This window comes from Dermacentor variabilis, chromosome 9 (assembly GCF_050947875.1).
Source record: "Dermacentor variabilis isolate Ectoservices chromosome 9, ASM5094787v1, whole genome shotgun sequence".
NCBI classification, from domain to species: domain Eukaryota; kingdom Metazoa; phylum Arthropoda; class Arachnida; order Ixodida; family Ixodidae; genus Dermacentor; species Dermacentor variabilis.
Window position 1 is genome coordinate 14,340,723 of NC_134576.1, and position 59,658 is coordinate 14,400,380.

The window sequence follows — 59,658 nt, forward strand, 5'->3', positions numbered from 1 at the left end:
TGTATTGTATGCTGATATCATGCCAATGTTCGCCCATTGACCTAAACAAGAACGCCTCTGCATGAAACACATTATTGACAAACCTTCGCCCTGCTGGGTCTCCAACAAATTGAAATACAAATAAATTCTAGCAAATAAAAATTTTGTCAGTGATGCTGCAGTTCAGGCAAAAATTACATCCTGGTTTCAGCTACAGGGGGCACAATAGCTTTACATCAGTATACGAAACAGAACGCTGTGCTGCAATGAGTTAAGAAATAAAGGATAGTAGACATCTGGAAAAAGACTGCGAACCACTCTAACTAGCAATATAAATATATTTTTTTATGTCCATGCTTCATTTAAAAGTAAATTGTAACTTACTTTGTGGGTGGCTCTTGTAAGGTAATGCCACATGCTTGCACAGCATCACGCAGAAATAATGGCCAGATCTTCGGCATACCACCCATTAGTGAATTCCTTGTATGTTGCAGGGTACCAGAACTGAAAGATAAATCATTATATGCTGTGTTTTTTTTTCATAAACTGTACGATGAGCTTTTCATGCATAAAAGATGATTGCAAGTGAAAATGCAGCAAGACATCTACTTCACACCATGTCACATGCTCATACTTTATTACCTAATAAATTAGAAAAGATGCAGAAAGTGTAATTAAGAAGAGTGACGAATAGCAGCAAAGGTGATCATGGATAAATCTTGAAGATGATTGCCGCCACTGCCAGAGCAGGCCAGCCTTCGTAGAAGAGCACTTGCTGCCCACAAAAGCTTGCTGTCACAGGCCACGCGTGACGGTTCTTGTAGACATAGGCAAGCAATACCTGCACAAAAGAGGAAAAAAGGCGAGGGAGGAAATAGGAATATTGAAATTGGAACTTGAATTAGCAATATGTGCTAAGTAAGAAGATTGGCTCAGATGAAAAATAAATTTAAGCACTCCTTTCTCTTAAATTAAGGTATGTATGTGATGATGCTTAAAATGACTAGTACATTTCCTGGCATATAGTCATTAAATTGCATAGCAGAGTCAGTCAACCTCTAAATTAATATAGTCTTCTGTGGCTAAAAAGCCACTTAACCTGTCAAACAAGTCTGAGAAGCTTCCTGAAAAATATAATCAGTTTAAAACAGTAATCCACTCTGCAGGTAAATGATGTACTAGCTTAATTAAAAAGTTAAATAGCGTTTTATATTGAACTAAAAGCAAGTTTGGCATTTTGCACTGCCTAGCTGTTGCCTTTCTTTCAAACTTAAACATGACACAGTACAGAGTAAGCAGGTAGCATGCAAAGGAGGACTGGTGATGAAGTAGTGTTCCAAAGTAACACTCCTAGCTGGATCAATATCTTTTGTTGATACATTTTCATGTGAGCCTAAGTGGCTTAGGGCAATATCTCACACAAATGATGCGATACCTTGGATGATGCGTCATACAAAATTGAAAGTATCTGATGGTGGGATCAAACGATAACATTGCCCGCTGTCTTGGAAGTGTTAACATGCTGTTTGTGCGAGAAAGTGCAAAGTGATTCGTATAGGTAGCAAATTCATCAGTGCATGTATAGCCTCAGGTAATTCTGAGCATCTATGTTGACTCGCAATTAAGAAGCCACTGCACACAAAAAGGTGTATTCAAATAATGGTCCATGCTGAATAATTGCCAACCTAGTGAAAAGGCAAATGTGGCAGGCTAATGGGCTAGGGCAAATAGATTGCTAAATTCTGATAACACCTCCAGTGATATTATTGAAATAGGTGATGAAAAACAGCACAGGTAAAATTACAGTTATGAAAAAATTTTAAAAGCACCTCTGCAAACTGCTGGAACCCTCAGCATCGTGCCTGTTCTACACGCACATATGTTGCAGCGCAATCTATATCTCAGACACAGGCGCCTTCACACATCACTGTGTGATCTCCTCACAATAAGGTTAAAAAACAGTCTGGCACAAGCTACATGATGTGATTCATTTTGCAAGCGCCAGCCAAGTGCTGGTGGTGGTAGAGCGAAATTGAAGTTCGTCCATGTATGGAAGCCTCGGCCCATGTTTTATCAATTCTAACGGCAAAGCACACCTTTTACAGCACACATAAATCTTAAATTAGACTGCTTGCTGATGCTGTACAGTAAATTCCTGTAAAGAAATTAAATCACACAGAAAACATTTAGAATACTGAACTAATCAAATACTGGTGTGAATACATTTGTGCATTAGGGAAGCAAGGTGTAATGTACACTGTTGTAGCAAATTTTTACTCATATATGGAATACTCGTATGACACAACAGAGTTAATTTTTGAGTTCTTACATAGCGATGACTCATCATCATAATCATCATCATCATCAGCCTGGTTACGCCCACTTCAGGGCAAAGGCCTCTCCCATACTTCTTCAACTACCCCGGTCATGTACTAATTGTGGTCATGTTGTCCCTGCAAACTTCTTAATCTCATCCGCCCACCTAACTTTCTCCTGCCCTCTGCTACGCTTCCCTTCCCTTGGAATCCATTCCGTAACTCTTAATGACCATCGGTTATCTTCCCTCCTCATTACGTGTCCTGCCCATGCCCATTTATTTTTCTTGATTTCAACTAAGATATCAGTAACTTGCGTTTGTTCACCCACCCAATCTGCTCTTTTCTTATCCCTTAACATTACACCTATCATTCTTCTTTCCATAGCTTGTTGAGTCGTCCTCAATTTAAGTAGAACCCTTTTCGAAAGCCTCCAGGTTTCTGCCCATATGTGAGTACTGGTAAGACACAGCTGTTATAAACTTTTCTCTTGAGGGATAATGACAATCTGCTGTTCATGATCTGAGAATGCCTGCCAAACGCACCCCAGCCCATTCTTATTCTTCTGATTATTTCAGTCTCATGATCCGGATCCGCAGTCACTACCTGTCCTAAGTAGATGTATTCCCTTGCCACTTCCAGTGCCTCACTACCTATCGTAAACTGCTGTTCTCTTACGAGACTGTTAAACATTACTTTAGTTTTCTGCAGATTAATTTTTAGACCCACCCTTCGGCTTTGCCTCTCCAGGTCAGTGAGCATGCAATGCAGTTGGTCCCCTGAGTTACTAAGCAAGACAATATCATCAGCGAATCGCAAGTTACTAAGGTATTCTTAATTAACTCTTATCCCCAATTCTTCCCAATCCAGGTCTTTGAATACCTCCTGTAAACACGCTGTGAATTGCATTGGAGAGATCGTATGTCCCTGCCTGACGCCTTTCTTTATTGGGATTTTGTTGCTTTCTTTATGGAGGACTACGGTGGCTGTGGAGCCGCTATAGATATCTTTCAGTATTTTTACATACGGCTCGTCTACACCCTGATTCCGCAATGCCTCCATGACTGCTGAGGTTTCGACTGAATCAAACGCTTTCTCGTAATCAATGAAAGCTATATGTAAGGGTTGGTTATATTCCGCACATTTCTCTATCACCTGATTGACAATGTGAATATGGTCTACTGTTGAGTAGCCTTTACGGAATCCTGCCTCGTCCTTTGCTTGACAGAAGTCTAAGGTGTTCCTGATTCTATTTGCAATTACCTTAGTAAATACTTTGTAGGCAACGGACAGTAAGCTGATCGGTCTATAATTTTTCAAGTCTTTGGCGGCCCCTTTCTTATGGATTAGGATTATCTTAGCGTTTTTCCAAGATTCAGGTACGCTCGAAGTCATCAGAAATTGCGTATGCAGGGTGGCCAGTTTCTCTAGAACAATCTGCCCACCATCCTTCAACAAATCTGCTGTTACCTGATCCTCCCCAGCTGCCTTCCCCCTTTGCATAGCTCCCAAGGCTTTCTTTACTTCTTCCCGCGTTACCTGCGGGATTTCGAATTCCTCTAGACTATTCTCTCTTCCCTTATCGTCGTGGGTGGCACTATTACTGTATAAATCTCTATAGAACTCCTTAGCCACTTGGAACGATCTCATCCATATTAGTAATGGTATTGCCGGCTTTGTTTCTTAACGCATACATCTGATTCTTGCGAATTCCTAGTTTCTTCTTCACTGCTTTTAGGCTTCCTCCGTTCCTGAGAGCATGTTCAGTTCTATCCATATTATACTTCCTTATGTCAGCTGTCTTACGCTTGTTGATTAACTTCGAAACTTCTGACAGTTCTATTCTAGCTGTAGGGTTAGAGGCTTTCATACATTGGCGTTTCTTGATCAGATCTTTCGTCTCCTGCGATTGCTTACTGGTATCCTGTCTAACGGAGTTACCATCGACTTCTATTGCATACTCCTTAGCGATGACTACCTACAGGTAAATTTTGTAAGGCTTAGGAAAAATAATAATTAGTAGAACTGTGTAAGTACACTGGCACTGAGAAATTGGTTAGAATAAAGGCAGCTTATGATGGACCAGTGAAAAAAAAAGCCTGTTTGTGAGAAACCAACTAGCTATTTTACCACAAAGCGCTCTCTGGCCTTAACCCATATAAAGAGCACTGGGAGTACCAGAGAGGGTACAGTACATTTGTTTACACTGATCATGATGAGGTCCCGTCATCCAGCTAGCGCCAAGGTACAAGAAGGATGTCCAGCCGTCTATAGAGTGAATTAACAAAATAAAAATAAGAGAGCATCAAGTCAGTTGAAAGATTTGCAATTACAAATAAGGTGACCCCAGTCATAGTCATTCATAAATAAATGCCAAGCTGTCGTGATTGCACTCGCAGATGAAGCACCTACTAGGCTAAACGTATTGCTGCTTATTTAGAACAAAACACAAGAGAAATTTGTACATCAGCAGACGATTTAATTTGGATTTGTATATATGAAGTAACCATTGCAGTTATACTTTTGTTTTGTTATACAGTGGGAACGCTACAAACTGCATAGTCACTGACACACACGCGCGCACCCAACGCTGTAACCCATGCAAGAACAAAAGGACACAAAATAGGGCGAGTTCACTCTGGTTCAGCATTACAGCCAGCGCGTCGTCTTCGAATGCACTCCCTTCGGTTGGTTCGTGCTACGTTAACCACAAAGACTAACAAGTAGGGCAAAGTTCTGACTGTTGTTGTGGAAGTCGTAGAGTGCGGTAGTGCTGAACGGCCGAACACAAGCAGAACCCTCGTATAAAAGTAAAGATGACGAAAACTCGCAGGGCAGAAGAGCCCATCCAATCAAGAGTTGTCGCGGGTATCACCTAAAGATATTCACATTGTTGACGAAAAACGAAGTGCAATGTATTTCACTCACCGGAAAAAGTGTAATCCGAACGTGCGACCTACAAAGACGCACCGATACACGAAGGCGGCGAACGCAGATCCCGCCATTGTGGTAGTAAGCCGTCGGCGAAAACGCGCAATACAGCCGATGTCACGAAGCACTGATGCAAAACACACGGCAAACACCATCAGCACAGCTAAATGACTCCAGTTAATATCCAGTATAAATGTACGGAACGGCTTAGAATGACGCACAACTGTATAACGAACCCACGACCGAGACCTTGCGGGCGGCAGTGGCCGTTTTTTCAAACCTTCTGCCTCCCAGTGTTTCCAGCACGGAATGAGATGTCCGACAAATTTGGAGCGTGCCGCCGAAGTGATCGCAGCGCGGTGGCCCTGTGACACCGCTGTGCAACACCGGCGTTTCGCTGCTGCTGCTGTCAGCTGCGCAAGCATAGAATGGTTTCCAGGCGTCGCGTGCGCTCCCCGTATGGAAAACAATAACACGCCCTTGATTGTTGAAGTTCTGGTGTTAAATTATGTAACATTAAAGCCAACTTATTATGTTGCTTCCAACGAGTTCGATTTGTCTGCGGCGTCTTTTATTTGCTAACGCCGACAGCCGACGGTAACCGCACTTTAACACGTCGTTTGTCATTTTATGCACTTTTAGACAAAAAGATCTAGAAAAGTTCTTGAGTTAGGTATTCTGAATGTGTTTACCAAAATAGACTCTAGTGACACCAGTAGTGGGTTTTGTCGCATATAGAATATATATTAGCATATTCCAAGTGCTGAGGTTATGTTTAGAAGAAATTCTATTTTCAGTCTTATCATAGACCAAGACGTCTATAGCCGTTTGTAGCCGTTTCAAGAAGTTTTTATGCGGTTCTGTGTTTCGTGGGAATAGAATAACGGCAACACTGAACTTTAGTCAACCAAGGCTTCACAACACACACAACAGACTGGCTTCAGGAAGGGATACTCTACAATGGATCGCATCCATGTCATTAATCAGGTTATCGAGAAATCCGCAGAGTACACTAAGCGTCTTTATATGGCTTTCATAGATTACGGAAAAGCATTCGATTCAGTAGAGATACCAGCACTCATAGACGCATGGCGAAATCGAGGAGTACAGACCGCTTACGTAAATACACTGGAAAATATATCTACAGAGATTCCACGGCCAACTTAATGCTACGCAAGAAAAGTAGGAAGATACCTATAAATAAATGGTTCAGACAGGGACACACAATCTCTCCAATGCTATAGTCACTGCGTGCTTGGAAGAAGTATTCAAGTTATTAAACTGGGAAGCTTTAGGGGTAAGGATCGACTGCGAATACTTCAGCAACCTTCGGTTTGCCGATGACAATTCAGCAACACTACAGACGAGTTACAACAAATGATTGAGGACCTTAACAGGGAGAGTAGAAGAGTAGGGTTGAAGATTTATATGCAGAAGACAAAGATAATGATGAAAAACCGGGCAAGAGAACAAGAGTTCAGGATCGCAAGTCACCAAAGAGTACGTTTACCTAGGTCAACTAATCACAGAGAACCCTGACCATGAGAAGGAAATTCACAGAAGAATAAAAATAGGTTGCATCGCATACGGCAGACGTCGTGAGCTCCTGACTAGAAACTTACTGTTATCATTGAAAAGGAAGGTATACAATCAGTGCATTTTACCTGTGCTGACATACAGGGCAGAGACTTGGACACTGACAAAGAAGCTTGAGAACAAGTTAAGGACCCCGCAAAGAGCGATGGAACGAAGAATGCTAGGCATCACTTTAAGGGACAGAAAGAGAGCGGTATGGATCAGAGAGCAAACGGGTACAGACGATATTCTAAATGATATTAACAGAAAGAAATGGCGCTGGGCAGGTCATGTAATGAGCAGATTAGATAACCGTTGGACCATTAGGGTGACAGAATGGGTACCAAGAGAAGGGAAGCCCAGTATAGGACGGCAGAAGACTAGGTGGTGCGACGAACATAGGAAAGTTGCGGGTGCTAGTTGGAATCGGTTGGCTCAGGACAGGGGTAATTGGAAATCGCAGGGAAGAGGCCTTCGTCCTGACTGACGGAAAATAGGCTGATGATGATGATTATGATGATTATGGATGTGCTTATATATGTCTCATTGGCACTTTGAGAATTATGATAGTACGTCTCGAATCAGCTAATTAATTACAACTACCTAATTAAATCTCAGTAACGAAAAATACTGGTAGCTACTCCGCTGTACTGGAAACAATATGCACTAGGTTTTCTTCGAGTAACGCAGTGCTTTTTTTTAATCTTGGTGCATGATAGTTAATTGCAATACCCTGTATATATTTGACTTCTGCATGCAAGTGACGAAGTTTCCATCCCTAAAAAATCTTCTAAATTATTACAAGTGTTTTTTTATAGAGTCGTTAGCTTTTCTTACTGGAAAGAGAAGCGATACGACAAAGATCATTCACGTGCATTTGACATGCCGTAGATGAAAGACACTGCTGAAGGGGTCATTGCAGTCTATAGGCTTTTTTTTCATGGTCAAGAAAGCATACAAAACAATTTGAAGCGTGGTGAACTTACAGCAACATAGGCCGTCCATACCTTTCAAAATATTTTTCAATTGGCTGCCTCCATCTCTTTCAAAAATATAATACACTTTGTCCTGTGTGTATATTTAAATATCTTGTGTACGTGCCTGGGGCTTACAGTGAAAATTTAAAACAATTTTGAAGTGAGAAAATACGGATGAGGCAGCCGCCGCTATCTGCGTCTTATGTGCGTGTCCCCATATTATCAGGATTTGTAGATATAAAGCGAAAGTACGAATTAAAAGCCGTCCGCGCCAACAGTGATGCAGTATACCTATATAGACAATGGGGGTACACCCTGGTCCTGTTGTGTCACACGTCTTTGAGCAAGCAATCATTGCAATTACTACCGGTACACTTATTAGGCGTCTCGGTGCGCGTAACTTGACAGGAAATGGCAGGTGCACGTGTATATAATTAAGGAACACATACTTCATGTCCCTAACAGTGGCCCCGTTTCACTTTTGGTACGCTTCACCACGAAACACAAATGTATGGCGGTGAAGCAAATGATAGAAAGTCGAGTCATTCAACGAATTTCATGAGGCACGTCGGCTTATCACGCTTGGCAACGTTTGGCCCCACACTTATTACAATCGATTCTTTTCCTTTTTAGTGCAAGAGCATTATACGCTGCATTACGCGAAAACCCGGCGTTGTAATCAGTGCATGGCGTGACCGATCGAGTGATGGTACGATAAATGGCCGACGACAGAAGTAAAACCAGATCAAATATTACTCGAATTGATGCGAAATTTCTCAGGCAAGTTCTTGTGAGCAAAGTAAATTAATGTCTCCGAAAAGAAAATTTGGTCAGCTTCGGTCTTCGGGGTGCGAGACGTACGAGCACGCTTCCCCGACGCCACGGGAGCTCCACGGTTCAGGTAGACAAATTAGTGTTCCTCTATGGCCGTGACCGGTGCTACCGGGACGCGCATTTACATTCGCTCGCCTGGGCAGCCGGTCAACTGCAGCGCAGCCCCCGCGGCACCAACGGGAACTATACATCTATAAGTGTATTATAGGTAACTTTTCGCCCTAGGGGAGCGTAGGTCCTTAGGTGTCGTGTAAAAAACGCACCTAGCTCCTGAAACGCCCTAGTCCCCAGGCGCGCGCGCGCGGGGCCCATAGAAATATACCATAGCGCAGGTAGTGCGCGGTAGTATTGTTTGTGCCAACTCGCCGGAGCAGTAGGGTAGGCGGTTCATTGCGCGTGTACGCAAGCAGCACGACCACGAAGGAAGCGATACAAGGTGGAACAGCGCGTTTTACGGCAATTGAAGTTGTGTGTTTGTGACGCGCTTGGTGTGTGCAAAGAGCAATTCAGTTGCGTGTGTGACGAATGTGTATGCGCAAATAGCACGACCACGAGCGAAGGTGGAACATCGCGTTTTGGCGTTTGGTGTGCGCAAACAGCAATCGAGTTGCGTGTGTGACGCGTTCGTTCGCGCAAACAGCACGACCACGAACGAAGCAATGCAAGGTTGAACAGCGCGTTTTGCGCAATCTACTTGGGTGTGTGCGCGTGGCGCGTTTGTAGTGTGCAAAGAGCACGACGACGATCGTCTTCTAACTGCGCCAGAGCAAACCGATTGTTGGATTCTACATAGGTATTGAACGGGCGTTAAACCTAGAGAAACATGGGATTGCGATGCGACTAGCCGCGGTGTATAGGACTGTACGTACGTACGTTTTCGTAATGTCAATCTTAAAAGGACGATGGCATTTCTGCACCGGCGGGGAAGTGGGAAATCGTGATTAAATTTGGCCGATCATTGTCAAAAGCAAAAGCTTACCCTTAATTAGGGGTTATCCCCTACGTTCTACTGACACTGCAGCCTCTAGTAGTCTTCATGCACTTTTGTAGTCATGACACGATACGACGATACCCCCTGACGTGGGGCCCAGACTACTGGAGAGCTGGTTGATCAAGCTTGCTCAATAAACTTGACCGTTTGTTCTTTGATTATGCTACAGTGCTAGAGCGTAGTTTCTTGCTATTAGTAAACAGGCAAGACAACAAATGCTACTCTACTCCTGTCGTGGCTCTTCAGTCAATGACACTAGAGGGGAGAAGAATTGAGATCCAAGCCAAGTGGAAAATTGTGTTTAGTCAGTCTTAAACACCCTTAACTCAGTGTTTTAAATACCTGTGTGGTTGATACCTTGTCTAGTGGAACTTCTTGCCAGCCCCAAAAGGTGCATAGCACTAGAGGTATAGTTTGACAGCTGTAAGCAGTGCAATTAAGGGAGTGCAGTTCCTGTATTGCAGCTTTACACCAGCTAAGATATTGAAGCTTGGAAGTATGTTCATATTTCTCATCTGTAGTGTGGCAACAACTTGTAATCCGCCCTCAAGTTCTTCTGGAACACAAGCTACTATTGCTCTTTTGTGCAGCTAGTGTCAGCAGACAAGCTTGCAGTATTGCTAGGTAGAAAAGCACTTAGGCTTCGCGACCATCCAAGTCATAAATGAATAAGTGCATGGCTAGAAGTTGTAATTGCAAGAAACAGTTCAAATGCCATTGAGCATAGTTACGCTATTGCAATGTATCCTTCGGAGCATTGTACGAGCCATGGTGGTTCCCACATTGTGTTGAGTGCCACACCAGTGACATGATAATGATGCAAGCGAGATCCAGCGTGGCTGTACTTTGTTCTATAAAAACGTTTCATGTGTTTTAGATTATATTTAGTGCAGTGTCTGAAAGGCTATGCACAGAAAATGATAGTTGACCTTACAGCCATTTTTTCTATACAGTCCTTCACTTGCCATCAACTTCAGCAAATCATTGAAGCCCCAAAATAACACATTCAATATTGGTACTCAGATTGAACAGTTGCAGTTCTATGTGTATGTTTCAGAGAACTGGGCCAAACATCAAGAAAAAAATGAAAACTTAGCTACCTATTGATGCTGTAGCTTTAGGCTCTGCAGGAACCATTTATCTGTAGCACCCAACTTATCCCGTATTTGACAGAATCATGATAGATGTGTGAAGAAGCACTAGTGTTATGCAGAACAGTTTTCAAAATGAACCTTTACCATATAATTCATAAATAACTGGAAGCCTTCTAAGAAAATGTTCATGCTCTGCAAAGTAACATCGACATGTCCCTCCCTAAGATAAGGTGATAAAGACAGCTGGTTTTATGAATCTGTTGTATTTCCACACTTTTAGCATGGTATAACTGAGGCCCAAGGCATAAATGGGACTGCGTGCTGTTCCGTATGTGTGCTGCGCTTATTGTGCAGATCAATAGTAGCCAATAAATAGCCATCTTATTGAAAATGAAAACTGGATCATATCCTAGGGCCAACTCACTGTCAATGAGAACTGTTATACTGGCTTCCTGCACTGTTTATTGATCATGGACTTCTTTTTGAGGTGCGATTGAAGTCCATCAAAATCTTACTTAAACTATGAATTGCAAATGGGAGAATGTGTCCATTCATTAGGATCACACTTTTTGTATTTAGCTCTCATCATTGTAAACGACTTCATAATGAGAGGAACCTCAGACGAAATGCTTATTTTTTCCTTGCATCCTTCTGCCTTCTTTGTAAGCACAAACTATGGACATGTAAACAAGGTAATCTTGCATTCATCCTGCCTACAAGTGCCTCTTTTGACATTCATGCCTGTATTGCCTTTTCAGTGCCTAAAAATTCCCTTTTTCCTTCTTTTCTCATGACTCCATTTTGTTAAACAAGAAACGCTGAACAGTAATGAATCTGAACAGTAATGACGAAAGCATTGTGCAGATATATGCAAGGTGATCAGGAAATGTAAAATGAGTCATACACCCGATTGTAGCAAACTCTTACAGAGAAAACCCATGCAGGTTTCTCGGAAATTCTTAACAAACCTACCACATGCTTCAGACTGCTCTTGTGATTCGGATGTCTGCGATAATACGTAAAAGTAGGTTCTCACAGGCACATCTATTCTCTAGTTCATGAAGTCTTCATTCCAGAGAGCCTCACCATGCTATAACACTAACCCCCGTATACAGAAATGCATCTTAACTTGAAGCCCATGCTTGACTCGATTTAAATGACGCCTGTCGTGAACACACCAAGAGAAACGCAATGAGCATCTTGGGCGCGTTCACACCACGCGTCATTTATACCAAGTCAAGCATGAGCTTCAAGGTGTATTGCTGAATACAGCGGTAAGACTTGATAAAGGTTGCTATTAATTATTTGTCCAATGTTTCAGTTTTCTCATCAAGAATATCTAGCTTTTTCTGAATGCCACCAATTTTTGCTTCATTTTCTTTTTCACCACATGTGCTTCATGGCAATCTCTTTCATCTTTCCATCCCTTCTCCTTTCCCATACCGTTGACAAATGTGCTGGTGTCGTCTATGCACTAGACAGTTATGATGTGGTCAGCAGGCTTTGCATTTTTCTGTCAACCAATTTCTCTCTCTTTGCTTTTGTGATCAAGTCCACGTGACCCTTAGCTTACTGTATACAATGAAAACAAAGCCTTTTTTTCATGAAATGGGCAAGCACTTGCATCTCTTGCAAATGATCTTCCAGTAAAGTTTCTCGTTCCTGCAATCACACTGAACATGTACATCCATCATAATTTTTATGTATCTAAAACACACCGTCAGAAAGAGTAACAAAAAGCAGCTATATTTTCAGATAACACTTGTGGCTAAGGGAGCAAACAAGACCAATTATGGGTGGTATCCATTTTCTTTTTTTCAACATGCAAGGAGCATTGTGCACACACCTCTCAAGCGCAAAGGGAGCACGTATGAGCCATGATGCCTCAATGGCTCCCATGTTTTATCACGCAAAAAAAGGCAGGCCAAACATAAAATTTGTTTTTTGAAAATTCTGTTTATTATAGCTAAAATTTTATCTTGAAAAAGACAGAAAGTAGTCTTCATTGCAAGACCGTGCAACCTCTGGCTGTATTTTGCAGAGCATGAAAACATGAAAAAAATACTAAAGTGAAATGGCAATAGTAATGAAACAGTGGCTTCCATCTTCTGCAATGCAGAAGAGAGTGACACTGTACACGGTAATCCAAAGTAACCCAACTTCGTCGTAGCATACATGCTCTGTGCTGATGTAACTTTAATTAGAACTGAAGTGTGGCATCCACTACTCGCCTGTGTTGTCAAAGGCCATTTCATGTTGCCACACATTCTTTATCCGCTACCTGAAAAGATTACAGTACACCGTGAAGATGACAAAGCTCACATGCATTGAAAGGAAAATTGGTCGGCCATCTTGTCGCCCATACAACTCCGCCAAATACCTGCAATTAGTGTAAGTATGCTAGCTCCTGGCACAGTTTCACATAACATCTTTGTTGAAGGCAGTGGGTAACAATATCTCAATCACTTCACAAATTCTGGAGATTATTGTTAATTTTTAAAGCGAACAGCTTTATTTGCCTCTCGACAGCATATGGCATAATTTGTTTAATGTAAAAGGTTGAAGCAATTCATCGGCATGTGCTTCACAATGTGCCTTGCAAAGATTCCTCATTAACAAATATTCTGTTTTGAGAGTTTTCATTTCAGTTTGCTGACGCAATGACAACAGACAGGAGGGAAGCTATGAAGCTGCTTGTCTCTCCACAGAAAAAGCCAGCACCTATAGACTCTGCTAAAGATGCACTTCTCAAAATCTGGCTACTCCTTGACAAAACTGTGCAAAAATGTTAAATACGTGAGTCAGAAGTTATTTCAATGAGGCTGCTGCCCCTCAAAGGGCAAAGGTCTTTGAAACAGCAAAGCCCAAAAAAGAAAGAAAGAAGAGCATGTGCGAACGTTTCATGCTTTATAATGTAGAACAAAGATATCACCAACGCCAGAAATGCCACGCATTAGTGCCAGCGGGAACATCGTCTTGAGAATGGCGCCTTGATTTGGATTACATATTTCAACTAACAATTCTGCTGTATTGATTTACAGGTTGTATTTATGAAAATAGCAGCAATTCTGCTCGTACAGTTTGAGAAATATGCCAAAATTGATGCATGGTTCTTTCACATAAGAATTTGAAGGATAAATTTTATGAAGCGTTACAAAGGCAGAAACAGTGTTCGAAGGTGTCAGAATGAGGGCCATGGAATGAGGTCCTTGACTAACCGAACAGTGCCACTGCTGCAGACATTTTAAGCATGAAATGCTTTTAGCTCGTGTTGTCAGCCACCTTCAATGAACCAAAAGCCAGAGCCATTATCCTGGCACTCAAACCAGATCATCCGGGCAAACAGTCAAGATTGCAATACATACGCTAGTTACTTCCCAAACATGTTACGAAATATATTGCTTCCGAGTTCTCCTAAATATTTGCTCACAATATCACTCAAGCTGTAACTTCTAGTACGATGAAGTTTTATTTGTCACTCCTAATAGCGACGTTCAGAGCAGATGCAAGGCACTGTACACTTGATTGTCATTTTTTGGCACTGAGACACAGTTGCTTGTGCTCTTTTCAATGCCAGCAGTCTGTGAGGTCCACGGTGCGTCTGGTGGACCGATACAAGACTTGCAATGGGGTTCTGTCTTTGACAGGAAACTTGCTTCCATATGGACCAGTGTACAGTATGCGTGGTGCGGTGTGGTGGGGTGTGCCGTTGCGAATGTGCGCTACACCCGTTTTGAGATTGTGGCTAGTGTCATCTACAATAAATCTGCTTTGTCAGCAGCCATTTCATGCTTACATCTACTCTCGATTACAGGAGAGCCAGTGTTTTTAGTGTCACCAGAACATCCTGAAAATGCTCATACAATATTCTCCAAAGAGTGCAAACGCTTCCGAGCTTTTTTAGTCTGTACATTCTAGCTATCTGAAATGAATCCAAGAAAGTAGCGGACGCTAAGGATATTGTTGCGTGTGGAAAGACACAGACATAAGAGGTTATTTACAGGCTATTTACACTGGAGCAACATCATTTGCGCAACTGGTCGGAAGAGCACGGGTTACGGCATAGCGGGTCGCGTAGTCCCCCGCGACTGCAACCCACTTGTTCCCTGATGTAAATTCCGGAAATGGGCCGAGAAGGTCTAAGCCGACGCGATGAAAGGGCTCGGCAGGGATGTCGAGCGGCTGCAGGTGACCATCGGGGAGCTGGGAAGGCTTCTTGCATCGTTGGCAAATTTCACAAGCGGCGACGTAACGTCGTACGGAACGGGCAAGGCCGGCCAGAAAAAACGGCGACGTACACGGTCACAGGTTCGAGATACGCCGAGATGTCCTGCCGTTGGTGCGTCGTGGAGCTCTTCTATAACGGTGGAGCGGAGCTGTTTAGGTATTACAAGTAGGAACTCAGAGCCGTCCGGATGAAGGTTACGACGGTACAGAGTACCGTCGCGGAGGGCAAAGAGGCGTAGATTAGCATCGGCCGAAGAGTGCTCAAAACGGCCGACGAGTGCTCTGATGTAGGCGTCACGGCGTTGCTCGTCGGCGAAATGAAGCAGCTGTGACACAGAGAATACGCAAGAAGCACTGGCAATATTAGAGGAGTCACGAGTCGTCAACAGGGTAACGCGACAAGCTGTCAGCATCTTGGTGCAGGCGGCCAGACTTGTACACCACGGAATATGAAAATTCTTGTAGCCTCAAAGCCCCTCGACCAAACTGGCCTGTAGGATCTTTTACGAAGAGAGCCAGCAGAGAGCATGATGGTCAGTGACTACGGAAAAAGGGCGACCATAAAGGTGAGGACGGAACTACGCAACCGCCCAGACAACAGCAAGCCATTCTCGTTCCGTAATGGAATAGTTACGCACCGATGGTGCTATGAGGCGGCTTGCATAAGCAATAACGCGATCCTGGCCACGCTGACGCTGGGCTAAGACGGCACCTATGCCATGACCGCTGGCATCTGTACGCAATTCTGTAGGGGCAACAGGGCCGAAGTGGGTGAGAATGGGTAGTGAGGTTAGAAGAGTGACGAGACGAGAGAAGGCGGCGGCCTCTCCAGTGCCCCACGAGAATTGTACGCCTTTCTTCAAAAGATCAGTTAGGGGTCTAGCAACTGTCACAAAATCTGGAACAAAACGACGAAAGTATGAGCATAGCCCTACAAAACTTCGAACGTCTGCGGCTGTCTTCGGAACCGGAAACTCTCTGACAGCGCGAGATTTGTTGGGATCAGGCTGTACTCCGGGGCGTCAATGAGATGGCCCAGAAGAGTAATTTGTCGGTGGCCAAAACGACGTTTGGACGAGTTAAGTTGCAGCTTCGCCTTTCGAATTACATCAAGCATAGTTGTGAGACGTTCAAGGTGAGTCTCGAACATTGGCGAGAAGACAATGACGTCGTCGAGGCAGCGCAGGCATATGGACCATTTCAAACCTTGGAGCAAGGAGTCCATCATACGCTCGAAGGTGGCAGGGGCGTTGCATAATCCAAACGGCATTACTTTAAATTGGTATAGGCCATTAAGTGGATTCATGGCGGGTGGTATAGGGAACGGAAGGTCGAAAGGTGCGGGAATAAGTGGCGGTGTATGTCCGAGGAGGTGGTGGCCATCGGTTGCAGCAGTGACGAGCAACGTGGCCGATGCGACAGCAGTGGAAGCAGATCGGCCGGTCATCAGGGGTACGCCAATCGGATGGGTTGCGGCGAGATGTGGCGGAAAAGGACTGCCGAGGACGAGGAGGGCCGCTAGAGAACTGGGGAACGCTGGGTTGAGACGTGGAACACACGTAGTTCAGACCCATGTTCTCAAATTCCTGTCAGACGACGGCCTGGATCATCGCAATGGTGGTTGCTGGCGGATTGGGAGGCGTCGTGGAGAAAGCTGGCGAACAGGTGGCCTTGAGTTCGCGCTGAACAATACGGGTGACGTCGTCATAGGTGGTGGTCTGATGCGGTCGACCCTCACATGTCGACGTAGCAGCAGTGTTGGGTAGCCGCGCAATGTGGTGTGAGATACACCGGCTCTTAGCCTGTTCAAGGCGACGGCATTCTTTTATAATGGCATCGATAGTCGGGGCGTTGCCGAAAACAAGCAAATTGAAAGCGTCGTCGGCGATGCCTTTTAAAACATGTGACACTTCATCGGCTTCGGACATAGCATCGTCAGCTTTGCGGAGTAGAGCCAAGATGTCGAGGATGTAGTAAACGTACGGCTCCGTAGATGACTGAACACGAGACGCAAGAGCCTTTCTCGGGGCAGCCTTGCGCCCAATGGGGTCGCCGAACAGTTCCCGTAGCTTTTCTTTGAAACTGTCCCAACTGGTTATTTTGTCATCATGCGTTTGGTGCCACAAGCACGGGGCGCCGCCAAGATAAAAGATGACATTGGCGAGCACAATCGTTGGGTCCCACCTGTCATTAGCACTGGCGTGTTCATAGAGCTTGATCCAGTCGTCGACATCCTGTCCCTCCAGGCCAGAGAACACACCTGGGTCGCGATGTGGGGCGACCGTGACGATTGGAGCAGTGGGACTTGCCGAAGCCGTTGCAGAGGTGGGCGCGTCACCTGGAGGCATGGTGACAAGCTCGGTGTGCCGACCACTTCTGAGTTCCGTGGTGAGGACGGGGATCGCTGACCTCCACCAGAATGTTGCGTGTGGAAAGACACACACAGAAGAGGCTATTTACAGGCTATTTAGACTGGAGCCAGGCAGCCAGGCCGACACTTGCTCGCGCCAAGCGAACCGACCAGCTTCAACGTCGTTCTCGCGGCGGCTCGTTTCTTGAGCATCGCTCGATGATATCGTAATAATATGATCATAGAGCTATGGCATATTACTTCGAGGTAGATGAAGTGGTACACGAAGGTGTCCCGTGTATTATATTTCAGTGATAACATCATAGTAAGCTGTTGGATAGTGTTCAGGAGAGATGCCACGCTAGTGCAGCCAGCATCAAGTGCAATCAAAATGTGGCTTTGCTGCTGTTGAAAGCAGATATTGCATTCGCCCTACAGCAGAAAGGAAACAAAGCAACACCTTCAAGAAGGCACTCCCCAAACAGCGAAAAAAAAAGATTGGAGAACACTAAAGCTGCGCCTTTAAGAGTGGAACACGATGGCATTAAAAGATCCCTGGCTGCTTCTCACGCTTGCGGGCAGCTGCAGCTTATGCTTCTGTAATGTTTCCCTGGAAATGCTGGCGGCGAACGCTATGCATGAAGGCGAGCTTTATGGGGCGTGCCACACCTGAGACAGGCCTGAAATGGCAGCTGCAAAAGGCATTTGTGTTTGAGTTTCCAGCGCAACAGAATTGTATTTTCTCGCATATTAAAATTACAATCCAACGCTATCATGTCTCGAGGTTGTGTGCAAGTCATACTTTACGAATTGTTTGACACATTCTACTTTGAGAACTTCAATTATTTTAGCAACGCTTATGTGCCACTTGGAGGGCCTGCATGGATCGGGATTCATGATTTGGGATTAATTTTCTCATATGGAAAAGGTCGCCAAGACCACTGCTGGATTTTCAGCAACACGGGGCCCTGAACGCTGTAACTGTTAATATTGTGAATCAGTTCCAGGCCAACAACACATGTACCATGCACAAAAGAAAAGAATCAAAGTAGATGCACTTGGGCACTTCCCAAACATTTTTTGCAAGGAAGGCAGAGGAAAAACCTTCGCTGCTAAGGCATCAGATGAGTAATGTGTAAAACATGCAATATAAAGCTTAATTGTACACCCGACAAGGACTATATTGCAATGTAGATTGGAGACGGAGTCTTGCAAAATAACCGCTTCTCTCTAATGGTGGGCCAGAATAAGAGCGTGCAGCTTACGCACTTCGTCTTTAGTGGCGCCGACTTTTGCGTGTGCCCTACTGCGGTGCGGGTGCCCCATATATTTGTGTCAATTGCCTCCCATGCGAAAGGCGACCGTCTCGGTCGTGTCAAAAAGTTCTTTCAGCGACATAAGAAATGAAGCTCCTCAGGTGCATCTCGGCGTTCACGTACGCGCATAGTATGGTTTCATGCACACTAAATGAACAACTTCAGCGGGAGGACGACGACGGAGTGAACTGGGGCCAGAACTGCAGGGGACGACTTCGTAGGTCACGTCACTGAGGTGGCGTGTAACCTTCTAGGGACCAAAATATCGGGGGATCAACTTTTCTGAGAATCCACGGCGACAGACAGGCGTCCAGACCCACACGCAGCCGCCGGTATTGTAATGGATGTCGCGTCGACCCTGGTTGTATCAAAGGGTTTCGGTATGCTGTTGGCTCCGGATACGATGCCGAGCAAGCTGGCGTGCCTCTTCGGCTCTTTGTACGATCTTCTAGGTGTTCGCTGGTAGGGCTATTAACAGCCAGAGGTAGCATGGCGTCAAGTGTAGACCTGGCGTGGCGCCCTTATACAAGTTCGAATGGCGTAAACTGTGTAGTCTCCTGTACAGCAGCGTTATACGCGAAAGTCACATAAGGTAAGATCGCGTCCTCCGTCTTGTGCTCTACGCCGACATACATGGACAGCATATCAGCCAACGTTGTGTTCAGACATTCCGTTAATCCATTTGTTTGAGCGTGATACGCAGCGCTCTAGTGGTGAGAGCTATGCGTCAGCTGGAAAACATCCTGCATAAGTTCCGCTGTAAATGTTGTACCGTGGTCGGTGATGAGAACAGACGGTGCACCATATTGTGGATGATGTAGCGTAAAAAGAACTTGGCCACTTCATATGAATTTGCTTGCGGAATAGCTTCGGTTTCGGCATACCGGGTTAAGTAGTCGGTAGCGCCAACTATCCATCTGTTGCGCGAAGAGGTCACTGGGAATGGCCCAAGTAGATCCCTTCCTATTTGTTGGAACGGTGTTTGAGGAGGGCCCACAGGATGGAGAAAGCCAGCCGGTTTAACTGGTGGTTTCTTGCGGCGCTGACAATCCCGGCAGGTCTTCATGTACAATTGCATAGAAGAATAAAACTGGGGCCAGTAATACTTCTGTCGTATCCTTGCCTAATGTCTTAGGGAATCCCAGGTGTCCAGCGCATGGCTCATCATGGCAGGCTCGCAAAATGTCTTTGTGTAGCGCCGACGGCACGACAAGGAGGTATGTATTGGGGCCGCTTTTGCAGTTTTTCCCGTAAAGGATGTTGTTGTGCAAGTAGTATGATAAGCTACGCACGAGCGAGCGGGGTAAAACACCTTCAACTCCTTGGAAGTGCTCGAACCGCGGCAGCAGCTCAGCGTCAGCGCGCTGGTGCTCAGCCATCTTTATGGTGTCGATAACGTCGACAAATGGCAAGTCACGTTCAGGGTCCAATGAGGTCGTAGGGAGTGGTGCGCGTGACAAAGAGTCAGCGCCACTGTGCTTCCTGCCAGATCGGTAGACAACTGTAATATCCTACTCTTGTAAACGCAGGCTCCAACGGGCTAGTCTGCCTGAAGGATCCTTGAGGCTGGCAAGCCAGCACAGGGTGTGGTGATCGCTGACAGCGTTAAAGGGTCTACCGTACAAGTAGTGTCGGAATTTACCAATTGCCCACACAACCGCTAAGCATTCTCTTTTAGTGGTTGAGTAGTTTTTCTCAGCCTTGGTGAGACTGCGGCTTGCATAAGCAATGGTGCGTTCCGCACCAGCTTGCCACTGCACACGCGCCGAGACCCGCATTGCTGGCGTCAGTATGAATTTCAGTGTCAGAGTCTTCGTCGAAATGAGCAAATATCGGGGCCTCTTGCAAACACTTGCGCAATTCATTGAACCACTGCTGCTGCTCGTCCGCCCAAATGAAAGGCGCATTATCGCATGTCAGCCGTGTCAGAGGCTCAGCAATTCTCTAGAATCTCTTGACGAAACGTCCATAACATGCGCACAAACCAAGGAAGCGTTGGACAGCCTTCTTGTCTGTGGGTAGTGAAAACTCAGCGACGGTAGCTAACTTCTCAGCGTCTGGTCGGCCGCCTTGAAGACCGACGACATGGCCAAGAAATTTCAGCTCTTGGAACCCGAAGTAGCATTTTTCAGGCTTGATGGTGAGGCCGGCAGTATGGATCGCAGTGAGCACACTCTCGAGTCGTGCGAGATGTTCGTCAAACGTGCTCGAGAACACGACGACGTCTTCCAAGTATATGAGGCAGGTCTGCTATTTGAGTTCAGCAAGCACGGTATCCATCGTCCACTGAAAGGTGGCAGGTGCGGAACAGAGACCGAAGGTTAGAACTTTGAACTCATAAAGCCCGTCAGGTGTCAAACACTGTTTTTTCACGATCCTGTTCATCAACTTCGATTTGCCAATATCCTGATTTAAGATCCAACGAAGAAAACAACTTAGCATGTTGTAGACAATCCAATGCGTCGTCGATCCATGGCAATGGATAAACATCACGCTTGGTGACACGGTTCAACTTTCTGTAATGTACACAGAAGCGTAGTGTGTTGTCTTTCTTTCTGACTAACACTACAGGGGAGGCCCACGGGCTGGTGGATGGCTGGATCACGTCGTCTTGGAGCATCTCTTTCACCTGATGCTTGATCGCTTCCCTTTCCACTGGAGACCCTCTGTGGGGATGCTGACGGACAGGACGTGCGGACTCGTCCGTTATAATGCAGTGGTTTGTGATGGACGTGCGCCGCACTTTGGATGACGTTGTAAAACAGTCCGCAAATTCATTCGCGAGACTCAGTAGACGGTCTTTCTGATGGTCTGGCAGAGGGGCGTTAACGTGAATCCGTTCTTTTAGGCTGGGTAACTCAGATTGCTGAGACGATGCGGTTTCCAATGTGGCAATGTCAGTAACATCAGTGATTTCGTGAAGAAATGCGATTGTCGTTTCTCGCGGTACATGCCGATACTCGTTGCTAAAGTTTGTTAGCAAAACGACCGAACATTTGTTTCGCACCTGAAGAAGCCCTCTGGCTATACAAATGTAGCGCTCAAGAAGCAGGGGCATGTTTGCCTCAGCAATTCCTTCGGCGGTGTTCTCCATGTCGCATCGGACAAGGGTAAGCACGCTGCTCTTGGGTCATCAGCTGCGCGAAGCGCGATGTCACGGTAGTTGTCATTACTGTTCACTATGGTTTGCGTAGTGACTATCTTGCACAACACAACTAGTTGAGTTTTATCATGACATAATATCCAACGTAGATGCAGGAGGACAGGTAGACGGTGTGTTCCTGGACTTTCGGAAAGCCTTCGAGACGGTATCACATTCACTGTTATTGTTTAAGCTTAATAACCTACACATTGATGCTACTGTTTTTAAATGGATTGAATGTTACCTTTCCCAAAGAAGGCAATGTGTAATACTGAATTGAAAATGCTCCGAATATGCAAATGTTACGTCAGGAGTCCCACAGGGCTCCGTTCTGGGTCCGCTATTATTTTCGGTGTACATTAATGATATCTCTGCCGGAATTTCATCTTCTATACGGTTGTTTGCGGACGACTGTGTTGTGTACAAAAAAATTGCCCATCACAATGACACAATTGAACTTCAGAACGACTTATCGATCATTCATGATTGGTGTACTAAATGGAAAATGACTTTGAACATAACAAAGTGTGTACATCTCTCATTTACTAAAAAGAAGAAACCAATTCAGTCACGGTATCATCTGAACAATGTACTATTGAAGCAAGGCAGTACGTATAGGTATTTAGGTGTGCTATTGTCGTCTGAATGTTCGTGGAAACCACAGGTAGACAGTTTCATAGCCAAAGCTGGTAAAGCTTTGAATTTCATTCAGAGAAACCTGCGATGTTCACATGCGAATTTAAAACGTATGGCATATACAACTTGTGTTCGACCACTCTTAGAATATGGCTGTGTTGTGTGGGACCCCCACAAGGTAACCTTCATTGCCGCTCTAGAAAAAATACAAAACCGTGCTGCCAGGTTCGTCTTGGGGCGGTACGGAAGAAGGGAGAGCTGCACTGCAATGAAGGCTGAGCTAGGATGGGAATCACTTTCTGCCCGCCGCAATGAACTGAGATTAAAATTTCTATATTCGATTTACTATAATAAAACAGGAATTAATAGGGAAATTTACCTACAGAAACCTCATTACCTTTCAAAACGAACTGATCATAGTTGCAAAATCCTCGAGTACCCTGCCAAGACGAACATGTATGCCAACTCATTTTTTGTTCGAACAATTAAACAGTGGAATAGGCTGACTGAAAAGCAAGTGCATTGTGTGAATGAAGATGTATTTTATTCAATGTTGTAACCCCCCTGCTGTAACGCCTTTGGGCGCTGCGGGGTAATTGATGAATAAAGAATAAAGAATAAAGTACCGAAGCTGACTCTAGACTCTTGCAAGTCGATGATGGCACCGTTCGCCTGAAGGAAATCCATGCCGAGTATAAGGTCCTTTGAACATTCAGGAAGAATGACGAAGTCACCGATGTACGTGAAGCCCCGAATGTTGACTCGTGCCGGGCACCGGCCCATTGGGGTGATGAGATGCCCTCCTGCAGTACGAATCTGACTTCCGTTCCATTGCATCGAAACTTTGTTCTGCATTCGCGCAAGGTTCTGGCTCATAACAGACATGTCCACACCCGTGTCGATTAGCGGCATGACTTCGTGGTCATCTGTGGTAACTGGTACGTCGCAGGATACTGACACGGAACTACACTGCTTTCTCTGCGTCTCAATAACGTCATATCGCGGTCGTTGCAGTGGAGGATCTTCAGCGTTCGCAACATCAGCGACCTCAAATCCGCAGGTCGCTGGACTCAGTTTTCCCGGGAGCCTGGGCTGAGTGAGCGACGCCTCGTTGCTCTAAGCTTGAATAGGGGGCTGGAAGACCTGTTTCGGGCGGGTGACGGTGACCGGGGTTCACGGAATCGTGGGGCAAACGAAGTCCAGGCATCCGCGAGGTATGCTTCAATCTCCAGGGCGCATTCACCATTGCGCGGGCACGGCGCATTCAGTGAAAATTCACGGAGCCCAGCTCGATGGTAGGGACACGCCCTGTAGAGGTGATCGGCTTCACCGCAATGAAAACACAAGGCCCTCCGGTCTGCGGTGCGCCATACGTCGCTCTTGCGGGGTGGGTGCGTTTCAGCCATGAATGGCGTGCAACGAGGTGAGTGGCTTGTTCAACGGCGCGCACACCATGAAGGTCCAGGACGTTGCTCACATCGCGAAAAATCGGGGACAACGAACTTCGTGCAGCTTCGGTATACGACACGCGAGGTTGTGGCTGCCGTACCTTGTGCAGTGGTGTCTCGCTTCGCTCTGGGACTTGGACTGCCTGCCTGATTTCCTCCCGGACGACCTCAGCCAGAGCAGGTCGCTGTACCGATGCTGGAGCCACCTGAAGCTTTTGAAGCTCTTCTCGAACGATAAACCTAATGAGCTCCCACAAGGCATTGATATTGTCCAGTGGTACAGCGAGAGAGTCACGCGATGGGGTCGACACGTCGCGGTTCTGCCTTGTTCGCTGCTGCAGTGCCTTTTCCATTGATACGGCTTCCGCGAGAAACTCTGCAACAATATTTGGTGGGTTGCCTATTAGGGCACCGAATAACTCTTGCTCGACACCGCGCATCAAATTCCTTAGCTTCTTTTCTTCCGCCATGGACGGATCCGTGCGTCGGAAAAGTCAGCACATATCTTTGAGAAACATTGCGACGCTTTCGTTCGGCCTCTGTACTCTCGCCTGAATTGCAGATTCAGCTCGCTCCTTGCGATCGAGGCAGGCGTATGTGCCGATTAGCTGCCGTCGGAATTCGTCCCATGTCGATAGGGACCTGCCTCATGGTTCTCGAACCAGGTCCGTGCATAGTCCTCGAGGGCAAAGTAGGTGTTGCGTAGCTTGCGCTCTGTAGTCCAGCCGTTGAATTCTGCGACACGCTCAAAGTGATCGAGCCAGTCCTCTACATCCTCAAAGGTGTCCCCATGGAAGGACGTGGGGATTCGCGGCTGGTTGAGGACGACCTCGGTCGGCGCGGTCGAGGAAGAAGGTGGCACCAATGTATTCATCCTTCTGACTTGATTGCGTAGAAGCTCGTGCTCAGGCGGCAGTCCTTGAAGTCGGCAGCTTTCCGTACCTGCACAGGAGTCAGCTCGACCGGACTTCATACTGGGCTTGTAGACGGTGTTCGATCTGGGAGTGGTAGCATGTACCCCACACCTCCACCAGAAAAATGTAACGTAGATTGGAGACGCAGTCTTGCAAAATGTACACTTCTCTTTAATGGCGGGGTAGAACAAGAGCGTGCAACTTACGCACTTCATCGTCTTTCGTGGCGCTGATCTTTGCGTGCGCTGTTCTGCAGTGCGGGAGCCCCACACCTTTGTGTCAATATGCACAAATTGCACGCAGAATTGACGTCGACTTGGGGTGAAGGTCGCTTTCCGAGTTCTGCCTGGTGTTGTCTACAGGCAACAAACGCATTGATGAAGAAGCTTACACAAACATTTTTCGTTGTCCTTCACTGTCTTTAGTCTCTGTGTATTTTCTACATATCCACCAAACCTAAATGTTTTCCTTAGGGTTTTTCATGTTTCATCCCTAACAGTTAGTGTCCATTACAGTGTTGAAAATGTTTGCATGCTTTTTTCTTCTACGCACAGCACTTAAAGAAGAGCCATCCTGTCAGCCACCTAGGTCTCTCCTTTTGCTCAACTACATTTTTTAGCCCAATGATCAGAAAGACTTCTGTAGCATACCTGAAGGTCATGAAGACGTAGAACAGGATTACCGGCTGCGTGAGATATTTGAAGACATACTAATGATTTTTTTTCAGACGAGATTCGAAACGTGAGTTCCAAATTTATTAGCTTTCTTTTACCATTTTTATAAGGCTATTGAGTAAAACTACCTTCATCCTCAATTACTGACTGAATTCATTTTTGATAGCAGCAACATTTTTGTATCATATAGCGTGTGTTGGTGTTGGGCAGTGCTTACACAATAAAAGCCTTTAGGGAGTTTTTATCTATGTGTAGCTGTTCGTTAGTCTCCTTCCCAGTAACCCCCGCCATACATAGTGGCATGCAGATTGAAGTATTTGGGACTAGGGATGCTACATCGAGGTTGATGTGGCTTCAGAAATTTACCACCGGACACTCGTGAGCCATGCAGATGTTGTGGAAGCAAATTATATATGGTGGTGCCTAATGACATCGTGCCCAAAAAGCTTTACTATGTCACCTGGGGCTGCTTGGCTAAGGCCATAATTGGCTTTGGAGGGTTCTCACTCGTATCACCCCCTACCTCCTGGAGGAACTCAACCACTTGAATGGCACCTTGCCACGGGCATCAGTTATTTCTTTTTGTCACAGATGATAATTAGACACGATTTCTTGTCTCACCCTGAAAACAATGTGGTTCGTGACATTTCGAGAAGGTGGTGATCTCCAAGTTACTGTGGTCACAGTGTGTAAGGCGACTAGCACAACATAAAGTTCCATCTCGTGCATCAGGCAGAATGCTGCTATTTCCTAATAAATTTGCTAAATAGGTCACAGAGGTGATTGTGAAGCTGAAGTCGAGTGCTTAGGTTGAGAATGTTAATGTTTGTGGAGATTCAAAGCCGCATCCTCAAACACTTTGCGCAGCTTGCATGACAGTGTTGAAACTGGAGCCTCTGTCCTGTGCACTAATATTTCACTGTTTTGTATGGCTACTTTTATAGAAGACGAAAGCCAAACTTCTCCAGGTTTAAGATTGGTTTTACGACAGCTATGACAGAGCCGACTCCTTGGTGCACGCTTATGGTAGTGGTGACGAAGCCATCAGGAGCACTCCACACTTTTATGGATTACACAAAAACTGAACAAGCAAGTCCTATGAGCATCATATCCAATTCCTGCAGTAGAGCATACCCTTCAGATACTACGAGTCACAGCTTGGTGTATGAAAAATTGATGCCCAAATTCAGGGTTTTGGCAAATCCCTGAGAAATTACGGAAAGTTCTTGACCACCTTTACAGCACCGTTCCGTTGGTTTCGCTTTAACTGCTCATGCGATTTGGTATCTGGCGTGCCCCAGAAACACAATGGTATATGAATGATATTCATCCAGAACTTATATGTGTTGCTTGTCATATGGTCGAGGTTATCAGTTGGTGCTCAACTAAACAGCAACGCAACGAACTCTGCAGTACATTTGAGGGTACCCACTGTGCAAGAGCTGACATCCACAAAGAGAAATGTAAGTTTGGCATCACAATAATATCCTGCTTGGGGCACATCATGAACGAAAACGAGCCCAAACCGTCACAGACATGCCATGACCATCCTCCAGAACTACTGCTGCTAATGGGCATGACCACCTGTCTAGGTTTATTCGCTCCTAACATGACAAACACTACACCCATTGTCCAGCATGCTCTTTTCAAAGCATGGTTTATCTGGAACCCACACAGGTTCAAGAATTCTCAAAATGGAACGAAATACTTTCTTCAGATCCAGTGCTTGGCTGGTGCTCCTCAAAATGAGAAACCAGCTGCTAATCACAGCTGATGCTTTGTGCTGTGGTCTAGTTGCAGTGCTCAGCCAAAAGCAAGACGAAGGGCAACATGTTACTAGATACACCTCAAAATATTTTGCAGAGAAAGAATGCCTGGCTATGCCCAGATATAGAAAGAAGTGCTTTCTTTCTTGCAAGCTCAAGATAAATTCTATAAATGGGGCAACAATCTGTTTCCCAATTTAAAAAATGTGCACATGATTGATGCATTATCAGGCATAATGTACATCTTAGGCAAAGACATTCCCGCAGCTGATACACTGTCAAGTTCTCATGTGAAAGAGAATAACAGGCACCAGAAGGGCCTACCAAGATTGAAGGCTATGCATGCTGCCTCTCCCCACCTTCCTTACAAGAACTGAAGAAAGAACAAGCGCTAGATTTAATGCTGCTGGCAACTTCGCATCTTCACTCGAAAGAGCTGGACAAGGTGTTGCAAAGTCACAAAGAATTCTGGCTTCACAAGGACAATGTAGTCCAAGACATGTTGATATTTTGGCAACAAAACCATCACGCCCAAGAAGCTACAGGAGCTTACCCACCCAGCGCTTCTCACTTGAAGGCCACTCTGGAGTCAATAAATGCCTAGCAAGACGACAAAGTACTGCATCATAAATGCATACAAACAGCAAACGTCTTCAAGTCATGTCATACATGCTAGCACCACAGGGCTAAGAGAAGGGTGACACTCCTGCAACTGGGATTCCGAGAAAAGCTGTTACAGAAGTTCACCATGGACATACATTCTATTGGAGGGGTGCGGTGGCTCATCATCACAAAAGACTAGTAAGGGTATCCTGAGCTAGTACTGGCTAGTTTGACAGGACCTGTGGTTGCGACTCAATCCCTCATTGTTTTCACAAGGCGTGCAATAGTGTAGTGGTCGTGAACCGCAACAAACTGTAGCTTGCAAAAGGGCGCAGCTCGCTGTTTGCAGAATTCATAAGAATTCCAACAAATGGCGTGCAGTCCACGCTACCAACAGCGCAATGATCTCACAGAAGCCACTGTAAGCCTATCCAAGAACTCCCTTGAGACGTCAGGTGATGCCTACAAGACACACGATTATAGACTGAGCCTTCTGAAAAATAGCTCCTCGCTAGTGCAAATGCTTACGAGCCGAAGGCTTAGGACTACACTTCCAGCTACTGCAGACAGCTTCTTTCCACAACTCCCGGACCGGAGGAAAATGAAAGTGCATGAGCAATAGTGCTGGCAGAAACAGAAAACTTATGTTGAATTCCAATGGCAGATCCAGATCAAGTTTTTCTGCTCTGTATGGAGCAATCCTATTCCAATGGCAGAATGGGAGCGTGAGCTGTGTGTTCCAATGGCAGATTGGGACCAGCCACTGATCCCGGATTGCTCCGTGGAGCAAAAATATTTGCTCCGCCGAAATCGGCAGATTTGACCGGAAGTTCTCGTGACGTATTTTCCTCACCCGCCTATGCTTCCTGTCACGATCGCCTGTTTCCGGTCGCAGGCAGCTATGGACGGCGTCCACGGGAAACGTGGACGCCGCTTCGCGCCGTGCGATTTTGTCGAGTGATGATTCTTCTGACCCGGACAGTGAAATGGGGTGGTGGGTTGCGCTTCCGAGCGCTTGTTCCTTTCTCTATTCTAGCGCCCTCTCACTTGATTTTCCTGTACTAAGTGCCCCCGCGGGAGCGCACGCATTTCCTTCGCAGATATGGTGTGAGTAAAGCCCCTCCATACACGTTTCCGCCGACCAGGTTAAGTACCGCCAACCTGCCCTCCTCCTCCACGCTCCTCTCCCACTCACCCCCTTAGCTTCCGGCGGCAAGCGGAACTTGCGTAGCTGCAGCTTCCTGTTACGAGTGGAAGTGACGCTTTGTTTTTTAGCGTTGTTTACTTTCGCGTCGCTGGAAAGTCGTTAATTCCACGAGCTGCGGTTGAAACTGTGAATGCGATTCCATCCAAGAACCACCGCCTACTGTAACCAGCGATCTGCTCGTGTCGCTGCTTCGCGTCAACCTGCAACGGGTTGTGGCACGAGCGACGACGTGCAGCGGAATGTTGTGCCTAGGCGCTAGGAGACCACTGCCGTTTTTCGTGCATTCAGAAAACAGCGACCGCGAACTACTACTTCAGCGGAATACACAGCTTGTCCCCTTTGCATTCTTCTTCTGGTGACTGCTACCCGCCGTGGTTGCTCAGTGGCTATGGTGTTGGGCTGCTGAGCACGAGGTCGCGGGATCGAATCCCGGCCACGGCGGCCGCATTTCGATGGGGGCGAAATGCGAAAACACCCATGTGCTTAGATTTAGGTGCACGTTAAAGAACCCCAGGTGGTCAAAATTTCCGGAGTCCTCCACTACGGCGTGCCTCATAATCAGAAAGTTGTTTTGGCACGTAAAAACCCAAATATTAAAAAAAAATTCTGGTGACTGCCACAGCTCTGCTAAGCACGCGCGGGCGTCTCACCATCTTCCAACGGCAGTCAACGCGGAAATTCCCGCAGCTCAACTCCAGGAAGCGGAAACGCCGGAACCGGAAATGCCGGAAGCGGAAATACCGGAACCGGATTTGGTGTGAGGGGAAAAGGCGGCGCACAACAAAGGTTGTCGCTACTTAAGAAAGCGGCGGTGGCGCGTGGATGTAGGGGCTTTAGGTGTGAGCAGATGAGAGCGATCTCAGTCGGAGCGACGCGCTCCGTTCGTGATCCGGCCGAGCGCTCACGATCTACCATTGGAATTCAACATTACTCTGATGTTGGGCATGGCATACAAGATCTACCCAATTTGTATCCAGACATTAATGTCCAAGTAGTTGACCTGGAAAATGCAGGCACACTTCAGCAGCCAGGAGATAAGCCCTGGCGATAGTGGATAGACACGGACAAAAGGACCATTCATCTCAAACAGGACACAACCAGTGCCACTGCCTCTGGCTGCATAATCAAGGGTTCGATGAAAGTTCGGCTGGTCAGGCATGGAAACGAAAAAAAAATTTGATCTAAGAAATAATAGTCACACGACTATTATTTGCCGAGCATGCACAGGAACATAGTCACAAGATTGACTGGGACAATGCCACTGTTGTTGCCAAAGAAAAGAACATGTCATCCCGGCGGCTGCTAGAATCGCTAATCGTTCAATTGACGCCAGCTACGAGGAACTGGACACCAGGGACTATGCCTGCCATTTACGCATGTTCATTACGTCACATGCTGGCTACATAAGTGACGACGATTTCCTGTCCAACTTAGTGAACAAGGAACCCGTGTGCAGTTCCGAAACGTCGGGTTATAGATCAGACTTGGTCAGTGACCGTGAACCCCCCTTCATGCCTCTGGCTAGGGGAGAAGAACACAAGCAGCCACAAGACTGTACCAAAGAGGTTCCGTTTTGTAGAGATCCTGGGCATCAACACCATAGAAGTGGACAATGCATAACACCAGCTAAGCAGTAAGCAACATGACCCTTTTTATACAGGGAAGGACGTGCTACAAAGATGCTCGTACTACTGTAACGCTAATGTGCATGCTTGTAGAAAATGATCACAATAAAAAACTCACCTCTTGCCTTGTGCTCAATGTTGAGGCTACCATTCTGAATCACAATTACTTTATCCCACCTAGCTAACAGTTTATCAAATCTCAACGAGGTTTTAATAAGAATCTTGTCTCGACTACCCGAAACGCCAGTCTGTGTAGTAGTGTTACACATTGTTGGGTTCAAATCTGCCATAATCATGAATCCGAATGAACTTGCTTTCAGTTATTCTGCAAAAGTATTTGGCATCACTTCGTTGCTTCTATATGCACTGAGGCAATCACAGCTGTGAAACACATTTAGGTCGTACTGAAGATGTCAAAGGCCATGTAATATATGTGCTGAAAGGAGCAATGACAACTTACAACATTGACAGATGCCATTCAGATGAGCGTTGTTGTGCTGGTCGAAATTGCTGCTTTAACAATGGGTAAACTTGAGACAGAATAGCATGAGGCAAAGTGAAAAGAGAACAAAGGTGCATTTTTCAGCTACATCACCTCATTGCTCCAATGCCCATGCATTTGATAATTCATTCATACAATGCGACGGCCTAGGCAAAGCCACGTTTGGATGAACCAATGTCTCCTTTTAAACATCACAAAATTTCACTTTTTCACGCACTAACGAAGAACTGGCAGGTTTGAGGATTTACGAGTGTCAAGAAATATTGAATCTGTCATTCATGTGTTTACACTTTGTCTCGTTATCTTCGTATGATCAAGTGTGTGCTTGAAAGCGCATACACTACTGCTGGCTTGCTAGTTAAACGCACTTTCAAGTGGCAGCTGGTGATAGAAATCTTCGAGCATTTGTCTATAAAAACGCTCGCGTAGATTTCGCGGTATGCTCATGCGCTTTCAGTGCAGCGCACTGCGTGACACCTGCCTGTCAGGCCGAGTAGGAGAGCGCCAAGGGACGAAACACCAAATTGTTCATTTGGCACTTAAATACGTATGTCTCTATTATAGTGTGCCTGTATATACACTTCGACGACGGCAATGATGCCACCGCTTGCAACAGTCGGCCAATTTAAAGAATGTGTCACAGCGTTCGCTTTCCATGTGTACAATCTAACACGGCGAGTCTCTTTTTTCATGCGGAAGCAGCCTTCTGGATCTAAAAACATTGATATCGCGAGCGCAACAGAACAAACGGGCGGTAGTGCGCATGAGGTTAAAATCGTAGTCCGCAAAATATGGGCTATAAATAACGGCTCAAACACGTTACAAATGGGTGTCAATTTAAGGCGTGCAGTGCATTTAAAGCGCACTTTCAGCGAGGACTTCAGGCGGCGTGAATAATGATGTCTAAGCATGCATAAATAACACAAAAAAATTATGTACGTCCCAGATGAGTTGAAAGTGGTCGCGAACAGCTACCTTACCTGTCTATGTGAATGACAGGTGCAGCCTCTGAGCTTCTATACGATCCCTATGCGGTATTCTATTGGGTACAAGAAAGAGTTATTACACGGAAATATAAGGAACAGCTGGGGATAACTAAGAAAGCTTAGATGTACCATTGAAGCTCCCATGCTACGCTCACATCCAATTGACAGGAAGCCGCCATGGGACATTTTGACGACCGGAAACAGGTGGCGCTTAGAGCCTTAGAATGTTAAAGCCCCTCAATTTTTCAAAAGTAGCGCCATTCTTAGATCTTTCCGCCACCCCGCTCACCCTGGCGCGTCCTCCTCCACGCTTCCGGTCGCCCCGGCCTCCTCCGCTCCCCCATTGGCCCATCTGTGTCACGTGGAAGCAGGCGCCGCGCTTTTGTATATTTTTTCTTTCCACCGCGGAGCAGGCGCCGCGCTTTTGTATATTTTTTACTTTCCAGCGCGCGCCGACCTCCATTGTTGGGCCTGCGCGACGAAAGTACGGCAGGCGGACTGACGGAGTGCGTTAGCGTAATATAATGTGTAGGGCCGAGAACTTAATTGCGATGCCATGCTGCTGCGCCTTCGGTTGCCGCAACAGACACAGCGAGGGCAAAAAGCTTTTTGCTTTGCCGTCCGGTGGGCGCAACGCAAAAAGAAGTGTGGATTCGCAGGATCAGGTGGGCTGACTTCGAGGAAGTGGCAAAGAACGCACGGCTTAGTGAAGTAAGGGCCACGGCTACTCACAACCTCTTATTTCGAGCCTAGATCACGCCTTCGGTTTCGAAAAAGTGTGTGTTCATGCTCTGCGTGGTTTTTAGCGCGTTGTCTGACTTTTTTTTTTTTTTCGAATGTGCTCTCTTTGCTTTATGTAGTTTCGTCTTGCGGTGAAATGCACGCATCTGCAGCTGGCCTGTGACATAAAAGCGACTTTATTCAGGGTGTGTTTTGAGCTCCACCAGAAGTTAGCACATTCTCGACGCTTTTGCAAGGCTCAATATGACTTACGATGCTGTCTTTTAGCTTCGAATGTACGCCCGCATGTATTGATTTGGTTTGTGGTGATTAACGTTTTTAACGTTCCGAAGCGACTAAAGCTAGGATGCAGGTCGTAGTGGATGGCTCCGGATAACTTTATCTAGCTCGCCTGGGGATGGTTAACGTGCACTTTGATCGTAGAGTCGTACGTGGGCCGGTAAATTCCTCGATGGCGTTTCATAATACTCGCGCGGGCGCGCTAGCGCTGTTGGTGCCTTGGCGCGATTGTATTTCTTCAATAAATTTTATTTACTAGTTGTAACACTTTGCCATTCTTTCGTATTATTGACGGCGCCTCCAGGGCACCAATGCGGCAACGGGAACACCAAAGCTAGAAGCAGGGCTGGATGGGGCTCGCCGTAGCCTGTGCATGCCAAGGGGGTATAAGATCGCGGACAGCCAACACCTTGTCATTCTTTCGTATTACTGACGGCGCCTCCAGGACACCAAAGTGGCAACGGGAACACCAAAGCTAGAAGCAGGGCTGGATGGGGCTCGCCGTAGCCTGTGCATGCCAAGGGGGTATAAGATCGCGGACAGCCAATTTTGCATGTGAACACTCCCTGCGACGCCTGCATTATTGTAATGTCACGTGCTCTTCAGAGGCCTCCGTTAGCTATTACATGTGCCCTCCTAGAGCAGTACTTGTTCACACAGCCGCACACAGCCATTCCGGCTGTGGGCGGTCAGCAATCTCTCACGCACCGGCCGAGCAAAAGTATCCTGCAAGTGCGTAAATGAACCTACGAAACCACGTACACATACTTTCACGCTGTGAACACCTGAAACTTTGGCAATTACGCGCGTGTTTGAGTACACCGCGAGCTTGCGTCGTGTTTCAGCAACACGAACTCTCAACGTCGCGCGCTTTACGCCTTAAATACGCCTTGAATAATGGTCCTTTTCTCTATTTCTTCCGCAATTCCAACACGAAATTCTAAAGGCCAGTTACCGACTGACGAAGAAAGATCTCGATTGAAAAAACTGCTCCTCAGGGCTCGAACGAACTTTTCTGCGAATTTCCTCCCGTAGCGTGTTAGCCGTCGTCTGCTACGGCAGGCCCACCACCGGCGGCGCCACCGTCGAGGCCGCGCCGAGCGGAGGAGGAGGGAAGCGAATGGCGCTACTTTGGGAGATTCAGGGGTTTTATAGAATGTTGCATTAAAGAATGTTGGAACAGTTTTTAGTTTAAAATATTCTACGTGTTGCTTATTTTAATTGCCAGTTTTCGTTTTCGTCCCTTGTCCAGAGAATCGCCAACAAAAAGCACAATTTACAAACGGTTTATTATTACGAACGGAAGCGAAAACCGAAACCAGGGCGACGCGCTCGTTGCGGGTGTTTTATTAGGTAGTGACTACAGCACGGAGGAAAGAAACTAAGGAGAGGCCCTACCCCCTCCGCGCGCTAGGAGAAAAGTGTGGCGGAAATGACGTAGTAGGTCCTCATTTTTTTTTTTTGCTGCTGCTTTTTTTTTTTTTTTTTTGCTGTATGGCCACGTCTTTTGGGCCACAATGGCGGCGTTGTTATGGTTTTGAGCGCTCACACGTGTTGCTCTGCTAGGTTTCGTGCCGTGGAGAAGGCGCTGTGTGGGCGGGTTTGCGTTAGTCACCGTGTCTTGTTGCGCTGTGTTACCTGCACCGTGCTCTGCCGGATGTTGCTGTGGCCATGTGGGACAGGAGGAATTAAAGCTCATGAAATAAACGCGCATATGTAACACTGCACGCAATGTACCGCGCTACAGCCCTGACAACGGACGAAGGAATATCCGCGGGAAATTTTGCCTCCACTTCAGCGGAATCATGCTAACGTGCCATCGCAGACCGAAACCGATGCGTTTCAGAATCTGTACAGTGAACGCCTTGCAGGTCAGTGATTCCTGCTTTTGACCGCGCATGTTGCATTTGCGGCACGTAGAACGCGCGTTATTCAAGAATGCATAATCCTAGTTTCAGAACTACGTGTTCAGTAACAACTTGTTTTTGTGCTTATTAAAACACGTGTTGCTCAACTGTTTCTTGTTTCTCGCATTACTCGCAACAGCGCCGACTCTTTTAGGCAGAGCACGTCCGAGGGTCATGCACACCTGCTCAGGTGTACCACAATTAATACACACGTGCTGATAGAGATTTACCCAGAATATGTGCATTTTGCTGCCCTCGACATCGACATTTTCACAAGCTGCACGCTTGCTTTATACCAACATGTAGCGTTTCATGTCCAAGATTGGCACGTCGATGTGTACAGTAGCCGTTAAAGCGCTGCATTCATGTAACCGCGCACCATACAGAGAAGCACACGAGTCTACTAATTAAAAGGAACTAAATAAAACCAGTACTGTACAAAACTATTTGGAAGGCATTCATGACATGTACAAGTGGAAGTGAAATTTCAAAGTGCACAAAGAGCAAGAAATGCACAATCCTCGCGAGCAAGACCGTATGAGAGCCCCAGGAAGCCCAAGCAGAGAAAAGCAAATAGAAGGCAGCGATAAAGGGGACCTTTTTAAAAAAAACACGCAAGAGCTGGGTAGCGGCCGGTACCTGCGGTTAATGGGAACAGTTCAGTTGGCTGGCCTAAGGCATGTTTATTTTCATAAAAGCCGGTAAAAGCAGCCGATTCGACCTCACGGCCCAACTTGCGAAATTCATTATGAACTTCTTTTAACATGGGTTCGGCAACGGCAACGCAATGAGACATCGCGATTGTTTAGTATTGCTGCGGAGCGAGCGAGCGCGCTCCACGCGCGAAACCACACGCAGTGCGGCGTGGTTTCGCGAAAGATGTAAACAAGAGAGGAGGGTGGCCCAAAAGGCGGAGCATCGCCATGAGCAACGCCAACTTCCGGCTTCACTTTTGCTTCACAAAGAGTGACGTCAGGGCCTCTCCTTAGTTTCCTTCCTCCGTGGACTACAGTGACGGGGCCCGGTACATTAACGTCTACACTACAGTGACGGGGCCCGGCACTTTAACATCTGCACTATAGTGACGGGGCCCGGCACTTTAACATCTGCATTGCAGAGACGGGGTCCGGCTCTTTAACCACATTGACATATGACAAAAATACGAACATATATATGGACATGTTGATATGAGAACGGTAATCGAGGTCCCATGACTATGATCGTGTACGACAAAAGGTGGAGAATAGCGTTTTTTAGTTTTCGCTAAGTTCCATGTTTGGGGCCCTCCTGCATACACGATGCATTTTGTTGCACATGAATATTTTCTCAGCGATCAGTGATCAAATCTCGATACATCTTGAGTGAAGGTTAGGCTGAAAAGTGACTTCTTCATAGCGCGTAGCTCGTGGAGAAATGTTTAGGAATTTTTCCCAGAATAAGACGACAACAAAAGAAATATTACTTAGTGTTTGAAACAATACAAGCTGTTAGGCTTACATGAGAAAATACACAAGCATGACAAAAAAATTGTGCATGTAGGAGGGCCCCAGACTTGGAACATTGCGAAATCGCAAAAATAGCATGCTCCATTTCTTGTCATATAATACGTTTTCCCAAGAAAACTAGAGCGTTTCATGTAGAGCTAAGGGTTATTCCTTTGTGTCAACATATTCGCCCATCACACATAAAATTCTATAGAAAACAAAAAGAAATGTTAATGGGACTTTGATTAGCCTAATTTGAACACGCCCATATTGAGAAAACTTTGCATGATTTCGAAAATTTCACACAATTCCGACAAAACCACACCTTACTTTTTGGCGTAAATGTGACAGACACACATTTAAAGTGCAGCCACTTCAGGCACGCGTCACACCCTATGGCGTTATCATGAACCCTTTGCCGACATGCACTACATGTCCACAAACTATGATTACGCTTCTGAGTAATTGTTGCAGTGAGCGCGGCCCACCCATCACCGGTGAAATAGTTCCGGATTTCACCTATCTTAAATCTGTCGTCCAGAACTGTTGAAAGAACTTTCTCAGGGGTGACTTAATTTCTTTTTCACCAATCTTGTGTACCCTGATAGCCTTTGGAGACATGTAAAAACATATCCTCAAAAAAAAAAGCACAATATTTCGGCAAAGCACTAAAATCATATTTATTAGCTATAAACCACTGATTTGTTGCCTGTATTCTTGCTTGGCGTTCTCTTCTTTGCGGTTTGATAATTTATGTAACTGATGATAATTTTTATGCATGCTGTAAAAAAATTCTTTTTTTTCCTGTTTTTAATGTGCTAATGTGTTGCATTCATCCTCTGCATTGAACCCCCTATGCTTGTACCGAATGTGTGTTATATTTCGCATCCGGACCCATCCACTAGCCTGCGGCTATTGGGTCCAACAGTCTTTTGCGTATGCACTGTAACACCTATGATGATGATAATAAATAAAGAAATAAAGTTTACTGGAATGGAAAGGGAACGGTACAAATCGCATTAAAAAAAAAGGCATGGCACATGTTGATGCTTGTGTAGCACCAGACAATGAATACTGTACTGGATTAAGAAAAAGAAGCAGCGGGTAATTGCTGGCTTAGAAGACCGATAAGCATCCAGTGTGATGCTACTTGAGAAATAATGATATTGAAGCTTCGAAGACTTTAGAAGAAAAGAAAAAGAAAACACTGAATCATCACGACGGCACAGCACAAGTCGCCGTATAGACATCGAAGTCCCTAGCTATAACGAAATTATTTTTGAACAGCTCTGATAGTGTACATGCAACAATGGTTGCTTGCGTACGGTCAAATGCTCATATACTGCGGCATAAAGTTCACGGCACGGTGCGAAAACGCTCTCGCAGCGAAAGCGAAACATTGTGCGCGGACATGCATGTAGACGCGCAGTCGGTCACCGCGAACCCGTGCGATCGCTGCATTGAAGCTTCGTTCTGTGATGCTCCATTTGGTTACACAGACGGCCCACTATAAGAACGTATTTCACATTGTTTTCTCTCAGCGAGTGCTACCTTCAACGCAAGAAACCGGTTCGGGGGAATCGATCGCGGCGGCCGCGCGCAGTGTCCCAGCTTACCGTACGTAGTAGGTAAAGGGATAGCGTCTGTAAACCGTTCTGTGCCTTCTGTTTGTCCAAGATTATTATTTTAAACGTAAGGTGCTTCTGTCATTTCGAGAGTACTTGCAAAAATGTCCAGGAGAGCTCCCGCGTAGTATGTTTATTTAGCGCCGATAGCCAAACCTATGCGGAGCGCGCCGCATTATCCCTCAGACTACGCAAGTGAGGCGCTTCCGACAGATGGCGACTCCGTAAGTCCCCAATACCGACATCGTTATAGTGACGGCCCCGTCACTGTAGTGCTGATGTTAAAGTACCGGGCCCCGTCGCTGTAGTCACTACCATTTTATTAACCTCGATGATAGTGCGCCGAAGGCAGCACGCAGTACATGCGTACAAGGGCGATGGATGCTACATTCATGAGAACACCATCGGTCAATGCTGCATAACATAAGTTCGCAGCTGTAGTTTTCACACATTTTTTACGCATTGTACGTTTCGGTTCTTTTCGGATTTACTCTCCGACACATTTTAAACTGTGCCACTACGCACATGCCAACATTTCGTCACAATTTATTTAAAGCGGCATTCAGTTCATCGAGTACACCGACAAAACATGCGTGGAAACGCTTTCGAGCACCTGTCTCAGCAATCCCCGCCGCCCTCCGCTCCCCCCCCCCTTTTTTTTTCTATACCGCCGCTAATTAATGCACGTATGAGTTAACCTCCACATACAATTCACTCGTGGCGTGTCCCTTATTCACTCCGAATTAAAAGTCGGTGCTGTAAACTTACGTACGTACAGTCCTATACACCGCGGCTAGTCGCATCGCAATCCCGTGTTTCTCTAAACACATTCTGTGCGACTGTCCTGAATATAATGTTCAGATCGAGACAGTCCATGGCGTCCGTTCTAGCGCACCTGGACAATAGACCATTGTCAGTTGCAACCATTTTCCCATATCGCCGACAGAAGACATCGCAGCTGAAGGCGACGCAGGGACTACTTCGGTTTATGAAGGATACGGGCTTGGACAAGCGGCTGTGACAGTGATGTCGCGTACCGCGCAAGAGTGACGGACTGTAACTGACGATGTGTTTGCTGTGTTATGTGCTCTCTCTCTCTCTCTCCTCCTCCCATCTTTCATCCCCCCCATCCCGCTCCCATGTGTAGGGTAGCAAACCGGTTACGCTACACTGGTTAACCTCCCTGCCTTCCTTCTCCACTTTTTCTTTCCGTGTTTCTCTAGGTTTAACGCCCGTTCAATACCTATGTAGAATCCAACAATCGGTTGGCTCTGGCGCAGTTAGAAGACGATCGTCGTCGTGCTCTTTGCACACCACAAACGCGCCACCCACACACGCACAACTAGATTGTGCAAAACGCGCTGTTGCACCTTGCATCGCTTCGTTCGTGGTCGTGCTGTTTGCGCGAACGAACGCGTCACACACGCAACTCGATTGCTGTTTGCGCACACCAAACGCCAAAACACGATGTTCCACCTTCGTTCGTGGTCGTTCTATGGGGCTCTTGCATTGCCCAGGGGGCGCTGCGAATGGATGGATGGATGGATGGATGATTGTGGCTCAACCCTTTGAATCGGGCGGCGGCGGCGCGCGCCACCTAGCCTTTAATGGTTCTATATGCATGCATACCTATGTATTTACTCCTTTACTTTTGCGTTGATATTGTCCACCAATCAGATAGCCTCCGTTTAGTTATTTCTACCTGTTCAAAGCCTATTCTACTTTCACTGTCTTTAAAACCCAAGGCTTTGAATAGTTCCCCGTTAGATTCAACTGCAGGGTGAAGTTGTTTACAAGCAAGTATCAGGTGTTCCGCCGTTTCCTCCTCCTCTCTACACGTCTCGCACACCAAATCTATCTCCTGGTATCTGGCTCGGTACGTTTTAGTCCTCAGTACACCTGTCCTGGCTTCGAACAACAATGAGCTTCCCTTAGAGTTATCGTAAATATTTTCTTTGGCTATTTCTTGCTTAAACGTCCTGTACGTCTCCAATGCCGATTTGGTTTGCATCTCTGTACTCCACATACCCCTCTCTGCCTCCTTAACCTTTTTCTTGACAGATGATTCCTTACTTGTTCCCCCGCTACTGCCCAAGTATTTGCTTGTCAATTTTCTAGTTCGCTTCCTCCACCTCGTGTCAACATTCCTCGTGTATAAGTAACTGAAAACCTTCCTAGCCCACCGAATTTCCCCCATTTTTCTCAATCGCTCCTCAAATGCTATCTTGCTACTAGCCTCTCTGCCCTCGAAAGAAGACCATCCCAGATCCCCCTGCACTCCAAGATTTGGTGTCTTGCCATGTGCTCCCAGAGCGAGCCTACCCACACCACGTTGCCTAATTTCCAACTGTTGCCGGGTCTCTGTTCTAATACATAGAACTGCATTGGCAAAAGTCAGGCCTGGTACCATTACCCCCTTCCATATCCCTCGTACTACCTCGTACCTATTGTAGTTCCACAGTGCCCTACTCTTCATAATCGCTGCACTTCTGTTACCTTTAGTCGTTAGATATTTTTCGTACTCTGTCAGATACTCAATGCCATTATTTATCCACACCCCAAGGTACTTGTATTTATCGACTATCTCCAGCGTGGCCTCCTGTATCTTATGCTCGCCGCAACTGTTATCATTAAACATCATGACTGCTGATTTTTCTTTGCTAAACTTCAAGCCTAATCTGTCTCCTTCTGTACCACATATGTCCATTAATTCCTGCAGATCTTCTGCATTGTCAGCCATTAATACAATATCATCCGCGTACATCAGTCCTGGTAATGACTGTTCAATCAATTTTCCTTGCTTGAGAAATGATAGGTTGAAGCCGAGTCCGCTTTGCTGTATTTTGGCCTTTAGACCTTGTAGGTACAGCATAAACATCAGAGGTGACAATGGGCACCCCTGCCTAAGCCCCCGCCGAATCATCACAGGCTCCGAAACCTGCTTTTCCCATTGTATAATCACCCGGTTACCGAGAATGGTGCTAAAAAGCGCCCTCTGTCCTAAAATGGGTCGTACCAAGCTCGGTCATCTGCTTCGGAAAGCACGTTTACAATATGGACCCGCCACTTTCGGTTGTGTTGTATCACGGCCTGCAGCGAATATCGGGCGCCGAAGATTTTTTTCAGGGGTGGCACGCTGCGTAAAGGCAAGAAATTATGCAGTGCCGAATGCGTGTACGCCTTTCAAGAATTAGGCGGCGAAGTTTTAGCACGGTGTCAATCGCAAGTGAAGCGAGTCGCGTACGAAGTGGAACTTCATGCAGGTAAGGTTTGCACGCTAGCTGCCAGATTCAGGCGCACAAACGCGAGGAAATGCTTGCCATAAATGAATCCACAGCAGCGATAAGCAGACATCATGTGTACGGAACTGCTCGAGCACACGACGGTACGCGCCGCGACTGCTCGAGCGCACAATCGTACGCGCCGCGACGGCAGCGGTCTTTCGACATGCCGCGAAACGGCGGGCCTCCTGCAAGCTTTGTTGACTGCATACCGCTAAACAAGTAGTCATGCCTGCGTTGTAGTAGCGGCCATCTGTCCCTTTTAGTGACTGGTAATAAGTGATGCAATGCATATGAGCTCGCACGTACGTGCGAATCGCGCCGCAGCGCGAGCTTGTGCGCTTCTCGCTTGATGTAGCTTTTAATGACGGCGCTCGAACATCGATGGACTGCAATCAATACTGCCTTGCTTCGCTGCCTCAACGTGCTGGCTTGAGATCAAGGATGAGCTCATTTAACTCTCTTAATTTGTGCTCCTCGTGGTGGTGTAGTGAATTGTCATCGAATGAGCCCGACCATTTGTGCTCATTTGCACTCTGGTCACTTCACGTACCACTTCGCATCGGTCGAATTGTTTATTGTCGCTGGGTCCGGGTCTCGAATCGTGAATTACCATCCGTGCCTGCTGCTATGTCGGTCTGCTGTCGGGACTGTAGGTGCAAAAGACCGAAATTTAGAACGCAGATAATCAAGCAAGCTTCAAGACAGGCGAAGCAGTCAGCATGGCGCGAAGTTTCGCTTACTCAGCGCGACGAACTGCAGCTATGCAGCGCGCCAGACGCTCCACTTCGTGAGGCCTTGAAGGAAAACGGTAGAATCTGATGTTAGGATTCAGGCCTTCTTGTTCATGGCAGCCCACGACGCAGAAGTAATGACGGTGACGCCTTTTCGAGGCTGGGCTCTCCGGATCGGCGTCACGGATTCCTTCTGCTCCTAGCATTACGTCCCACGGCACACGGAGAGTCCGTTTTCGTTAAACTATAGGCTGCGGCGAGCTCGCAGCGTGGTCGGCGTGGTCTGTGAGAAGTGACGAGCCTTTTCGCACTCGCAACAGGGCAGAAAAAAGTGCGAATCGACGCAAAACTCGGCCTAGAAACATGCTTCGCCACAGCCAGGGCTCAATACGACCCAAGCTGGTACGACCCAGAGGTCGTTTCCCGCGCCGCCACCAGGCGCCGCTACAATACCTCAAACTGCAGCGCAAGACGCCCATTTGCGCATACACATTCGTCACACACGCAACTGAATTGCTCTTTGTACACACCAAGCGCGTCACACACACACAACTTCAATTGCCGTAAAACGCGCTGTTCCACCTTGTATCGCTTCCTTCGTGGTCGTGCTGCTTGCGTACACGCGCAATGAACCGCCTACCCTACTGCTCCGGCGAGTTGGCACAAACAATACTACCGCGCACTACCTGCGCTATGGTATAGCTCCACCACTGGAAAATCTGGCGCCACCATCGGCGTGACGTGCTAGGAGGGATCACGTGGACATAGCGGCCGCGTCGGCTGCTTCGGGCGCGACGAGGCGAGCTGAAAACGAGTTTAAATTCCCTCGTACGCTGCGGTTCTCATTTAGTGGCGAAAATTTCCCGCTTCGAGTGTCTCCTTTACAACGCTTGAAAGCACTACAATAGGTAGTGGCTGCCTTTGAAGGCGCGCAACATGGTAGGCTACTGCTCGGTGCCGCAGGGTCGGACGCTCGTAACGGAGGCCGGTGCAGTGGCGTAGCTAGGTCGTCTGGCACCCGGGGCCCTTAGCTCTTCTGTCACCCCCCTCCTCCCCGGTGTAGTCGAGGAAAGTGCGGATATCGACAATTTTCAGGTGTCTTCAGACGTATATGACACCCCCCCCCTACTGGCCCCGTGCACCCGGGGCCCACGGCCCCCCGGCCCCCCCTGTCGCTACGCCACTGGGCCGGTGTCAGCCTTATTCGCACGTAGCCGCAGGACAGGAGGCTGCGTGAAGCTTGGCTCGCGAAACATAAAACCGGCAAACAGTTATCGGCTACAACTCGGTTATGCAGCTAGCACAGACGCGAGGAAGAATTGCGCTACGGCGCCCGGTTTGCGATGTTCTGAAAACGCGCACTGAGACGCTCGCCCGAGTCCGCTGCCCGACTAATGCCATGACGGTTTGGTCTATGAACTTGTCGATGTTATAGATACTGGCAAGTTCAGTGGAGTGGAAAGGCAGCGGTAAGAAGCACATTTAAATGAAGCATGGCATATGGTCATGTTTGTGTTATGAATTATAGCCCCGGATTACAAAAAAGGAGCAGCGGGAAATTGCACGCTGAGAACACTTATAAACATACAGTGCGACACAACTCGAGAAATGGTATTGAAAGGTCAAAGAATTTAGAAGAAAAAAAAAAGATTGAATCGTCGCGACGGCACATTACAGTCCCCGTAGGCGTCGAAGTCTCTACAATGAAATTATTCTTGAACAGCTCTGATAGCGCCTACGCAACAATGGTTGCTTGTATACTGTCAAATGCTCATATTCTGCGGCCTAAAGCTCATGGCACGGTGCGAAAACGCGCGCGCGTAGAGAGCGAAACAGTGCGCGGACAAGCATGCAGACGCGCAGTCGGTCGCTGCGAACCTTCGCGATTGCTGCATTGCGGCTTCGTTCTATTACGCTCCATTTAGTTATACAAACGCTATAAGAACATATTTTACTTAGTTTGCTCTCAGCGTTTACCTACCTTTCACGCAAGAACACGGTTCGGGAGACTCCATCGCGGCGACCGCGCGCAGTGGCGTTCACTGCACGTATTCGGTAAAGAGATAGCGTCTGTAAACGATTGTGTGCTTTCAGTTTGCCGAAGATTATTATTTAGACAGTAAGAAACTTCTCTCATTTCGAAATTACTTACAGAAATGTCCGGGAGAGCTCGCGCGTGGTGTTTTCAGTGAGCGCTGACAGCAAAACCTATGAGGAGCGCGCCACGTGATCCCTCATACTACGCCAGCGAGGCGCTTCCGATAGATGGCGACTCCGTAACTCCTCGCCGCCAATATTTCTATGGGTCCCGCGCGCGCGCGCATGGGGACTAGGGCGTTTCAGGAGCTAGGTGCGTTTTTTACACGACACCTAAGGACCACGACCTACTGTATAAGGGGCGACCTGCGCGTGCGGCGCTGCGCCAGCGCCGCTGATTTGCTTTTGCTTGTGTGGCTTTCTTTAGTTTTCCAAACCGCCGCCACGAACAGTGGCGCTACTGCTCACCCCCACCTAAAGCTTTACCCTCACCTAGAGTTACTGTATATGCTACCGCAGGTAGCAGAGTTGGGCGCCTGTTTTATCACGCCGCTAGCGCCCCTATTGGCAGAGCGTCATCACGTGGTATTCAAGCAACCGTGCATTGCGGAGAAGCAGATGCCCGGGCCAATTTTTGTATTTCCCGACGCCGCCGCTGCAGCGAACTGGATTGACACAAGTTATCGCCAGTCAAATTCAAAGCGAATCCGGCCGATCTTGGCGTTCGCTGTTCGCGTGCGCACTAGCTGCGGAGAAACAACACAACGTGCTCAGCGCATCTCACAGTTGGTTCATCGCAGTGTCCGCGCAGTCCCATCGGAATGATATAATGACCGGGTGCTCTGCTCCCGTCTGCACGAATCGCTCTGAAAGCGAAAAAGCTTTTTATTCGATCCCATTCAAACCCATGCACCACACTGCTTTCACAGAACTGTCATAAAAAATCCAGCTCACATTTTCAGGATAATGCACTACTTTGGTTGCTGTTTCTGAACATAAAAAGGTTACACAACTAAGTAAAGATATTTCATCTACTACTGCTTATGTGAAGCAGGATGCAAGAGGAATTAATGTCGTTATTTACCATACGGTAAGGGCCTTTACTGTGTTTTGCATTATTACCCATATTGTAGCTATGTCAATCCTGTGAGAGAAAAACCTTCACTACACTCCCACAGAAGGTTACTTTTCGAATCCCTGCAGTGAAAAGGCACATAATGAAGTGGCACTTGAAGGTGTGGCTAGCTGATATCCAGTGCCTGCTAGTAGGTGGGTACGTTTCTACAGCAAATTTAATGGGGTACCAGAGTCGAAATACTAATGGTTGGTCATTTATTCACCAGTAATATTTAAGACTGCCTACACGTTGAGAGCTTTGGCACATAAGCAGGTATGCCTATTGCAAAACCCAGTATCCAGTGTCCAGTGCAGCGCCGGATTATGGACCCAGTGCCGCGCGCTGGATGCTGGGGTGCTGGGCAGGCGCGGCGTACTGGGAGGCACTGGGTACTGGTGCGAAAAACAGCTCTAGCGCGTTAAATACGCGGTGCCTGGACACCGTATATATATATTTTTGAGAACAGAAAGAGAGAGCATTTTGGCGCAATAAAAAAAACCAAAAAGCTCCGACCAGGATTCGAACGTCGGGCCTGCAAATCCCAAGCCCCGTACTTTACCACTGCGCCACGCCAGAAGCCGAGCATCGGCGCATGATTTTCTACGTCAAGGACCAAGAAGCAGTTTTAGTTTCACAGAGAGAAGTCTCGCTCAGTCATGGTAGATGCGCTATCGCCCAGCAACTAAAGCTCACGCCTGTACCACAAAGAAAATTTAGCTGTCCATATTCAGTAGCTTACTCGGAAGTGCCACAACACCGATTTTCACTTGCGATTGACATTTTAACTTCGAAAAAAGACCTACATGAACCACTGACCCGGGACGGTGTATGGGCTGTTATTACCGATTTGGATAGCCGTTTGTTGTTCTTCACGCGAAGGATATGCAACGTTTTCTTAGTTCAGTGATGCCTTTCAGTCGACACGTCTGTCTATTCATATATCTTCGTCAGAGAAGCGCAGGCTAGGACTGTGATCCTTCGGCGACAGCACATATATACCTGTGTTCATGACGCGTCACATCGGCGCTCATCGCTACTTGTGCTGTTTGTGCGCTCATGCTACTTGTGTTTATTTAAGGACACTGATGCGAAAGCTGAAATATGGTGATTTATCCTTGTTAGACTTCTTGATTCCTGAGCCTAGACGCGCCGAGAGCGTGCAGATGGATTCGGCGAATACGCTTGGCATAAGCTTCGGTGGGGACCGATCTCGGCGCCTTTTCTTGACGATCTTATTCAGTCAGCTGTTTCGATGCACTTTGTTTGCGATTAGGCGGAAAAGCAGTCCACAAGCGATGCAAAAGCGCCCACGGTCGATCGACAATACGGTAGGCAAGTCGCCTGCAAAAACAGAGTGCGGCTTCGCCGCATAGATTTGGTTGCTTGCCAGGCAAGATGGCGGACCTACGCGCAACTCTGCTACATGTGGTAGCATATACTCTACGCCCACCGCGTGCGTCTAATTGTCGTACAAAAATCCCACACGTGACCTGATCCTAGGTGCCTAGGGACAGAATCATTTAGGGACTTTTGAGCACATGCTTTTGAGAAAGCGCGATGGTGGCGCCGAGTGACGCCGTGGCATGGAGGAAGCGCCGTGGCCTGTTCCTTCTCGGCGTGATCGTCGTCCCATGGACAAATTCGACCACGCGTTTTACAACGTAGCTTGTGTGTTGGTTGTAGGTTCTGTGTTACTTGGCGGAAAGCCGTGAGTAGTGGCGGTGCGGCAGTGCGCCTTTGGTCTCGGTGAGCTCTGGCAGTACAGAATCTGCGTTGTGTGACCCGTACTTCCTTGAGAAATGTCGAATTGTCGCCGAACTGCAATGTGGCGTCTCCGTACCCGCCTTTCTTTCACGGATGTCGAGGGATGTGCTGCTCACTGCAAGTCACTTAAGTGTGTCTGCGTCGACTACCCACTGTTCAGCCCGTGCTGTGCGGTCTGTATTACTGGAGGATCCGGCGGTACAGACGCTCTAAATATCCAAGTGGCGTCGGCGTCTCGGCAACGGCCAGTTCGCGGACCGGAGCCCTGCAGCGGCGCCTTCGTGTCCGCAATATTCGCTAGCGTCGAGTAATGCTTGACAGACGGCGATGACGGAGGTGCTGGGATGTGCTGCTGACCATAACACGTAAGTGATATAATTCATATGCCGACACATCGCGCCAATTTGTGCGTCAGCAGCTCTTATTTGCCTGGCGAGAGGAAGCTTTGGCCTGTTTCTATTCAAGAGGGCGCGGAGCGTGATATACATTTCTGCTGTTATTTATTCGACTAGTAGGAATGTTTCCTCTGGGGTGGGGTAAAAGGCAACTGTTCTCGAGTTGCAGTAGTGGCGCCACAATAAGTACGGCTTAATCTGATCTCGTTCACGACCTAAAAGAAAAAAAAGAAAGAAACTGTTTCCTTGGAACGGCTTCACAACGCCATAAGAACTCCCCAGTTCTGCACATGGACAACACTTTCTTTTAATTATCTCGAAGTGCGCCTGCACTACAATAAATGTTGGCACGATAATGTAGATGTAAATAATGTGCAGAAAATAGCCGAACAGGAATGAGACAGAAACAACTCCAGTGCATGGCAATATTATTTTCTGATTGCCTGTGCTTGCATTGTTTACAGCTAAAGTGCTTCTGTCATACTCGCAGCTCTCTTGTGCCTGTTCCTGCGGCAATCACCTACGAAGCCTCGCATATGTCGAAGCTCTTTGTAAAAAAAAAATTTGACAGGAATGTTGCAGGACGTTATAAGGGTATATATACTATTGTTGTTCTCACAGAATCCCTCGATCGGTTCACAAACTTCCTTTGCAACTGTTATATCGTTGCGGCGTGTTGCTTTAGTCAACAGAAATCAACTTGGTTGGCACCATTGCACACCGGGGGTAGGTACCTTCTTGAACAACTTCTGGGTAAAGTGTGTGTTGTAGCTATATCAATCCATCTTTCAAATTTGTTTGATTTAGGAGCTGCTTACTGCATCCTGTTCACTGTAGGGAATAATGAATTTGTTTCTATTGCAGAGCCAGCTGTATCTACTGCCAACATGGAGTGAGTCGGCAAGGTATTTAGAAATGTCCACGTCTTCCCTGTCAATTTTTACATGTGTTGGGTGCAATGCACAGTCTTGTTTAAAACAACATGCTAAGATACAGTTTTGATATAAGACAGCCATTTAAGACTGATTGTAGGAATTTAGGAATTTTAACAAGAAAACACTGCCCGCTGATTGTCAAAACCAGTATTCAGTAACACCACCACCCTATTTCGTAGACGTAAAGAAGTGCCGAGGTGCCACTAAGCTGTACTGTAGGACAGCTTAAATGGCTTTTATACCATAACTTACAAAGCTTATCAGAATGCACATCTAGTGTGTTTAGTGCGCTCTTAATCAGTTTGTATTGAGCAGAGTTTTGTTAACCCCTGTGTTGGCACATACAAAAAAAAAAAAAAACTATGCTTGACAAGTGTGCTTCTTTTTTATTACTTGCATGACTAAACATGGGCCTGTTAACTCTTTACTATTAACACAATTAAGCAAAAGTTCAGCTTGTGCTAGAGTTGGATTGCAAGAATAGCTGAAATTACATGTGGACTACATTCATGTTAAAATATTTCCGATGTCATTCTAAAAAGATAAAAGAAATGTGAGCAGAACACTACCTCACACTGGAGGGTGAACAATGTCTGATGATGAACAATGCTAGCAGCAAGAATAGCTGTAGACTAGATCGTGCAGCAAACTTGTCCAAATGCCGACGAACATGCAGTCCAGAGGCCAAAGGCTTCCTCGATGAGCCCGGGCATCACTGGTTTTCACTCATTCCAGTCAAGCATGCTTATGGAATGAACATTTCACAGGCCAGAGACTGCCTTTTTTCTTTCCTTTTTCTACCACGTGTCGCAAAAACATGACAGACAGCAAACCTCTTTGCAAGCAAACATGCTTTCTGTGTTGCCCAGATATAGGATCACAGCAACACATCAATGCACAGCTGCTGCTGTCTCATCTGTTATGTTACAATAGGGATCCATCACGCTTTTCCAATAGCTCAAGGGTGCATGCAGATGGTGTGCATGGCACAGTGAACAAAGCATACGCAAAGGTCCGTTAGCAAAGTAACTCAACTGTACCAGCAGAATTTGCACACAGATTATTCTGCCTCCTGAAATCTATTTTCTTTGGGAAGCTACACACTACTGTGCATCTGTTTGCCTCTAGTCTTGGCAGTGCTATACTAAATGGTCCCATGTGCTTGCTCATGTTGAATGCCATGGCTCATTGTGTACTATGTGTTATTTATGACTTTTTATCCTCAGTTTCAGGAAAGTGAGCTGAACTAATGAATGATGAGTAGAGTACTGTACAAAGACAGGAGTGACCTTTTTCTATCAAAAACAACTGAAATTTGTGACAGTGTGCATTTTCATGCTGCAGTGGACAGGCAGGTTGATCCATTTTGCAGAGTGCCCAGCAGATCACCATAAGGACACTGTGAAGATTCCATTTCTGTCAAAAAGAAAGAACGTACACAAATATCAGGCTGCATAACTTGTCTAACAGACTATGTTTGCACTTTGACCTCTTTGTGTTAAGCTGATGTTACAGGATTTTAATGGAATACGGCCATTTCTGGCATTACCACACAGACTATGCACAGACTTCTGTTCTTAGGGATAAAATATTTGTTTCAACCATGAAACGCAGTGCAGCACACCCTGTGCACTGCATTCAGGAAAAATTGCTTTTTCCCGCAGGCTTCACGGCAACGCTCGTGTACTGCTGTGAAACTCGACTAAGGTCGAATGTCGTCGCACGGCTTGCCCTAATTTTGCACCTTCAGATGCGTGCTTTTGTGCGAAGCAGCAGCGCATGCTTTCACTCACGTTAAGTCCTAAGAGCGCCGTCTGCGCACTCGTGCGATGTCTTGAAACCGTATTGGTTTCCCCTGCGGGTTTCACGGCAACGCTCGTGTACTGCTGTAAAGCGCGACTAAGTTGGCATGGCGTCGCACAGCGTGTCCCAATTTCGCGCATTCAGGCGCGTGCTTTTTTGCGAAGCAGCAGCGCATGCTTTCACTCACGTTAAGTCTTAAGAGCGCCGTCTGCGCACTCGTGCAATGTCTTCAAACCGTATTGGCTTCCCCAGCGGGCTTCACGGCAACGCTCGTGTACTGCTGTAAAGCGCGACTAAGTTGGAATGGCGTCGCACAGCGTGTCCCAATTTCGCGCATTCAGGCGCGTGCTTTTGTGCGAGGCTGCAGCGCATACTTTCACTCACGTTAAGTCTTAAGAGCGCCGTCTGCGCACTCGCGCGATGTCTTGAAACCGTATTGGTTTCCCCTGCGGGTTTCACGGCAACGCTCGTGTACTGCTGTAAAGCGCGACTAAGTTGGAATGGCGTCGCACAGCGCGTGCGTGCTTTGAATGGCGCGTGCTTTTGTGCGAAGGCAATAAATCGTATCAAACGATGAGGCGCTGCTCCAATGGCAACACTAATGCTGTGCAAGTTTATTATTATGGTACACTCTACAGCAAGCATTCACTGCAGAATGCTGTGAATATAGCCTTCAACTCAAGTGGCGTTTGCAGAACATGTTTATTTGGGCTTTCAAACAAGCTGTATGTTGTGAAGCTTCTCACTCACTGCTCACGAGACCTGGGGGTCCGTCGTATGGGCTGGGGCTTGGCAGGAGTGTGCGATGAAGGGGTGTGGACTCGATGGCTATGCCAGATGCCCAATTGTTTTGTAATTCATCGGAATAAGCTCTATGTAGGACAGACACCGTGTACTTTGACTCACTTTCACGGGTATTGCCGTATTTGCATGAATATGCACATTTTTTCCGTGACATTTTCAGCTTCAGGACATGCCTCGCGTTATATCGGCTTCATGACACATAATTACTATGCATTAGTTTTTCTTTTTTGGAGAGACCAAAAGCCCTTTGTCAAATATTTGTGGTTGTGTTACATGCAAATCTGGTACTTTCAGTGCCCATTGACTGACAGACCTGCAGGAGGATTTTGGCAGTGGCAGCAGTACCAAAGCAGTTGCCCGAATGGTATGCTCTATAGCGTTGGATCACTTGTGCACATGGGTGTAGTGTGAAAACGCGTGAAAGGACTTTCACAGTTGCTGCGGTGTCATGTCTGAATCTGAATCACTGTGCGGTTTGGTTATATCTGAATTTGTGTTGTCACTGGACGGTTCCTTGATCATTAGCTGCCTATTTTCTAGATATATTACAGCAGTGGCATAAGAGCAGCTGCAAAAAAATGGGATTTTGCTGTACAATTGCAGGTTGGTTGCTTTTCCGATTGTTGCATTGCTCTATTTGCTGCCAAAAATATTTTATCATGGCTGTTGACTGCCTTGAATGTAAACTGGTGCTTGTGAAAGCATAACATACTATGTGTATGAAAGAAGTCTATCACATCAGTAAGTGTGGTGGAGTCATTGATGGGAAAAGTTGAAAAATGAATGTTCTCGCAAAATCTGAATGTTCATGGTGCATGCCATGAAAACTTGCAATAACCCAAGGCAAACCTACATGTTCTAAAGAATATTAAGTGATGCTTGAAGTTATAAGCTGATGCTCATCAAGACGAGATTATAGATAAGGATTCAGTATAATTCGTGTTTAATCAGCTTAAAACCTTGCCAAAACAATGGAATCAAATTGTGACAACTTTAAGAGATTGCCATGATGAGGTTGCTGGCATTAGTTGTTGCTTGGGGAACAAAGCATCACAGGTATGTGGTGATTGAGCTTATAAAAAAAAAAAGAGCAGCTAAAGATATCTAATCAATTGAAGAAATAAGCCACTGCAAGAAGTTAAAGTGAACAAACTCAATAAGGTTACAGCTATATTTGCTCAGTAATAGGAAATTTGTAATCTGACTGATGGTGCATAGGTGATGGATGTATATTGCATGTTTGAGGGCTTCATTTTTCATAAGCTGTGTGTGTGTGTGTGTGTTTTTTTTTTCCCCGACGTGCTTAGTATGTGGCATGCTTGACTGCGGACTCTCACCATCATGCACAATTAATGGGAAATAAAGTACCTTTTTCTACGCAGCCCTTTTCTTTAACTTCTGTTCAGTAGTGGCAAACTGGGTTCTCTTATGGATTACTCAGTGACCCAAGTTTACGGAAAGATAGATAAAAACCCAGACAGAGAGGCAGAAAAATAGACCCTGAAAGGTGTGGAATATTCTAAGCATGCCAATTCTAAGCAGCATACACAACTGGTTTGTTATGTATACATTGGCGGCATTGCAGGAGAAGAATTTACAAATTAGACATTTCATTGGTAAAACCACAATATACACAATTTTGATTTCACAATAAACAGTATTGCCATCTGGTTTATGTATTCATCTACCTCACAGGCGCCAGAAGGAGTACTGCGTGGAGGGGGTAGGGCATCGCACAAAACAAAGAAGGAGCAAATAACTTATACAATGTTATAAATATGAACAGCAATGCAAGATCAATACATTATTTTTAAAAGAACAAATAAAATCGCAAAGGAGGATTCCACCATTATGAGCGAGGTTATACAGGAAATAGGATGGTTATACAATTGCGTAAAAGAACAAGTTACATACACCAGAAATAGAAACACGAACACTTCCCAAAGATTATATGGATTTTTTGTCTGAAGGTTACAGGATCGTTAATGTCGGCAATGTTATCGGGAAGACCATTCCAATGTGTAATGGCACGTGGCAAAGAAAAGTTGAAGGCATTAGTCTGACCATAAATGTGCTAGACGCTGAGGCGATTGTGCAAGTGCCTAGATGTGTGGTATGGACAAGCAAGAAGCAAAGTGGACAAATGCTCACTATGAAATTATTTAATATAGCAGACAAAGCGATGCTACATTCCACCGCAATTCCAAGGATGGTATGAAAATGAAGACTGAAGGTTAGATACGCTCAAAAATTAAACGTGCAGCACAGTTTTGGTTAGACTCAAGAATGCGGATTAAATATGCCTGGTGAAGTGACCAAATTGAAGCCACAAATTCTAGTTGGGGCCAGAATAATGTTTTATATGCAAGCTTGTGAAGGAAGGAGCACCATAAAGGTTGCATTTTTGAAGATTGATGATCAAAGCACTTGTGTATGTGGAGATTAATCAATAGTATACAGAACACTGCCACAGTGCAGTCAAGACATTGCAGTATCAAAAAAAAAGAAAACGTTCACAGCACTTATCGAACAAGGACATGTATGCAAACAGCAACACAACACACATGGAGATAAGATGCAGTGCAAGAATGTCCTTGTAGCCTACAATGTGTGGTGACTTAATATTTGGAAGCAGCGGCACTGCTACTCGGGCTACTAAAGAAGTGTTGTGCACAGGTGACGAGTTGTCCGAAGCAGCACCAGAAGGCACAGGCTGCAAACTTGCGGGGCGATAAGTTGTTGCGACGACACTGAACTGTAGACTGCCTAGATCAAAGGGAACACAGTACCTTGGCCTGGCGACTCTTCACTGATGTTGTGCAAGGGCCCACAATTTGTGCAGAAAGCATGTGGCCATCCATGGCTCAGTCGCAGCTACCGATATTTCTCATAATTTTTTAAAAATGCAGGCATGATCAACTCAATTGTCTGCAGTTTCACTTTTCTGTCACCACCAAAAGAACACTGGCAATGGTGCAGTTTTTTGGTAGGCTTACGCTCTGTTATGTTAAAAGCACCTTTAAAAAATATTGCCAATAATTTGTCATCAAACTGACAAAGAGCTTAGCTACCCTCCCATTTTGTAAACCATTTGAACAGCTAGTTAACCTTGAAGAAAATGAGGCCACATTGTCATGTTTACTGAGGGCATGCAAAGCCTGCAATACCAGATCGAGAACACTACTTCCCTTATCCATAAAGGCACTCTTGATGCAATCTGCTCATGGTGGACAATGTCTTGCAACACACACTAGGCATGTAGACATGCTACATAATTTTAATGATAAGAGCTGCAAGGCTGGGCAGCGCAGCTTTATCTCTGGCCTGCTCCTTTATGCAGCAGAAAGGGATAACGAAAAGTGTGGGTGACGAGTATACAGTGAAATATGTACACATGCCATACGCCAATAAGGCGAGGTTTGTTATAAAACTGCAATGCTAAAAATGCAGCATAATTGCACATAATGCACAATTTGCTAAATCAATGTAGCATGCACTTTATGCTAGTATACGTGATGCTGCGTGTAGCAGCATGACAATGTATTCATGCTAATGTTACAACAGTAGGTTGAGCATGTCCTTCCAGGCAAGATTTTTTCCAAAGTGCTGCAGATGCCATTTGAAACAATAACCTGTTGGTCCGCGGGTGTAAGCACCACTCCTACCAAAGAAGCAAGTCTGCCTTATTAGTGTCCGATATTGTATTGCTGTCAAATTGAGCAATAGATTATTGTTACTGGCAGCACACCCCTGCAATATTTTGGTATATCAAGTGAACATAGACTGCATGGCATATTGGTGCCTTATAACGACAGCTATAGCGCAAGCACACGAAGCTTCCTCTGATCCAAGCATGGTCAGCTATGCTGTTCAAATCAGGACACTCTCACCTTATCAGGCTTATCTGTGCAGTCCTGTTTGCAAAAAGCCAGTCAGAGTTGAATAGGTGCAGAGTTATGTTTACAAATACCTGTACCTGCATGGCCTGGGCCTGCAGACAACAATGAGAAGGCATGTGCATACCTAAAGCAAACAGTGTAGCAGACGACAATTTAAGTGCAAACTGCACTGCATGCTGGTGCCCTTTTCACCACTATGATGTGTTGATAAGATGTGCTATCAACGCTGCCAAATTATTGCAAGGGTACACCTTAAGTGCAATTCATCTTCACGACACTGCTCTTTGGTAGGAGCCTCCCTATCCGCCACCTGGGAGACGCGCTCTCTAGCAGCCAGGTTCTGCCGAGAGAAAAATATTCTGGCATTGCCAGATGCAGGAACACCACTGCAGTTATGAATCAAGCACCAGCTGAAAAACTATAACACTTTTATACATGCAACAAGACACCATGTTAACATGGCACACATACTTACGAGATCACATGTGCCCACAAGCTTCAATGGGCAGCACACCTTCCCAGCAACTGGTTTATGGCCTGCACATAAATGCTGAATGCACGCATACTTACCTAAACACTTCTTACCTAAGCACATCCCATGAAAGTTCTGTAAGCCTGAAGATAAATGTTTAGATCCCACAATGCAGGTGACCACTTAGATTTACCTTTTGCACTCTGCACACACCATACAATCATAGCCATGTGCCTGCTCAGCAGAACAGAAATCTTCTTGTGAGCTGTGGTCAATTTATTTTAGAGAAAGCAGCTGTTGCAGGTTCCTTCTACCATTCCTTGGATAATCAGAGCTTTTTTTGCACTGCCTTCCTTGTTGGACTGGCCTTTCCTTGCGTATTGGCTTTGCACACAGCCGGTTTGCAGGTGTCTCTCGCGCTCTAACGCACACACCATACAATCATAGCCATGTGCCTGCTCAGCAACGGAGCAGAAATCTTCTTGTGAGCTGCGGTCAATTCTATTTCAGAGAAAGCAGCTGTTGCAGGTTTCTTCTACCATTCCTTGGATAATCACGGCTTTTTTTTTTGCATTGCCTTCCTCATTGGACTGGCCTTTCCTTGTGTATTGGCTTTGCACACAGCCGGTTTGCAGGTGCCTCTCGCGCTCTAACGCACACACCATACAATCATAGCCATGTGCCTGCTCAGCAACGGAACAGAAATCTTCTCGTGAGCTGCGATCAATTCTATTTCAGAGAAAGCAGCTGTTGCAGGTTTCTTCTACCATTCCTTGGATAATCACGGCTTTTTTTGCACTGCCTTCCTCATTGGACTGGCCTTTCCTTGTGTATTGGCTTTGCACACAGCCGGTTTGCAGGTGTCTCTCGCGCTCTAACGCACACACCATACAATCATAGCCATGTGCCTGCTAAGCAACGGAACAGAAATCTTCTCGTGAGCTGTGATCAATTCTATTTCAGAGAAAGCAGCTGTTGCAGGTTTCTTCTACCATTCCTTGGATAATCACGGCTTTTTTTTTTGCATTGCCTTCCTCATTGGACTGGCCTTTCCTTGTGTATTGGCTTTGCACACAGCCGGTTTGCAGGTGCCTCTCGCGCTCTAACGCACACACCATACAATCATAGCCATGTGCCTGCTCAGCAACGGAACAGAAATCTTCTCGTGAGCTGCGATCAATTCTATTTCAGAGAAAGCAGCTGTTGCAGGTTTCTTCTACCATTCCTTGGATAATCACGGCTTTTTTTTTTGCATTGCCTTCCTCATTGGACTGGCCTTTCCTTGTGTATTGGCTTTGCACACAGCCGGTTTGCAGGTGCCTCTCGCGCTCTAACGCACACACCATACAATCATAGCCATGTGCCTGCTCAGCAACGGAACAGAAATCTTCTCGTGAGCTGCGATCAATTCTATTTCAGAGAAAGCAGCTGTTGCAGGTTTCTTCTACCATTCCTTGGATAATCACGGCTTTTTTTGCACTGCCTTCCTCATTGGACTGGCCTTTCCTTGTGTATTGGCTTTGCACACAGCCGGTTTGCAGGTGTCTCTCGCGCTCTAACGCACATACCATACAATCATAGCCATGTGCCTGCTAAGCAACGGAACAGAAATCTTCTCGTGAGCTGTGATCAATTCTATTTCAGAGAAAGCAGCTGTTGCAGGTTTCTTCTACCATTCCTTGGATAATCACGGCTTTTTTTTTGCATTGCCTTCCTCATTGGACTGGCCTTTCCTTGTGTATTGGCTTTGCACACAGCCGGTTTGCAGGTGCCTCTCGCGCTCTAACGCACACACCATACAATCATAGCCATGTGCCTGCTCAGCAACGGAACAGAAATCTTCTCGTGAGCTGCGATCAATTCTATTTCAGAGAAAGCAGCTGTTGCAGGTTTCTTCTACCATTCCTTGGATAATCACAGCTTTTTTTGCACTGCCTTCCTCATTGGACTGGCCTTTCCTTGTGTATTGGCTTTGCACACAGCCGGTTTGCAGGTGTCTCTCGCGCTCTAACGCACACACCATACAATCATAGCCATGTGCCTGCTCAGCAACGGAACAGAAATCTTCTCGTGAGCTGTGATCAATTCTATTTCAGAGAAAGCAGCTGTTGCAGGTTTCTTCTACCATTCCTTGGATAATCACGGCTTTTTTCGCATTGCTTTCCTGCTGCAGTCAATTCTATTTCAGCAAAAGGAGCAGCTGTTGTAGGTTTGCAGATCTTCACCAAGCAACCAAATGTGGTATTCATTTTTTTCGAGAACTCGTTCTGCAGTAGTCATGGTCGTTGCCACTGTGTATAAATAGAGCTTCCCCTTCCCCGGAGATCAGCTGCTGCTTTATGACTTCCTGTTGCAGCAACGTGGGGACATGCTTGAATGCAGCTCCAACTCTCTTTTCTTTTGGCACTCCATATCTTGGCTGCTTTTCTACATTCTTGTTAGGAGGCACCACTAAAGACTTCTTGCTTGCAGAGTCTTCTGGGCCATGAAGCTTGTGCTTGGCAATGAATTTCATAAAGTCGTCATGTATTGCTTTGCATTCTTCAGGAGGCCTTTCACAAAATACCTTCATTGCTTTCTGAAATGCAGCCTCCATAGAAGTCTGCAATGCACCTTGTGCCTTTTCTGCAATTCCTTGAGCTGCACTAAGTATGATCTCATTGGCACTGACCATAAGGGAGGTTGGGTCATCAATTTCTAGAAAGCACTCACTGCCCATATCAGCAGAGGAGCCTGCCTGGTCTGCAGGATTGAGTGAAATGCTCTGCTGTAGTTGCTGTGAAGCCACCGCATGAATGTGCTTGCACATGTGTGCATATGTGACATGGTCGAGACATGAGCAAGTGTACATGCTGCAACAAGCCTGGCAGTACTCGCAGTGGAGCTCACAACCACTGCATGCCTTGCTTGTCCTCTGGACTGTGTGCCAGAATTTCTGCAAACTTTGAGACTTCACCTGCCATTCTCCTTCTCCAGCTGCCTTAATATCAGATTGAGGAAGCTCCATGCTTGCCTTGTGCTTTTGAAACAGTTCAGTCTTGCGGCGATCGGGAGTACCCTTTACGAGTGCTATACCTCTGTTGTAGATTTTGTCTGCTGTCATCGTGAAAAGCACCCAGACTAGCTTGTCTAGTCGTCTATTATCTTTGCTTTTCATGTAGCTGTGCTTCAGAGTCCTGTGCATTGCCTCAACATAGTTGTTTGTAGTTAGGCCAATGCACTTTCTGTAGCAGAGGGCCCACTGATCTGCCCTATTGGCATAGGTGTTTTCAAAGTACTTGATGATTGTCTCCAGTTCTTGCTTTTCTTTGGAAGGAAGATTTTCCATGTCATGACGCTTTGAAAGAGTGGGCCGAAAACCCTGAAGCAACTGTTCAAAATTATCTGTCTCTGTACACTTCATGAGAGTTATCAAAATCTCCCTCACTGAATCCTGTACCTTTTGGTTGGTGACCATAGCAAGGTGCTTATTCCAGTTCCTCATAACATGCCAGGAACAGAGCAGACGGTGTTGTACTGGACCCATTACTTGCTTCCAGGCATTCCCAAAAGCTGGTGCATCATCCGACATGAAGGCCTTACAATGTATTACATTTGCCTTTCTTTTTATTGCCTCGAAAAACCGCACCATGGTTTCTGTGTCAACCCTCTTTGATATTAAGTAGGCACATGGCATGCCAGCTCCATCTTCTGTAACCGTGAGCAAGGTGGTCAGGAAGAACTTATACATGTTTGTGCCGTGCGTTGAATCAATGCAAAGCTTCGTGGAACCAAGCTTTTGCAGGAGTTTTTGCTGAGGCAAAGTCATAAGGGCAAGCTCAAAGTCCTGCTCATAGCTTGATAATTGACCGTGCTTCTTGAAGTATAGCAAGGGTGAGTTGTCTCCTGCTGCCTCCATTTCATCCACCCACAATTCAACACTTCTGAAGTCATTGGCATCTCTCTGCTCCTTTTTGCCTATTTTATACTTATCTCGAATGTTGTGGAGGTCCTTCGTAGTAACAAGCTGCCATCTTGATGGTCCATTACTGCCCGCAGCATTGTCAGCCCGAATCTTAGCTACGATAGTATTTGGCGGCACACCTTGGACCAACTGACCTGATAGAACATGAAACAGAAAAATAAAGGAAGTGAGGATTATGCAAGCAGCCTGTAATGTCACTTCCAATACATGGGGTTTCCTACGATAACTTTTATAAGGTGCTGCCAATATTTTTTTGAGGCTGCATAACAACTATTCAAACAAAGGAAGCGTGTATTCACCAAGTGGCCAAGGCAATTCATGTATG

The 59,658-nt window shown here is 46.3% G+C and overlaps 1 long non-coding RNA gene across 1 annotated transcript; it reads left to right on the forward strand.

Annotated features, from left to right (window-relative positions):
* The first annotated feature begins 46,937 nt into the window (after nt 1-46,937).
* On the forward strand, nt 46,938-55,194 carry LOC142558617 (uncharacterized). Its single transcript, XR_012823048.1, has 3 exons — nt 46,938-47,426; nt 48,321-48,361; nt 51,293-55,194. It is a non-coding gene; the product is annotated as an uncharacterized LOC142558617 (long non-coding RNA).
* The last annotated feature ends 4,464 nt before the right edge of the window (nt 55,195-59,658 follow it).